We start from the raw sequence: 71,474 nt of genomic DNA, 5'->3' as shown, positions 1-71,474 counted from the left end.
GGAAGAAGAGAACTGATTCTCAAATGTTGTTCTCTGACTTCTGAGTGTGTGTGTGTGTGTAACAAATGGAGAGAAAGAGAATAAAGATTTTTGTCTTTAGTTCGTTTTGGAAATGCTGCCCGTGATCTGTTAGCTCCCACGGCTTTGAGCCCCGTGGAGTCAATGCAACAGGGCAAGAATGCAGAACTGTTCATTCATGCCAAGAAGCAAAAAAGAAGAAAAGGGTCTAGGTGAGTGGTTTCCCAGCAGATTACCATTCCGAAGGTAATGAAAGGGAAGAGAAGAGGGATCCCTTCTCTTGTGTCCTAAAGACCTCTCCAGGGGCCCTGGGGACCTCCAGCCTTTACCACATATGCTGCTGGAGAACATTCAGCCTCCAAACTGCAGAACCAGATGACCGTAGTGTCTCAGTCACATCTTCCGTGGGTCCCATGTGTACACAGAGGTAACTCCACAGAAAGGACCGTATGTCCACTTTACTCCCACACACCCGGGGACAACTTCTCCAATAGGCTCAGGACAGGCATCCAGAGCTCTGTGATGATTCAGTGGGGTCTTAACTTAGTTACCCAGATATTTCATTAAACATGATTCAGAATATCCGTGAGTGTTTCTGGATGAGATTCGAATCGGAACCAGGACACCACCAAAGTGAATTGTGGGTAGGTCTTATCAAATCTGTTAGCAGCCTGAAAAGAAAGAGAAGCCAGGTACAATCCAGTCTAGTGAACTCAGAGAATTCCTTTCTTCAAAAAAATAAAATGAAGAGTGATTGAGGAAGGTACCTGGTGTCAGCCTCTGGCCTCCACATGTGAGCGCAGACATGCGCTTGAACACATAACTCTTAGAAGGGAAATTAGGCATGGTAGGTTCACATTTGCAGTCCTAGTACTCAGAAGCCAAGACGGGTTTGAGAACAGTCTGGGTTCCACAGGAAATTTCAGGCTGGAAAATAAAAAGGCTTGAGGTGGAGCTCAGTTGCTAAAGTGCTTGCTTGTCTGCCACACGTGAAGGTCTGGATTCAGTCATTAATACCAGTTCACCCACTGTGGTGGCCTAAGCCTGTAATCTTAACAATCAGAATGGTGGAGGCCAGAGTCTCAGTTCAAGGCTAGCCTGAGCAATTTGAGTCTCTTTCTCAAACAAAACAAAACCTAAAACCAGAGTCTGAGAGACATCTCATAAGTAAAGTGCTTGTTGGGCAAACATGAGGACCTGTACCCCATCTTCAGCACCCACACGAATAGACTTATGTGTGTGCTGTGGGGGACAGCCTGGTCATAGAGAAGCCAGCAAGCAGGCCCAACAAAGGGTGAGAGATAGCTTTTCCTGACATGGGGTGGCTGTCCAGGGGCTGCCTGCCTCCCCTCCTGTGTCTGGTCCTCTTCCTGTCTAATCAGGTTGACAGCTGCCTCCTGTGGACCAGGAGTCAAATATTTCCTGCTCGTGATAGGCCAGCCACCCCTATCAGGAGATAAACAACCGAATGCCGGTGTCGTTGTCAGGGAAACAGCCCTGTAAACAAGGAACTACTCAGCACAGTGTGCTTCTCACAGAGCCCTGGATGAAAGAGGAATCCTCCCATTGAGGAATGAATTTTGGAGCAGGGCTTGGAGGCATGAATGAAATTGGAGGCCGTCAATGTGGCCTCACTGGAGAGGGGAGGATGGCAGACCCTTGCCCCGGGAAGAATTTGTGATTGTCAGAAATACAATGGAACTGAACAAAGGCTGCAGCAAAGGGTTGATGAGCTTGTTTGTCCTCTGAAGCATAAGGCCACCCGAGGGCTGGGCTTGAAGGCGTGTGCCACCACTGCCCAAGATCAGATTTCAGTTTCTAGAACCTGAGTTAAGAAGTTCACAACAACCAGAGGATCCGATGTCCTCTTTCAGCCTTTATGGGCACCTGCATGCATGTGCGCGCACACACATACACGTACACATAAACAAAAATAAAAATTTAAAAATAGAAGTAAATGTAGAGTGTATCGTGTCATAGAAGATTTACCGCAAGCACCAGGGATTCTGTCCTTCTTGTTCCTTTTCTTTAAATCTTTATTTATTTTATGTATATAACTGCCAGAGCACATATGAGCACTCTGTCTTTACAGGTCTCATTACAGATGGCTGTGAGCCTCCATGTGTGACTGCTGGGAATTGAACTCAGGACCTGTGGAAGAGCAGCCAGTGCCCTTAACTGCTGAGCCATCTCTCCAGCCCCGATTGGGTCCCTTGTTTTTAAAAGACTTTGACAGGGGGGAGAAAAGGGGTGCAGCGGGCTTCTCTTACTCCTCTGTCCTCTTTGCCATTCCACTTCCTCCTGATGTTTTAGCTGACAAGAAGACCCACCTACAAGGCTAGAGGAACTGACAGATATTTCTTAGAATCACAGAATCCAGACCCTCCGACACTCTTCCTTAGTAACTAGCAACAGTGGGTTCAAGTCCATATGCTATAGCTAGAGAAAAAGGAGAGTCAGCCCCTGGAGGAGACCCCAGCATGCAGCTGCCTGCTGGCTTTTCCCTTCCCTCCCCCAGAAAAGCCATCTCACTCCCTGGGCCCCGCCCCCACCTTTTCATAGAGGCGGAGCTTTGAGGAGCTGGTCCCTTGTCTTCAGGGACAGCTTTGAATAAACTGCTTCCTGCCTTCCAACTCTCGTCTTCCTAATTTGATCTCTTGGGGATGTAGGCCGCAGGACATTTGGTTGCAATAATAGGAAGTGGTACAAGCAGATGGTACATGCGTCCCCGGCAGTGGGGAGAAGCCCAGTTGGAAAGAGGATGTGGGAGAGTCTGGCCCAGTTAAGGCTGTGTTTTAGTCGGGGTTTCTATGGCTGCGACGAAACACCACAACCAAAATGCAAGTTGGGGAGGAACGGGTTATTCGGCTTACACTTCCATATCATAGTCCATCATTGGAGGAAGTCAGGATAGGAACTCAAGCAGGGCAGGAACCTGGGAGCAGGAGCTGATGCAGAGGCCATAGAGGGATGCTGCTTACTGGCTTGCTTTCTATGGCTTGCTCAGCCTGCTTTCCTATAGAACCCAGGACCACCAGCCCAGGAATGGCACCACCCACCACTCCTTCCCCCTACTGGTTACTAAGGAAACGCCTTACACCCGGATCTCATCAAGGCATCTCCTCAACTGAAGCTCCTTCCTTTGATGACTAATGTGTCAAGTTGCCTCACAAAACCAGCCAGTACAGGCTGTTATCTGGAATGAAGGAAACAAGTGCTCGGAGGAGGAGAGAAGGCTGGCTCTTGCCGGTGAGTTGCCTGTGCCAGGTCCTTAAAGGCTGTCTGCTGGAAACCCAGACTCTTCCCTTGGGCCTAATGATGTCTCCTGTCAAAGAGACAATGCTAGCCTGGAATAGCTGTCTTTATTTTACAACTGTTTCCTTTGATACTTTAAGCTTTGGGTCCAATACCTGCACAACTCTGATGTAGGATTCCCCTCTGTATGCTGTGATTACCATTAACAAATAAAGAAAGCTGGCTTGGCCTGATAGGGTAGAACAGAGCTAGTAGGCAGGGAAAACTAAACTGAATGCTGGGAGAAAGGAGGCAGAGAGAAGCCATGTAGCCCCACTGGAGACAGATGTCAGAACTTTAGCTGGTAAGCCACAGCCACATGGTGATACATGGATTAATAAAAGTGGGTTAAATTAATATGTAAGAGTTAGACAATAAGAAGCTTGAGCTAATGGGCCGAGCAGTGTTTTAATCAATACAGTTTCTGTGTGATTATTTTGGGGCTGAGCAGCCAGGAATGAAACAAGCGGCCTCCTCCAGCACAACTCTGCACTGAACCACACAGTTCAATGACCTGTCAATCATTTAAGGAATATTTATTTGAAACTGGTATTGCCAGCCGGCCATGGTGTTACACGCTTTTAATCTCAACATTTAATCCCAGCACTCAAGAGGCAGAGGATCTCTGTGAGTTCAAGGCCAGCCTGGTTTCCATAGTGAGACTTTGTCTCAGAAAAGTTAAATCAAACAAAGTGGCAGTCCTCCACGTCAAGGCTGACATCACAATTACCAGACTTTATGACAGCCTGCTCCAGATCACCAGCGTACTAACTCTGCCTGACTTTCTTTCCCTTCCTTTCTTCTCTTCTACTTCTTTGTTTTTTTCTCTCTTTCCCTCTATCCCTTCTTTTGTTTTGTCTTAATCTTTAATTATGTGTATGTGGCTGTGTGGTTTGTGCAGGCACCTGAGGAGGTCAAAGCTGGCAGATCCTGTGGAGCTCGAGGTACAGGGGAGTGCCGGGAACCGGACTCTTGTCCTCAGCAAAAGCAGCAAGTGCTCTTAACCTCTGAGCCATCTCTCCAGCCACCTGCTTGGTTTTTTTTTTTAAATCTTTTATTTATTTTTGTTTTTGAGTCACACTGTGTGAGACTTCAATTTGAAGAATTGCAAAAACTTGCAATTCTTCCTCGGCTCCATCTCGTCTCTCTGACAACCTTCCTCAGAGGCATTCTCTCAAGCAGGCCTCTTGGATTCCAGGAACAAATCTGACCCACAAACATCTGTGGCAAGAGTTGAAACAACCCCACCTCTAAGCAGCAGGAATTTTCTTATCTGTTGCAAGTCTCCTAGGATGGATCTTGACATCCTGAATCAATCCTGTTCCTATTTACCACCATTTCTTCCATCTGGTATTTTGGGGCAAATGCCCCTGCCTGGTCTGTTGAGACCCACCCCTGATCTGGGTTTCCAGGCTAGGACTCAAGTAACCTTATGAAATATGGCTTTAGGCTTCTAACCTGTAATGTCCTAGCTGCTTGGAAAACCGCAGTTTAGCCTAGCACAACACAAACAGCTGATTGCCCTCTGACTCTGTGTTCTTGCTCCCAAACCCATGCCTGAGCGACAACAAAGCCCTTTCTGAACATGCCTGAGTTCACAGTCATGAGGTGAAACTCTAAGACATCTTCAAGATGGGAGTTGGTTGCCAGAAAAACCAACGCGTGATTAAAGGGTGGGGACATTCAGCCTCACTGTCTGACCTCCAGGGAGGGGAGAGGCAGGAGAGGTTGAGCTGTAAACTCTTGAACCATAAAACCATTCCTTATTGGTGAAGAAACCCATGCTTTAGACTTCTTTGACTGCTCTGACTTTTGTCCTTTATCTTAAAGCCATCACCACGTGTTTTCCTGCATTCTGTTCTCAGGGATGATCATTCTGAGAAGAATGTCATTAGGATCTGTGGCTACCCCTCTTTGTATAGAGTAGTTACCTGTGCATTAAAGCAAGCAAATAACCAAACAACAAACAAAACCCCTGGGCACACACAACCCTCCCACACCTACAGTGAGCTTCTAATCACTAGCTTGCTAGTTGTCACTAATTTTTGTTCCTTCTCATCTGCCCCCAGATGTGGACAGATGGCATCCGCAGCCTCCCCGCAGTTCAGGGAAACTGTGAATTCACACCTGACTGATGAACACGGGAGAGGGCAGGCTGCAGCCCTTTCAGGAGGAGGCCATTGGAGCTGGCAGACCTCATCCGTGTCTACCCACTTCACCTTCTTTCTTGTAGCTGGAAATGAAATAGTTAAGATGACGTAGCCTCAGAATAGCGAGACCTTGGTCCCGGAATCACTCCTCAGAGGAGAGCTTCCCAGGAGAATCGCCAATTGCAATTCTCAAAACTGCACTATATGGTGACTTGAGCCACTAATGTTTTCAGATTGGCTAATTTTAAGCATTTATTATTTTATCTTGATCCATATAGTTGAACATAGATAGATGTTTATTCATTTATCTGCTTTTTTAAAGATTTATTTGATTTTACACCAACTTTTAAAACTTTATGCGTGCATGTGTGTACCACATGTGCGTGGGTGCCCAGACCTGGTAGTTGTAAGCCTCCCGACCTGGGTGCCGAGGAACTGAGCTCGGGTTCTCTGAAAGAGCAGGAAGGATTTTATTTTATTTTATTGAGCTCTACATTTTTCTCTGCCCCCCCCCCCCCCGCCTCTCTCCTCCCCCTCAACCCTCTCCATGGTCCCCACGCTCCCAATTTACTCAGGATATCTTGTCTTTTTCTACTTCTCATGTAGATTAGATCCATGTATGTATCTCTTAGGGGCCTCATTGTTGTCTAGGTTCTCTAGGATTGTGATTTGTAGGCTGGTTTTCTTTGCTTTGTGTCTAAAAACCACTTAGAATGAGTACATGTGATAATTGTCTTTCTGGGCCTGGGTTACCTCACTCAAAATGATGTTTTCTAGCTCCATTCATTTGCCTGCAAAATTCAAGATGTTGTTTTTTTTCCTGCTGTGTAGTACTCCATTGTGTAAATATACCACATTTTCCGTATCCATTCTTTGGTCGAGGGGCATTTAGGTTGTTTTCAGGTTCTGGCTATGACAAACAAAGCTGCTGTGAACAGAGGGAGCACATGTCCTTGTGGCGCGATTGAGCATCCTTTGGATATACCCAAAAGTGGTATTGCTGGGTCTTAAGGAAGGTTGTTTCCTAATTTTCTGAGAAATCGCTGTACTGATATCCAAAGGGGCTGTACCAGTTTGCACTCCCACCAGCAATGCAGGAGTGTGCAGGAAGTATTCTTAACCACCAAGTTATCTCCCAGTACTGACTTATCTTTAATTTATGCATGTGTGTGTGCTCTCGTGCATGCACATGTCTGCACATGTGTATGCACACATGCAAATGGGCGCAGGTGCCTGCAGAGATGAAAAGAGGGTGTCAGATCCCTTGGAGCTGGAGTCACAGCTGGCTTTTGGCCACTGGATGTGGATGCTGGGAACTGAACTCTAGTCTTTACAAGAGCAGCAAACATTCTTAACTGTTGAGCTGTTTCTCCAACTTCCTGTCTGGTCTCTGAAATTGGTCTCACTATGTAGCCCAAGTTGGCCTCAAACTCAAGGCTCCTCTTGCCTTAATCTTTCAAGTTCTGGGACTTGCAGGCATATGCCTGCCCATGCCCTGTTGATGCTGCATTTTTACCTTCTATTTCCCATCACTAGAGAGGTACCAGGGTTCAAAAATCCCGTGAGTTGAATTGGGTAGAGCAGGTTAAATTGAGTGCCAACCTTTTAGCTAATTAACTGGGCTTGGGAGCGGAATCGCAGTGAACCTGGAAACCTCTACTGTCAGGGATGCACTTTGGTGGGGATGGTTCTGTTTCTGGAACTAGCCTGGCGAGTTGGGGAACAGCAGGTGGAGGGGTGGTAAAGGGAGACCCCAGACAAGAATGCTGGCCCACTGTGGGACTTTGGAGTGTTGGGTTCCAGCATAGCGCTGGGCAAAAGACCCTGAGTCAGGGCTCCCAACAGATCCATTAGAATCTGCTGGGAACAGAGGGAGCGGTGTGGTGACCTAAGGCAATGCAAGGCAATTGGGGTTATTTAATCTACAAATAGAAGAATTGGCAGGGCAATTGCCATTCTCTTCAAGGATGGGAAAGGCTGTTCCAACAGGCCAGCAGGATGGTCAAATCAGGGCAGTGAGATGGAAGCCCAGCTTCAAGAAGAACATCCAGCCAGGAGGGCTTAGATGCGACAGGATGCTGCATTCTGGCCTTTGCTCCCCTCCCCCTGCCCCCTCCCTTCCCACATATTCCCCTCCAATACCGAGTCTCAGAATTATCTTAAAGTGATTTCCCCATCTGCTCAAGAGAATCCAGGAGGAGCCCGTTTCAGCTAAGACCAAATAAACTTTACTACCGTGAAACAGAATCCAACTTGCAGTGTGGATGGGATCCATGTTTTCAAAAAAAAAAAAAAAAAAAAAAAATGTCTCTCTGAGCCCCGAAGCTGCAGAAGAGGGGCACAGAAAACTCCGGAAAGATTCTCTTCCCTCTCCTTTACTTTCCTCCCTCCCCTCCTCTTCCACCCTTCCTCCTCTCCTTCCTCCCCTCTCTCCCATCTCAGGTAGCTGAGGCTGGCCTTGAACTCCTGCAGCTGAGAAAAGCCTTGAACATCTGACCCTCCTGCTTTCATTTCCCAAGCATGTACCACTATGCCTAGTTTATATGACCCTGGACAGAAAACCCAGAGTGTCATCCATGCTAAACAAGCACCCCACCCACTTAGCGGTATTCCCTCTTATTTTTTATTTAAAATGCTTTTCCTGCTCCACTTCTTGATTATAAATCGTGACTACAGATGTCGCTTACCTCAAAGGGCTGTTTTGAAGATTGGGTCCCTTAGTTTTCACAAGGCTTTGAGATGGTCATTTGAACAACATCACGTAGACAAAACGAGGCAGATCTAGAATTTGAACTTGGATCCAAACTGAGGATTTCCCTGGCCCCACCCCCGTCCTCATCCCCTGCCCCAGTCCCCACCCCCTGCCCCTCACCAAGCTGCTTCTTAGCCCACGGATGAGCCTTTTCTATTATCATCTCAGGTAAGAGTTCCTTAGTCCAACCTTTGTGTGCTAGACGTGCAAGAAGCTTCGGTCTCACACATGGGGAAACTAAGGTACAGTGCAGCAGGCATAGTGATATATTACTTCCAGAAAAGAGTGCCAGTAGCTGAAGCCTCTGGCAGATGTTCTTTAAGTGGGGAGCTGGTGGTGACTGAACAGTGATCTTGAGAGTCCTCTGCTTTGCTCCCTCCAACCACCCTCCAGGGGATTTGCTTGCTGCTGCAGCCTTGGGTCAAGGAGAGTTGGTTGACTGGTCATTTGTCCCACTGCGTGAGAGGAGGCAAGCCTGCCTATAGTCCCGGCACCCAAGAGGCCAAGATGGGAGATCACTTGAGCCTAGCTTGAGCAACTTGTCTCAAAGCAAACAAACAAACAAGCAAGCAACAACAACAAAAAGAAAAAACAAGTAAAGACAAAAGTAAAATTTTTAAATTTCCCCATTGTTTGGTTCCAGGCACTTTCTGGACCTCTCAGCCCTTTGTAAGTGAAGCCCAGAGAGATGCAGTAAGAGAGAAGGATGGGCAGAACCAACAAGATCACCCGCCCATCTGGACGTCTTGCATCAGCCCACTCAGGTACTCGCGATGCTGACTGGCCCAGTCCTTGAATGGCCTTCACTTAGACCGTCTGTCTCCGTCCTCCCCACAAGGACATAGAAATAGATTTTCACTGCATCTATTTCCCCCAAAGTTGCTGAAGCTCTGAGTTGCTCCGTTCCTAGGCCAGGGCAAGGCCTTTATCATGGAAGAGCCCAGGTTCAGAGCTGTGGCCCGAGAGCCAGCTGCTGACTCAGAAGCGTGAGTGGAACAAGACCATCTGCTGGGCTGTTCTGGGCTTCCCAAGCTGCAAACAGAGCGACAGTCAGAGGTGACCTGAATCGCCAACTCAACTGTGAGCATCCGGAAGACACAGGAAGCAGCAGAGCGGCCATAACTACAGATCTTGGTTGGGCAGTTCATCAGTTGTGTCTGTCTCATCAGCGAAATGCTGGAGCGCGCGTGCGCGCCGGGGAGGGCGGGTCCTCCCCCTTAGGAGGGCCGTTAAAGAGGTGCGCAAACGGGGAGAGGTGGCACAGGACTGTCGTTCCAGTTACTTGGGAGGTTGAAGAAGGAGGGTTGAAAGCTCAGTGTCTGCCTACGCTTCAGAAGACCAAGTCAAGGCTGGGCCAACCAACTTCATGAGAACTCCGGCAACTCTTGCCTAGCACCCCGCCCCCGATCTCCCTGTACATACAGTACCATCGGCAGGACGTCCTGCCGGAGGGCAGCACCAGCCGGAGTAAGATCCTGGACACTGCTAGGGTTCAAAGCTTTGCTCTTGCTATGTCACTTACAGTTGCATTTCCCAGGGAACGTGGGAAAGGGGTGTATGCGTTATCCTCTGAGCTCCCCATCTTCAAAACAGACATGGTAATAGTCAAATGTGCCTGCCGTGTGCTTTCCCGTAACTCTGGCTCATGGTTCGCAGCCCACCTCAGTTTGAACTTGATACAACTGTGGCTTCCTCCTGCTAGCCTTGATCACAGACCCCCATTGCCGATGCTTCCAGAACCATGCAGCCTCATTTTGTAGTTCTGAGGTTATCTGATTCTTTTTCTTTTTTTTTCTTCTTTTTTTTTTTTTTTTTTTTTTTTTTTTTTTTTTTTTTTTGTTTTTTTTTTTTTTTTTTTTTTTTTTTTTTTTTTTTTTTTTTTTTTTTTTTTTTTTGAGACAGGGTTTCTCAGTGTAATCCTACCTGCTATGGAACTCACTCAGTAGACCAGGCTGGGTTTGAATTCAGAGCTGTCTGCCTCTGTTTCCTGTGTTCAGCAAACTTATCTAATTTTTGTCTCTCCTATAGTTCAAAAGCAGGGTTGAAGGAGTAACTGAATGAGAGAGTAAGAAATTGATGAGGCAGGACTCTGTTAATCCTGAAAAGCTATGGAAATTACTGTTTCCTTTAAATAACATGAATATAATCACTTATTTGTAATAATTATTTATAATAACTATCATTTATCAGCTATCATAATACTGCTGACGGGTTCATTTTTTTTTTCATCCAGCAAATGTTTGTTCAGCCCTGGCTTTTTTTAAAAATATTTATTTATTTATTATGTATACAATATTCTGTCTGTGTATATGTCTGCAGGCCAGAAGAGGGCACCAGACCTCATTCCAGATGGTTGTGAGCCACCATGTGGTTGCTGGGAATTGAACTCAGGACCTTTGGAAGAGCAGGCAATCAATGCTCTTAACCACTGAGCCATCTCTCCAGCCCTCAGCCCTGGCTTTGGGTGAGGCAAAGTTCCCAGCACTGGAATGAGAGAGCAATGCAGACATGATTCTTGCCTGCTTATGTTTGGCTGGGCTCTGGGCACACTCACTGCCGAGGGGCTGACAAAATGGCTTAGTGGGTGCTGTACAAACCTGGGGACCAGGATTTGGACTCCCAGCATCCGTGTAAAACCTGGCCCAGTACTGAGGCAGGAGAATTCTCAGTCTTTCTGGCAGCCTGGCCAATCAGTAAGCTCCAGGTCTAGGTAGAGTTAGTGTTTCAAAAATTAAGGTGTAGGAGCAAGAGAGGTCTTAGTAATTAAGAACATCTGCTGTTCTTTCAGGGGCTCGGGTCCGACTCTCGGCATCCCCCTGTGTATTACAACCTTCTGTAACTCCAGTTCCAGTGTATCCAACGCCCTCTTCTGACCTCTGAGGGAGAGGTCACACATGTGGCGCACAGACATACATGTGGGCAAATACTCATATAGATAAAATTAAACAGCAACAATGAAGTGAAAAGTTAATAGTGGAAGGCCCTGCCACTGACCTATAGCCCTCACACAAACATGCACAGGCCCGAGCACCTGAACACACGTGTGTACACACAAATACCACACACACACACACACACACACACCTTAAAACAACAACTCCAATAAAGACCCATCTCTCTGTGGAGCACAGATCGAGGAGTCCATTGTGATCCCCAAACACCCAGAAGAACCAGAGCGGCTGGCTAAAGACAATGGGACATTGAAGACGCTGGCAGACATGAGGTCTGAGAACAGCCACTGTCTGCTATTCAGTATCCCTGAGTGATCAGAATGTTGTCAGCTGGGGCCTGCTGTCCCTCGCCTCGGCAGCCAGGAGCGGGAAATGAAGGGCGAGCTGGCTGATCCGCTGTGGCGGCGCCGCCTGCAGGTCTGTGAAACCTGAGGACAGCTCTTGCCTCTCCTTCCCTGTCCTGGGGTGAACTTCTAGCTTCAGGTTTTTACTCCCCTGAAGGTGACATTTGTCACAGCAGACTGTCCGGACAGGAGAGGTCTGGTGGGAAATGAAGAACCTTGGCCTCAGGTCTAATTAAGTGCTCTGGGGATACACTGTCCTTTATGGACATCATAACACCCTCTAATTCCCTGGTTCAGTCCACGAACATTTGTTGAGCTCCTAATACGTGCTAGACCATGCTGTACTGGGTGCTCAGGATACAGTAGCCGATGAATTGTGGTCCCAGCTTCCTGTAGATCATCTGGGCAATGTTTTGCTCTTTATTTTCTCAATCTGAAGGTGTATGTAAAGTGTAGGGTGTGCCTGTGTGTGTGTGAATGCAGGTGCACCTGTACGGCAGTTCGTGTGAAGTCATAGAACAACTTCAGGAGTCCGTACTCCTCCTCCACCTTGTTTAAGAGGCAGTATCTTGTTCTTTGCCACCACGTACACCAGGCTAGCTGACCTGGCGGCTTCCAGAGACTTGTCTATCCCTCCCCCATCTCACTGTAGGAGTGCTGGGATTACTGACCTCTGCCTTTACGGCCAGCTTTTTCCCAGGTTAGATCCAAACTCAGCTCCCCAAGCTTTCTGTACATGTACTTTACCCACTGAGCCATCTTCTCTCTTCTTTTGAAATTAGTGTGTTCATTTATTTATTTTTTTAATTACATGTGCATTTGGTGCTTTGCCTGCATGTATGTCTATGTGAGGGTGCGGGATCCCCTGGAACTGGAGTTACAGACAGCTGTGAGCTACACTGTGGGTTTCTGGGAATTGAACCCCGGACCTCTGGAAGAACAGTCAATGCTTTTAACCACTGAGCTATCTCTCCAGTTTCAGTTCATTTTTGTCTCTTTGTCTGAGATAAGAGTCTCGCTGTTCCCCAGGCTGTCCTTAAACTTACACTTAAACTCCGGGATTACAGGTGCACACCACCTCACCTGGGGTAAGATGTCGATCTTTGAAAACATCTGTTAGGATCTCAAATCAATCTTATTCAGTGTTCAGCAGAATCTTCTGGAAGGTGGGACCTAGTGCAATGTAATATATAGAACACAGGAAATGGCAGGATGTGGATCTTGAGGGAGTAAATACATGCTTGGAAGAGTGACTTTACAAACCAAGGACGCTGACACATGCCCAGCGTCATTTCCTCTTCTGTCATTTCTGAGTTTGTATGGACTCTTCAGCCAGCAGAATTCGGAGCCCAGCAATCTTCTTTACATTATGTGTTTGCCAGCCTCAGGTATTTTGTTATATCAACACCAGGTGGACAAATATACGGTTGCTTCCTTTTAATTAATTGGCAAGAGAGACGGGGATTATACTGGCATTTTATATTCTTTTTAACAGTTTTTAAAAAGCTGTTTCCTTACTTGTGAGACTAGTTTGGTGTGTGACTAGCTGCCCGGCTGTGTCTGTGGAAAGATTACCAGGAGATCTTAATTCCCCTTGTTAAACTTTGTTTAGTTTTTGGTTCACTCCTTCACTCTGTACTAGGCTGGCCTTATACTTGCGATGCTTCTCCCAAGTTGCCTGAGCGCCGGGTTCACAGGTGTGTTGATACAAATCTTTAGTGGGTTCACCTAACCACAGGAGTCTGGCATCAAGGCTTGGTGATGAGAGGAGGCTCCAGAGCACTCCCGAGTGTGTTCTCCCTCTCCGTTGTTTCATTTTTAGTAATTTCTGGCCGAATGAAGGTCAAGCCCTGGACAGGCAGGAGGACAGACCGGAAACCTATTCAGAGATCTTGCTTTCATTACGCTCCTCACACCCAGATGCCCATCTGCATGAACTCTGCTTAAGCAACCTCATTGGCTGGATGCAGGCACAGCTGAAAGGTCTCCCTGGTTACACAGGAGCTCCTGGGGAGGGGGGTGGTCACAGACACAGCTTAGGCCTCTGATTGTCAAGCAGCTGAGAGCACACTGTTCCCCACTAGGGCACTCCATAAAGTCTAATTGATTAGCTGATTGGAAACAACGACTACAGAGTCAAAGTGCCTGGAAAGACAATCTCCCAGGGCTGCAAGCCAGTGTGGGGGCAGGGGAGCTCAGAAACCCAGTGATTTCAAACCACTGTGCTTGCTCATTCCCAGGGCAAAATTTAAAGTGAAAAGACTGAAGCAATTATTTTAGAACAGCACAGAATGGCAACCCCAATAGTAGGGGAATAGCTAAGCGCACCGGTTATATATTAAGATTTTGAAAGGGTCTATGATTATTTAAAGGCAAGGATGTTGTCTGTTTCAATGCAGAGAAATGTATAGCAGATGCTAAAGGGGGAAAACCCAAATCTGTAAAGAATGCAGACGTACACACACATGCACACACTTAAACAGACAAGAGGAAAGGTTGGCTGTGCAGTAGCTCATTTTCAAATTTTAGATTATTATTGTTTTATTATCTTATGTGTATGGATGTTTCGCCTGCATGTATGTCTGTATACGTCGTGCACACCTGGTGTCCATGGAGGCCAGAAGAGGGTGTTGGATCCTCTGGAACTGGAGTTACAGACAGTTATGAACCACCATACGGGTGCTGGGAATAGAACCCGGATCTTCCAGAATAGAACTGAGAGCAGCTGGTGCTCTTAACTGTTGAGCCATCCCTTCAGGCTTTACATTTTTGAAACTGTGTTTTTATTTATTTACTGGGGAATGATGCCGGGGGGGGGGGGGGGGGGGGGGCATGCCACAGTATGCATGTGGAGGGCAGAGGATGGGTCAATAGGTTGTCAGGCTCCTGAGGCATCTTGCTGGCCAAGTAGCCCATGTTTTAAAATGTAAAATTCATAAAGCAAAGAGACTGGCTGCAATAGAGTCAAGTGTCATGGGAGAAATCCCTGGTCTAGATGGTCCAAGGATCATAGCACCAACAATCTAGATTAGGTGACCTTAACCACTTCCCTCTCCTTCTCAGCTCGTTACACGTATGGTGAGAATGATAGTGCTTGCCCTGCCTGTCTTACCAGGGAAGGATGGAAGTAAGGTAATTCCAAATCTTTCTATACCCCATGACATATATTTATAGGCATAAAAATAACCGTACCTTTGATGATAGGGTCTAACTCACACATGGCTTGGAAATTACAAAATATTCAAGATAAAAGAGGTTTGTGTGCTGGTTCTTGTTTTTCCATCCCAGCACTCAGGAGGCAGAGGCAGAAGGATTTGTATGAGTTTGAGGCCAGCCTGGTCTATATGGATTGTCTCAAAGATAAATGATATATAGATAGATAACCAAGAGAGAGATAGATACATCACAGACACAGACACACACACAGACACACACACACACGGGGGGGGGGGGTATTTTTCTCTTGATCTGAGACATTGCGTGCCAGGCACTTGACAATCACTGTCTCAGCTAATCTTTCCACTTCTCTGAGAGGTCAGACTATTATTAGCTCTATTTTCAGATGGTGCTTAGACAGGTTATATAACATGCCCCGATGCATGAGTCAGGGGCCTGGCATTCACATTCAGGTCCAAAGTCTGGCATACCAAATCTTCCGCTGGGCATTCAAGATGTTCTAAGGGCACGTGGGGTGAAGATGGCAGTGTCTGAGAAAGGGGGCTGATGGTAAGTTTTCATGAAGATGAAGCAATCTGCTCCTTCCTGGTCCTTCCTTTCTGCCGCCCTTCCTCTCGTCCTCCCTCCTTCTAGACAGCAAAATCAGCTACCATCTCTGGGGATGAAATGCAAGCCAGGACTGGGTCAAGTGCCTCCAGCAGAGTTAGTGGAAAGAAAATATACAAATAACTGGAAGGGATGGACAGACGTGCCACTCAGAAGTTGAGGAGCTGTTTCTTAGGATGTGCAGCAGGCGCAGAGAGATGTTTCTGCACACGGTGCCATCTGGTCCTGCTGGTCAGCAAGCGTGAGATCCTGGGGGAACAGATTGAGAGAAAGTCAGCAAAATAACATCCAATGTCATTGTTTTTTCACATCTAGAGCGATCTAAAGAAAAGGCTAGCCGCTTTGGTGTTTAATGGGTCCAGGCAGGCTCCTGCTTCCCACCTTGATGCTTGGCAGCTAACACCATTATAGCAGCTTCCCATGGGAAAGAAAGGCAGGAGGTGCTGGGGACTAGCTGACCTTGACTGCCTCTGTCTACAGAACTCCTGTGTATCTCACTGCAGAGAAAGACAGCAGCTAAAGTGGATTAATCCCAAATGGGTCAGTCTGTATCGTGCGGCACACTTTGAAAGGTGTTGGGAGCTGTGAGCCCCCAGATCCTGAATTCCTGGTAAACAACTTGTAATACTTGCTGCTGCTCTGAGCACGAGACCCTCAGGAGTTCCTGGTGGGTTTGGCTGGGGCGTGGCTATCAGTTAAGGATCCATATATAAGCGGCTCTGGTACACAATAAAGGGGGCATTCTTGGGGCATTCCTGTTTCAAGGATGATCTGTGTCTCTGTGTCTGTGAGTCTGTGTGTTTAAACCTCCAGCCCCTTGCCCAGTTCACGAACTGTATGGTGGCGCATAGAGCGCAGACGGGCGTGATGAGCCGCAGAAAGGTCTGGGCGCGTCACAATTAGTGCTTCCTTTAGCTTTCAGCAGTTTTCCCAAAGCTCAGGAGCAAGGGAAGCTATGTTAAGCAATCAAGCCCCGACTGTGATGGGCAGCTCTGTTGGGAGAGTGTGGGGCCATGAAGAGTGGAGAATAAATACATTTGCTAAATCCTGACCCGCTGAGCTAAAAGGTGGGTCAGCCTGACTGTCAGGTATGCATAGGGCTTTACAGGACCCGTAACTCACCTGCCATTGTTCTGATCTGTGCCAGGCTTTCTGCTCTCCTCCCCGACCATAGGGCTGTGGTGACACCACCATGCCCTATTCTTATTACAAACTTCCATATCCTTTCATGGTTGCTAACAGCCATCACAGCTGCCCTCAACAGGAGGTAACAAACTTGTGGTTTTTACCTTTATAACCCCCCTGCTGGGGCTGGAGAGATGACTCAGTGGTTCAGACCCTGGTTCAATTCCTGGCACCCACAACTGTCTGTAATTCCAGTTCCAGGAGACCTGACACCCATGGCAAAACACCAATGCACATAAAATAAAAATAAATTAAAAAAGAAAACAACAACAACAACAAAACAAAATAACCCCCCTGTTTGGGGTGCCTCTTTAGACATCTGGTCATAAGAGTGCATGTCCCTGGCTGATTTCGTGTGGCTCACCAAAAACATCAGATTCACAAAGAGCTCATCCCGGTCTCCTGCTCTTGGGTTACAAGAGGAGAACAGCTGGGCTACAACAATAGCTCATGAGATAGGAAGAGCGTTTGGGGGCTAAATGTATAAAAGCAGAAGATCAAATGCTTTAGAGGGGGTTTGGAAACACAGTTCAGTCTCTAAAGTACTTGTCTGGCATGTGGGAAGCACTGGGTTCAGTCCCCAGCCCCGCATAAATGGGTAGAGTGGCGGAAGCCCGGAACCCCAGCAGCTGGGAGATAGAAGGAGGAAGACGAGAGCGCAAGGACGCGTCGCCTCACGTCCAGTCTGGGGGACATGAAACTCTGTCGTGGAGTATTATTCTAACTGGGCAAAGATCAAAGATGTGTTGCTTTTGTTTATGCTACATGATGTAAGGATGCGTGTTGAAGTTTTTCTCTTTGTTTAGGGGCTGGAGGGATGACCCAGTGCTTAAGAGTACCGGCTGTTCTTCCAGAGGTCCTGAGTTCAGTTCCCAGCACCCACATGGTAATCTGTAACCATCTGTAATAGGATCTGATGCCCTCTTCTGGCCTGCGGGTGTTCGTACGGAACACTCATACACAAAATAAAAATAAATGAAATTTTAAAAAGGATGTGTGTTTAGTTAAGTAAAGATGTGTTGCATCTGTTTCACCTTGCCTGGCTAAGGCACCGGATTGGTCTAATAAAGAGATGAATGGCCAATAGTTAGGCAGAGAAAAGATAGGTGGTGTTAGCAGGACAGAGAATAAACAGGAGGAGAGATCTAGGCACAAGGAGGAAGAGAGAGAAGAGAAAGAGCGGCATACCAGAGGTAAGAAACCAGGCAGCTGCCAGGCAGTCAAACATAGAGAAGTAGCGAGAGTAAGATACACAGAAGTCGGAAAGGTAACAGGCCCCAAGGCAAAAGGTAGATAAAGAGAAACAGGTTAATTTAAGTTAAAAGAACTAGCCAGGCTGGGCGGTGGTGGCGCACGCCTTTAATCCCAGCACTTGGGAGGCAGAGGCAGGTGGATCTCTGTGAGTTCGAGACCAGCCTGGTCTACAAGAGCTAGTTCCAGGACAGGATCCAAAACCACAGAGAAACCCTGTCTCGAAAAACAAAAACAAAAACAAAACAAACAAACAAAAAAGAATTAGCCAGAAATGAGCCTAGGGTAGGTCAAGCATTCAAAACTAATAATAAGTCGTTTTCTGGGAGCTGGTTGGTGACCTGAAAGAAAAAGCCTGTTCCAAAGCCCTGTCTTAAAAAACAAACAAAAAAAATCAATAAAAAAATCTTAAAAGAGATTTGGACTGTCCACTGAGCAAGCTGTCATTGCTGTTGGGAGTGGAGAGAAAGACCATGGCAGCAAGAAAACCAGCTGATGTAAAACCAGAAGGGAGTTTACTGGAACCCACAGGGGAACTCCCCAGAGTCCAAGCTGAGACAACCACAGAAGCCCACATGAGTCCAAACGCCCAGATAGCAGGAACTAGTGGGCCGCCAGTTTAGGGTTTGAGTTGAGGTTCAAATGAACCATTGTGCTGGTTCCTCTGGTTCAGACCTGAGGAGAGGACCCACTAAGATCACATCCAGCAAGATAGAGGACATTCTGCCAAGTGATGTGCTGCGACTAAAAAGAAGGTGTTTTGTTTTGTCTGTTTGAGAGTTAAAAATCTCATGTCTTGGGACCCCTCAGCCTCAGGTGCACTGGGAGAGCACAAGGTGATGCACCAGAGTGAAAACTCCCCCAAAGACTTTACCCACGCGTTGCTTCCTAACAACGCGTAACATTGCAGCTCAAGATACTTGCTAGGCTGACTGGAACCCAATGCCTCCATTGCTGCATGAACATTTGCTGTGCTTACTCTCACACTCAACCTGGGGGTGGGAGGGTCAGTGTGTATTCTCAAGAAAATGAACCCAATCTATGAATGGTGGAGTCAGAGGAGCACTGTCTCAGGGTCTTGTCAAATGCCGTCTTAGTCACTGTTCTATGGCTGTGTAGACATGTCATGACCAAGGCAACTCTAACAAAAGGAACATTTAATGCAGGGTTTGCTTACAGTTTTACAAGTGTAGTCCATTATTAACACAGCAGAGGGCATGGTTGAAGGCATCGCAGGCATGGTCCTGGAGAAGTAGATGAAGCTACATTCTGATCCGCAGGTAGAGTGAGTGAGCCTAGGCCTGGCCTGGGCTCTTGAACCTCAGAGGCCGCTCCACTGACACACTTCCTCCAACAAGGCCGCACCTACTCCAATAAGGCCACACCCACTCCAACAAAGGCCACACCTCTTAGTCCTTCTAATCCATTCAAATAGTGCCACTCCTTCATGACTAAGTATTCAAATATATGAGTCTCTGGGGCCATTCATATTTATCAATTGATATTTATTGAACTCTATAGTTTTCTCTGTTCCCCTCCCTGCCTCTCCCCTCCCCCTCAGCCCTCTCCCAAGGTCCCCATGCTCCCAATTTACTCAGGAGATCTTGTCTTTTTCTACTTCCCATGTAGAGTAGATCAATGTATGTCTCTCTTAAGGTCCTCTTTGTTATCTAGGTTCTTTGGGATTGTGATTTGTAGATTGGTTTTCTTAGCTTTATGTTTAAAGACCACTTATGAGGGAGTATATATGATAATTGTCTTTCTGGGCCTGGGTTACCTCACTCAAAATGATGTTTTCTAGCTCCATCCATTTGCCTGCAAAATTCAAGATGTTGATTTTTTCTGCTGTGTAGTACTCCATTGTGTAAATGTACCACATTTTCCTTATCTATTCTTCCATTAAGGGGAATTTAGGTTGTTTCCAGGTTCTGGCTATGACAAACAATGCTTCTATGAACATAGTTGAGCACATGTCCTTGTGGCACAGTTGAGCATCCTTTGGATATACACCCAAAAGTGGTATTACTGGGTCTTGAGGAAGGTTGTTTCCTAATTATCTGAGAAATCGCCACACTGACATCCAAAGAGGGTGTACCAGCTTGCACTCCCACCAGCAATGCAGGAGTGTTCCTTTTACCCCACAACCTCTCCAGCATAAGTTGTCATCAGTGTTTTTGATCTTGGCCATTCTTACAGGTGTAAGATGGAATCTCAGAGTTGTTTTGATTTGCATTTCTCTGATGAATAAGGATGTTGAGCATTTCCTTAAGTGTCTTTCAGCCATTTTAGATTCCTCTGTTGAGAGTTCTCTGTTTAGGTCTGTACTCAATTTTTTTTATTGGATTATTTGTTGTTGTTGTTGTTGTTTTTGATGACCAATTTCTTTGTATATTTTGGAGATCAGACCTCTGTCAATGTGGGGTTGGTGAAGTTCTTTTCTCTGGGGCCATTCTTATTTAAATCACCACAAAATGCCATACCGATGGTAAGTGTCAGAAAAACAGAGGTTAGAACTAAAGTCTGCCTGGCTTAACACATGTGCTATCTGCCACTCCTGCCCTTCTGTTGGGTGTTCTAACACTGCCAAGACTCTGATACTCTACAAGAGGGATGGGATCTGAGCACTTAGATGGATGGCTTAGGGGTGGTCTCAATGGCTGTTGTATAAAGATTCAGGTGGGGCAGATATGTTTGAGGATTCACAGCCCCTCAGAACCCACAGGTGCTCATGTAGCTGGGAGAAAAAGGGTTGCTGAAGCCTGGAAGGTCTACCTTTCAGGCCTGCTGACCTCAATCCCTGACCCAGTCCCTGTGAGGGCAGGGAAGTACTAAGGGCACGAAGACTTCTAGGATCTCCCTGTAACCTGCTCTTACTTGGTCTCACTCCTTTGGAAGGATCCTCTGTAAGGACCTGGGCAAGACCCTGGTTCTTTTTCCTGGTATGTTTTAGATGTGTCTCCCTCATAGGTCTGTATAGTAAAGATCTGCAGTCAGCGGCAGTATTGGGAAGAGATGAATCTTTGATAGGTGGGACCTAGTTAGTTACTGGGATGTACTTATGAAGGGAGTCTTGAGGACCTGACCCTTTTTCTCCTTTGTACCTGGCCATGGGGACAACAGGCCTTACATGGCGAGCACCTTTGCATGATGGTCTATGCTGTCTTAGGCCTAAAGCAAAGGAGTAATAGTAATGGATTGAACTTTTTAAAACGGTGAGCTAAAATAAAACTTAATCTTCACCATATGGTGGATACTTATAAACCAGAAAACTTCATGTTCAGAGGTGTGATTACAGCAGAGGCAAAGGCTACATCCTCAATGTGTTTTCTTCTGTATGCTATTAGACTCTAAAATGTCTTTTTTCCCCCACCAATATCAAGATAACATACCGCCAGAATGAACCAATGGGTGAAACAATAGGATGGGACTTTGGCTAGGCATGAAAGCTCTAAGAGGATGCTGGCAAGGCTCAGGGACCAGCAGGGCTGTCCGTTGCTTCATGATGGTGGGCACAGGCAATGACTGGGACAGTTGTCTGAACAGAATTCCTAGTCTTGGGCCCCCAGAAGAGCGTATGATACTCTGGAACACAAATATCACTTATCGGTTGGTCAAGTTGGTGGCTCATTCTTGTAATACCAGCGTTAGGGATGCTGAGGCAGGAGGCTCACTGTAAGTTTTAGGCTACATAGTGAGTTCCAGCATAGCCTTGGTTACAGCATTAGACTGTGTTTGAAGAAAATAAAATGAAAAGAAAAGCCGTTCATCAAGAGGACCCTAAAGCACTCACTGTGTTCTGGCCTCGCTCTCCATATTTCGCTGAGACTGGCCAGGCATAGAAAACATTTGTGTTTTCGGTACAGTGAGAAGCCAGCACATCTCTGAAAGCATGAAAGAATGGCCTTCAGGACAGCCTGTGTTCTTCCTGGGTACCCTTACCTGTCCCTGCAGACAGGCAGGCTCTCTGTTGGCAATTCCCCCAAGGAGAAACAGTCAGTGGTACAACGGTACAACTGAATGGGGTCCCCATCAACATCTTCCTCCCGGGTCACCCATCATTGTCTCTTGCCTGGTCCTGTTGCAATAAGAACGGCGGGGCTGCGTCCCCAACACCCTGGCCGCTTGCTAGCTCATGCCCGAAATAACAACACACAAACTGTATTCATTTAAGAACTGCTTGGCCCATGAACTCTAGCCCTTACAGGCTAATTCTCGCACCTGGACTAGCCCATTTCTAATGATGTGTGTAAGCACCCCAAGGTGCGCTTACCGGGAAGATTCTAGCCTTCATCCATCCTGTGAAAGTGGAGCATGGTGTCTGTGCTCCGGAGAGCAGAGTCTCTCCAGGAGCAGAGCAGAGTCTGACCTCACTTCTTCTTCCGCCTAGCATCCTATTCTGTTTTCTCCTCCTACCTATGCTTTAACCTATCAGGGCCAAGCAGTTTCTTTATTGCTCAGCCAATGAAATCAACAGATCGATATGACACTCCCACATCATGGTCCCTACTCTTGGAGGTGTCCAACATGGAGTTGAAGAGCTAAAAGGGTGAGTCCTCTGGCCTGAGTTTGCAGAAGGGCCTGGCAGAGGGTTCTTGGTGCGCCATGAAGAGCTCTCATCTGGTAGTGTCAAGCCCTCCGAGAGTACAAACAGCCAGAGGCCCAGCCTTCCCTTCAAGTTGAAAATAGGATCATTGAGAAAAGCCTGGGACAAAAATAAAACTGTGTAGGAGGGACAGAGCGGGTGTCAGGGATAAATCTAGCACACCAGAGGCCAAAATTTCACCACCTCCTCCACTAGGAGGGGCTTTGGCCACTTGTCTTGGCTAAGATGGCATTCCACACTGCCTACATTATGCCCCCCTGGAGGCCCCTATCCTGCTACTCACAAATATTTCTGTTTAGCTTTGTAAACAGCATCCACAGGAGACGGACTCAAGGCATCGGAAAGTCCTCAGCACCAAAGGGCACCTGACTCCTCACAAATCCCCCTTGAAAGACCTGTCAGAGCAAGAGTCACAAAGCTGGGAGCCTTGCCATGTGCCTGTTGTCAGCCGAGACAGGAGTGCTTAGGCCTAGGAGTTTAGGCCAGTGTGGGCAATATAATGACATGCTGTCTCAGAAAGAGGGGCCGAGGGCTTTGGAGAGAAATGTGGTGGGTAGCGAATCCAGGCCAGGCGTGGTGGTGCACAGCTTTAATCTCAGCACTTGGAATCTAGGCTAGCCTGGTCTACACGGCAAGCTCCCAGAAAGCCAGGGCTACAAAGAGAAGACCCATCTCTAAAAACAAACAAAACAAAACAACAAAACAATGAAACAACAACAAAAATGCGGTGAACCCAGGGTTGCCTGGATGTCAACAGTCCTCCCGTGTAAAACAGGGACATTGACGGTGCCCATCTGAAAGGGGAGAAAATGAGAAAATGGTGCCTGGCTGCAGTGTTACAGGAGCCACTAGGAGCCACAGCTGCAGTTAAATGAGACCCAGTTCCTCTAACCTTTGACCAGCGACTCCATCTTCCTCTATTGCCTTCCCAAAGAAGGAACTCATCTTGTCTTTTGGTTCTGCCAGTACAGAAGGCAGACATGCACACTGTGAGAAAGCTGCTTAGGGAGGGAAACTCCATTCTAGTACTTACTTCACTATTGTTAAACATCAGGTTTTTTCAAAGGTCGGGGAGAAAAGAAGCCCCCTGGCTGTGGGGGTGGGGGGGAGCGAGCGGGTTGTTAGCAAAGCGCTTGTTTAACAGGCATGAAGCCTTGACTTTGGGCTCCACATAAAAACGTTCTGATGTGGTGATGCCCCTCTTGTAGTCCCAGGGCTGGGGAGGCAGAGACAGGAGGGTTCCTGGGATTTGCTGGCTAGCCCATCTGGTCTATTGCTCAGCGATTAAGCAATGCACTTCGAAAGGTCCTGAGTTAATTCGCAGCAACCACATGGTGGCTCACAACCATCTGTAAGGAGATCTGGAGCCCTCTTGAGGAAGAGACCTGGTCAGCCGTCCTCATCAACTTAGACCATGAAACCCAATATGGACAAGTTCAACAGAACCACCATATATGCGCTGCTCATGCATGCTTCAGCATTGCCAGGGCATAAATTTCAATCCATTCATTCATTTTATTCTATTCTATTCTAACCAGTGAGTCCCAGGACAATGAACAACCCTGTCTCAAAGGAGGTAGACAACATCCCTGAGGAAAGACACCTGAGATTGCCTTCTGGCCTCCATATTCCTGCACACACACGTGCACCTGCACCTGCTCATACATACGTTAGGGGATAACAGGGGGAAAAAAGCCATTCATTGAGAATAAGAATAAGACTTAAGAATAAGTCTTGGGTCCTCTCAGTGCAGGTCTTGCCTTTTTCCCTAAGGCTCCATTAAGACTTCCATTGCCTGCCTTTTTCTACAAGATCTTACTCTGAAAGACCAACCTAACAGGTTTGTTTATACTAACGTGCATATTTCTGCTACAGTGCTTTATACAAGCTCAATTTTAATAAGGAGATGAGTTCTCAAAGAAATAAAAAACTTCCAAGAGGATGAGTATGTGTGTATGGTAAGAGCAAAGGGCCTTCCCAGAGACTTCAAAGGCCACACTGCCACGCTCTGTGGCCTCGCTAAGCCTCAGGGGCCAAGCCATTTGGGTTTAGCAGCCCAGCCTGAATAATTTTGTTTTTGAGACAGGGTCTCTCTCTACATAGCCCTGGCTGTCCTAGAACTGGCACTGTAGACCAGGTCTGAGCAACTTCAAAGCCCTCCATTTTCTTCTGGAATCAGGAAAGTAGTCATGGGTGGGGCAGAGGAGTTAAACAGAGCCAAGGTATGCGAAGTAGGGAAGGGATGCCTCCTCCAACGGCCTTCCTCGAGGCACATGGTATGGCTAGGGAGAAGTAAGGGGCTGTTTCTTCAAGTATAGCTTTCATGTTGTGCAAAAGGGGTCTGGCCCGTTAGCCTTTTTTAGAGTATCTCCAAGCCTTCTCTAATTATGGAACATACTGGGTTATTGTCAGTATGTCTAAGAACTTCTCATCTCATGGACAGGTATAGGCAACCCATATGCTGCTGTGACTCCATATTTACCTTTGGCCTGGGGCTGCAAGAGCCAGGCAGCACTGGGGTGGATTCTGGTTTCTAGAAAGGGTTAGGGCTGACAGCAGGGCCACACCCTCCTTGCCACCAGCTGTTCTGGTTCAGGAAGGTGTGATGTATATAAAATGTCAAGCATGAAGGGCCCACCCTCCATTAGCACCCGGGAAAAGGGCCCCAGAGTGGAATAAATGAGTCACCGGCAGTCCAGGAACACAAACACCAGTATATTTTATGTGCACAATTATGAAAAGGAAGAGACAGACAAACAGACATAGCAGGCAATGGGCTCACACAATCAGCTATGTGCCTTTCTCAAGAGCTGTCCAGTTGGAAGACAGTCCTATCCACTTCAAAGGCCCAGTTCCAAAGCCGGGGCCTACAGCTTGTCCAGGAATGGATGGCCTCAGGGTGGAAGGCACTCCGTCTGCCTGATTCAGAGTTCATGGCTAGGCCTCCCACCTGCCTCCTGCAGCAAGGCTTCGCACAGCCCAGAGCTTCAGAAATAGATTCTCCCGTGAGCTGACCCACTCAGCCGCCTCCTGGGAGATCGGTCCATGAAGAGGGAGGGACCAGGACAAAAGGGACTCACAGACACTCCCTATGTATTATTGCTGTGAATAAGCACAGGCCATTGTGACTCTCTGGCATGAGAAGGGGACAGGGCACTGGGAGCCTAGCGTTCATCCAAAGCAACTCAACCGTGCAGGGCCGCATACTCATGACATCTGCACCTCTGAGATGGCTGCCTTGGGCTCCAGAAACAGCCAACAGACTCCCCACTGCTCAGAAGGGCTTGATTACCCCAACCTTTGTGCCCCCCCCCCCCTAAGCACTAAGGGGTTGGAGCCCTGAAGACAGGCAATAAAGCAAGAGCTGAAGTCTGGATTACACTTGGTGAGATCTGAGCCTGCAGGCCTGTGGTCAGGCCTTATGTGTAGCTTCCCCTGGCTGGGGGGACTGTGTGCCTATGAGGGACCATAGGAGAACGGGGGAGGGGGGGACCCGCATAGGCAGACCACGATGCTGAGTATTGCCAGGCAAGCAGCTTCGCTCCAGGAAACCGAACTGACATAGGATTAAAGGGCCTTGAGAAAATGTCAGAGGGTTGCCTGCCAGACAACATCTGGAGTGCTGAGACCCGGGGGGCCACCCAGTGGCTTTCTCTGGTTGAGAATTGGAGTCTCACTGCTGGGACACCTCAGCAAGCCACTGGATTCAGTTGTGAAGGTAGGCGTGAGGTGGCCTGGAGAGGCGTTAGGATTCAGGGGTTTGAGATCACATGGAACTGGAGGAAGAGACCTCCACAATAAGGAATTCTCTCCACTTGTGGATGGAAAGCAGCCACTCCCTTTGGAAGCCTGAACTCCTGTAACCCACAGGGCCATGGAATCAGGGCTACAGTAAAACCAAAAGCAGCCCGTCCCCCGCCCCCGAATGGTGTTTGGTGATGAGATACCTACTCAGGAAAACACTTCAATCTGCCCTGGCCAGAGAAAGCTGTGGGGAAAGATGCCACGGAAGGCTGAGTCTTTCTCCAGCGGCAGGACGTCCCGCTGCTGGCCCTGGCCTGCTGCTGTCTGCATGCTTCAGAGACTCTTTCTCCATGCGGCACTGCCACCTTTTACATGAGTTGTAAGAAAGAAAAGGCCGACTTCTATCTCAGAGTCCCCAGGGTGGCCAAGAGGTGACTGCTGTGTGGGATGGACCTCATCCTTTCAAAGAGTAGAGGATAAAATCAGAGGACCTGGAATAGGGATTTCACCTGTCCACTGCCTGCAATGGACCCAGCAGCACGGGGGAAAGCTAAGATGACGGAGCTGACAATGCCCGAGTGTGGCAGGGTTAACACTATTTGAGGAACAAGCTCAAAGGGTCATCCTGGCCAGGGGTTTGTAGGAGGAGCAGCTCCGAGAGGTGGCTGCCAAGCTGAGGCTATGGTAGAACTCATCTTTTTCCAGGAAGAGGCTCCAAAGAGCCTTCCGTGGTCTTCTACATCTGCCTTGCTCCTCGTGAGTCTCCAACTAGATCCCTGCTCCTCTGTCTCACAGGAAGCCATATTGACTGGCTTGCAGATAAACCAGAGTGGGCATCTAGAACCTAAAACTCTGCCCCTCCACAGTGGATCTACAGAACACTAGATGTACATTGGGTGGGGGGATACTATGCATTTTCAGTAGGACTTCTGCGGAGAGGGGGCACCAGGCTGCACCCGGCCCCCCATATGAAGGTGGAGGGAAGGTTCCAGGAAGGCAGGTGGGGTCCATTTTAGAGTGCCTCCAGCCACTGCCGTGTTCTCTAGGGAGCTGGGAGAGGGGAAGGATACGGTGATGACACAGAAAAGCGCTGCCTGCTCGTGGTAAATGTCTTGAACAAAAGAGAAAGGGGAAACACCACCGAACACACGGGATTGAAACCTCCAAAAGCCCAAGGTTGGTGGGAATCCAGCACCACAGGGGCCCCCAGAAGGCCAAGGGAGCAGCGTGGGGCCCTGGGGGAGGGAGAGGGGCCAAAGGAAGTTTTCCCAGCCCTTGCACAGGAGCAATGCCACCAAGCAGCCTACTGGCTGCTGGGTCTCTCTCAGGCTGCAGCTCAGAGGCCCTCGGGGAGGTATTGGTTGCAAGCAAGCACCTGAATATTGCCTAATGGGACCAGCCAAAGCCCAGCTGAAGCCAGGGGGCAGGTGGGGTGGTGGCCCCAACAGCAGCCAAGGCCTCCTCAGACCTTGCCTCTCACCTGTGGCCCCAGAGTTCATGTCCCTTCGCCAGGACAGGCCTGCTGCTTCCAAAATCATCCATGAAGTCCAGTTGTTTATTGCCCAGGCCCTAGCCCCCAGGATGGGTGGAGAGCCATGGACCAGTCCCAGTGTCCTTCTGCTGTCTGAACACCCAACTTCCCAACACCATCCCACTGCCCACCATATGTGGTTGCGTTTGCCCTACTGGGCTAAGGCCCCGTTGGGGGCAGGGCTTGTGCTGAACCAAGGGATAACCTCACAGCTTGGTCTCTGTCCTTGGGTTCCTAGAAGAGACCTTAGGTCTTCACATTAGTCTTCTCACTTAGTCGGTCTTGACGTGGCCATTGGCCAGGGCTGGCGGACTAGCAGGCTCCCCGGGCTCTGCGTCCTTGTCAAAGCGTAGGCGGAGGGTGTTGCGGATGATAAACTGTTCCATAATGAGGGCCCCACAGAACCAGGGCACAGCGTACTCCAGGGTGATGAGACCCATGAAATCAAAGTCGAACTGGGAGTAGTCCCAGGGACAGGCGTTAAACTGGCGCAGAATGAAGCCGGTGGTGAACTCCCACAGGTAGGTCCAGAGCGTGTAGATGAGGCAGCGCACCAGCAGAGGACAGCGGCCGCGCAGGCGCAGGTACATGCGCTCCACGATCAGGATGGAGGTGCCATAGATGAAGAGGGCCCACACGCTGGTGACCCCTGGGAACTTCCAGTTAAAATTCACCACGAACTCCCAGGCCGCCGTGAACATCACCTCGCAGAAGTAGCCGTGGATGGCGTACAGGTACCAACGGGACAGCGCTGTAAGGGGCTCGGCAGAAGCCATGGTGACAGCTTGGGCTTCCTGCTGGGGATACAAGGAGACAGATGAGGGGAGCTACCTTGCACAGTTCCCTGCCTCCTGCTCCCCCTCAAATCTGCTTTCACCTTTCTCTATCCTCTTTAGTACCTAACCACGGTCCCAACCTTCTACCCTGTCACTCGGTTCCCGGTTCTCCGTCAGGCAGGCCAGGGAAAAGACAGGAAGAAAGCCTAGCCCATTAGCTTCCTTTGAGAAACTCTCCTCAAAGACTATGTGGGAATGTTTACTGAACTCTATAACATTCGTGGTTATCTGAAGTCAGTTGAAAACTCATCTACCTTGATCCATAGCAGGTGCTTCCGGGACCCTGTTTCTCTTCCTGCTTTTTTCCCTAACACACACACACACACAAACACACTCATGCGCACACACACACACACACACTTTCTCTGTATCTGTCTCTCTCTGTGTATCTGTCTCATAAACACACAACACTAACAACTTTTGAGTCTCTTTCATGTGTTTCTCTCTCATATATATGTATATATCAATATTATAGCTATATACCACCATTTTTATAGTTTTAAGTGTACGAATCAAGAGCATTAAGAGCATTCATAGTGTTATACAATCATTGTTGCTATGGTTTCCGGAACCCTTCTAACATCCCGAACAGAATCTCTGCACCAGGGCTGGGATGTTGCCCAGTTGGTAGAGCTTGCCGAACTCCATGCAAACTGGGTGTGGTGGTATATGCTTGTAGTTCCAAAGAGGTAGAGGTAAAAGAATTAGGTCATCTTCAGCTACAGAGCAAACTCAAGGGCCATCCTGAGCTACATTGAGCCTTGTCTCAGAAAAGAGAAGAAAACTAATATTGTTAAATGCCAACCCCCCACTCCTTCCTCCAGCTCCTGGCAGCCATTGGTTCAGGCTCTGTAAATTCAACAATTCTCATCAGTTTTCTCGTGTAGCTGACTTATCCGACTTAGTGTTGTGTCCTTCGGGTTGATGCAGGTGGTAGCCTGTATCGGAACAAATCCCCTTCTTTTGAAAGATGGAAGGCATTCCACTGGCTGGAACATTCTGTTTCCCCACTGTTCATAGATGCCTGGATGGCTTCCGTTTTTGAACAGTGCTGTTACACATGGGTGAATAAGCATCCCTTCAAGACCTGCTTCCAGCTTCTTTAGATCTATACCTACAAGTGGAATCACCAGGCTACGTGGTAACATGTGGCAGCCTTTCTGAAGAACCTCTGTGCTGAGAAAGAGAGATGTCTTGTGGTTAAGAGCACTTCCAAGACTCAGATTTAATTAATTCCCAGCACCCACATAGTGGCTGTCAACTGTCTGTAACTTCAGTCCTAGGGGCTCTGGTACTCTTCTCTGGCCTCTGTGGGCACCAGGCACACATGGAGTTCACATGCATACAAAACACAATCCATAGCAAAATAAGCCCTCAAGAACCACGCTGCTGCTGGATACATTTTACAGCCTCAGCAGAACAGGTACAAATCCCAGGTTCTTTGTGTCACTGTCAACATTTGGTTTTTCTTTTCTCTGTACTGTCCACCCTAAACTAGATACCTAACTATGATATCACTGTGGTCATGTTTTATTTTTAACTGCTACAGTAGATGAGATTTGGCTTGCCCTTTTTCCGCTTTCTCAAACCTCACTGCCAGTCTTCAAGGCCTGGCTTCCTCCCATCATGTTTCCCTAAAGCCGTGTCTGGCTCCTAGGCCTCTGACTTTCTTCTAGCCCCTTGTCTTAGAGGGTCTGGACCACTCAGGAGGCCCATTATCAGAAGCCAGTCTGTATACCTTTTGATGGACGAGCCCTTGCTCTCTAACTCTCTGAGGGAACTCCTTGAGAGGGACTGCTTCACAGGCCCGCCAGCCAGCTATGGCCCCATGCCTTTCTTCTGTAAGAGTGTAAGGAGCACATCTTGTTTCTGCAGAGGGTAGTGGGGGAGAACTCACAGTTTATCAAGAATGAGAAGTTTTGTCGGGTATCTGTGGGCATCCGGCTTCACATCTATTAATCCTCTCTCCCAGGCAGGACAAAGGACAGAGGTTACCAAGGTGGCACCTGTGGTTTGCCTAGCTGACAATAATACTTACCCACCCTTATGCCTTGCTCACATTTTTAAAAACTTGTTCTTAATTAGAACTCAAATGAAGGCAAGTGTGGCGACATGGGCCTGTAATTCTAGCCCTTGGAAAGCTGAGGTAGGAAGATTGCACGTTCCAGGCCAGCCTGGGAGACATAGCAAGACCCTTTGTCGACACAGTTAGAAGAAGGGGCGGGGAGATCAGTTTGCCTACCATGTAGAGGCCCTACACCTATTCTCCAGCCCTGTGTAAACGTGTGTGTGTGTGTGTGTGTGTGTGTGTGTGAGGTGGGGGGGTGTAGAGGCAGGAGGGTCAGAAGTTCAAGGTCATCCTTAGCTACACAGTGAGTTCCTGTCCAGTCTGAGCTGCAAAAGATCTGAGAGAGGATAGGTGGGGGGGGGGGAGGAGAACGGGAGAGAGGGGAAGGCGATGTTTCACTCCTGTTTTATATGTGAGCCTGGGAGGGAACATCATCTGCCCCACATCCCCAAGGTCATAAACAGAAGAACTTAGACAAGAGCCAGCTCTCAATCCTCACTTCAGACTCAGCCTCCTGCACAGACCTGTGTGCCTCCTGTCCCTTCCTCACTCAGAAACATGTAAGCCATGCTCCCCCTCTACCCTGTTTCCTAATGAAACGTGATAGCATCCTTGGCCTGCCATTCAAGGCCCCAAATATACCTCCTCCCCCTTATTCTAACCACTCAAGCCTCCCTGAGTCTTGTTTATTCTCTTTGGTAGGCCTTCTCTCACCCCTATGAGCACAGCCCAAGTCTGGGTGATCTTTAGAACAAACCTCTCCTCTCCTAGCCACAAATCTTCTCTCTTCTCTGAATTTCCTTAACAGCCCACCCATCTGATGCCAATTATTTTGCTAAATTTCATTGATTATTTTTGGTTCCAAGCCAGACCTTACCCACTTAGTCAACACAGCCTAGACCTCTTCCTTCAGTAATCCAACTGGATTCCTTCTCTTTCCTGGACACCTCCTCCTGGTGCCCTGTGGGCACTTCAAGCTCTTTCCTAAATCAAACCCAGTATCTTCCACCAAAACCAGTTTCTCTAGTTTGACCCTTCCTGATTAATGGCTCCACCAAGTAACCGTTAAGAATTGAGAGGCCGGGCTGGAGAGATGGCTCAGAGGTTAAGAGCATTGCCTGCTCTTCCCAAGGTCCTGAGTTCAATTCCCAGCAACCACATGGTGGCTTACAATCATCTGTAATGGGGTCTGGTGCCCTCTTCTGGCCTGCAGGCATACACACAGACAGAATATTGTATACATAATAAATAAATAAATAAATAAATAAATAAATAAATAAATATTTTAAAAAAAAAAAGAATTGAGAGGCCCTTTGTTACCGCGAGTTTCTGGATGTCCGGACCTATGTGTCAGGTTCACTGACACCCCACAGTGTGAATACAGGACTGCATTCAGCACAGAGATGATGGTAATTCTCAATCGTTAGCAAACGCCCCAAACCATATTCTAAATCACCGGTCATTCCTATTGTAGCTCAGCTGCGGGTCAGATCTCAGCTGGCCTAAGACATGAGGCTGTGAGTCGTCCGAGGCTCTGCTCTGAGCTCAACTGGGGAGGTTAAGTTGGGGTGACTATGCTCCACCAGTTTCTCGCCGTCCCCCTGGACCCAGTAAACCAGCACTTATCTCCTGGGAAGTGATAAGTCATAAGGCCGAGGACAAGCCAGGCCAACCGCACAAGTGTTTTTCACTCTGGCCAAGAGGAAGAAAGAGGGGAGGAGAGAGCACTGGTGTTTGTCCAGGGGTTCAGCGGGGGATAAGGCGGAACTTCTAACGCTCCGGAGCACATTAAGTTAGCGATGGTTGATTGCAATTCATCGTGCATCTCAAAATAACGAGTTGGGAGGATTGAGTTTGAGTGCTCTCAACAATGACTCATGCTTCAGGTGATGCTCCGATTACTTTGATCTGATTATACCTTGTGTTCAGGCATGTAAATGGCACATGATACTGCATACATATGAAAATTTACTATATGTCCCTCGAAGAGTTTTGTGTTTGGCCAGGTCTGACGTATCCCAGTCTGGCTTCTGAATCCACTGTGTAGCCAAAGATAACCTTGAACTTCTGATCCTCTTGCCTCTCCCTACCAAGGGCTGGGATTACAGGCGGGTGTCACTGCTCAGTACACAGTGATGTGATGGGAATAGAATCCGTGGCTTCCTGTACGCTAGGCAAGCAATCAATTGAGCTATATCTCCTCCCCCCCATTTAAGGTATTTTTAATATTAAAATTATTTTAAAAAATAAAAAGGCAGCCTTTTTTTTTTAAAGAAAGTCCTGCTTAAGGCATGGCTGTAAACATCTCATTGATCAAAGTAAATGACATGACAAAGCTACTAACCCTTGGACTTTGCATCTTTTGAATCTCTTGGGAATCTGTCTCCTCATTGCTGCTGTTCTGGTTCAACCATATCTCACAGGCAGCTCTAAAAGTCTCCCAGCCTTGTCTTGTTCAAATCCATAGCAAAAGTGTATTTAGAGAGTGATCTTTCTAAAATGCCAGTCTGATGTTTCTCCCCATTAAGAGCCCATTAGTGGATCTTCAACATCAGCATCCCTCAGAGATAGCTGGCAAAGTCCTCCTGGGCCCAGCTCTGCCTCTGGATCCCAGCCAGCTCTGTGCTTTGGATCCCAGCATCACCGTCTTTACTGGGATGCTGCCTTTGCACCCCCTTAACCCCACCCCTACCTGCCATCGTACATGAACCTGTCATTCTGCAAGGCTCAAGTGCGGTCCGCTGACCTGTGCATCACCCCCATGCACCTTGTTCATCTGTCCCAACAGCTAACCCTCACTTTGCTATGATTCATCTACAGCTAGCACCAGTTATCATGTGATGAACATTTCACACAGTGTGAAGAGAAAATGCCAGGACACGAAGCTGTGTAATTAACATTGGATTTCACAAAGGTATATTCTTGTGTATATGTGCAAAACATTCAGCACAAGTTGTCTCTGGGTGAGATTATATATGAGTCTTCATTATATTTTTCCATATATTCTAAACTTGACAAATAAATGGGTCCAAGGAAACCTGAAGTCATGTAAATTTGATGTAGGTTTTCCTTCCTGTGCCATCCTCAATACAATTCACAGCTTAGATGTGAGCAGCGTAGTGACCCAGAAGCTCAGGAACCCTATATCCATTTGGCCAGAGTCCTGCCTGATAGCCCAAACCTGTGAGATCCTTGGCAAGCTACCTCACTGCACCCAGCCTCAGTTTCCTTTTAAGTAAAGCAGGGGTAATAGAAATGATGATCAGTTATTGTGAGGATGGGTTATCCAGCTACTACTAAACACTGCAGATAAGGGCTAGAGAAATGTCTCAGGTTAAGATCATTTGCTCTTCTTGCAGAGGGCTAGAGTTCAGTACCCAGCATCCACATGGTGGTTCACGACTGATTATAACTCAAGTTCCAGGGGGTCCAATGTCCTCTTCTGACCTCTGCAGTAACTTTATTTATACAATATACTTACATACAAGCAGACAAACACTTACATATATAAAATTTTAAAAAGCAAAATCTTAAAACACACACACAAATATTTCTGCAAAGATCATGTCCTTTCTGGCATAGCTTCTCTTGCTCCTAGGGGGTCACCTTCCACTATGCCCCTGCCCTTAGCCAGCCTGCTGGCAGCCTTCCCCCCTTGGCAGGCTTACAACATTGAGCCACCAACCCAGGAAACCCTATGAAACAATAGCCCTACACATCTAGCCTGGGAGAGCAAATGTGAGGTAGCTGCTTCCCTGTGGCTGCCCACAGCTGAATTAAGAGGAAAGGGCAGCCCTGAGTGAGGGTCAGGCTTGAAACTGGGATAGACTGAAAGAGCAAACCTTCCCAGCACAGCCTTGTAAAGCTCCACTGTTTCGTAAATTTCCTCCACAGATGAAGAAAGAACAGACTTGGGCCACAGGGAAAACACAGGAGGGGCTGACAGGCTTAAGGCGGGTGGCCTGGGCACACAGTTCCGAGACCACTGGGCCTCCTAACCTGACTCAGGCCCCTTTGAACTCAGGTCTGTCCACTTGCCCTGCATTTAAGCCCCTGATCCTCTCCAGGCAGGGGATTCTGAGATGGGGAGTTTCCCATTCTGAGGTCTCCCCCAAAGTAGCTTGATATGACTATGTGGATCTCCTTACAAGCCAGTGTGCGTGTGTGTGTTTGTGTTTGTGTGTGTGGTGTATGCGTGTTTGTGTGTGGTGTGTGTGTGTGTGTGTGTGTGTGTGTAGTGCTGGGGATCAAACCCAGGACCTTGTACATGCTAGGCATGTGTCCCGCTACTACACTCCTTCCCCAGCCCAGTCCTCCCCTTCTTCACATTGACTTTAAATCCTGCTCTGCTTGTCTCTGATCTCTCCTTCCTAGAATGGCCAAGAATGGTTTCTCTCCTGGGAACCACCAGCTCTAGCTTTCCCAGGTGGACCTCACAACTTTATCAGCAGGAGAAGGATGGAAAGATCTCATGTCTAAAGAAGAGAGGAACCTAGAACCAAAGGGAGCCAGCTCGGGAAGAAAGGGGGAGGACAGAACAGGGAACAAAGGGAGTCCCAGGCATGGTGCCATTTCTGGGCAGCAAGACGCACTTGGGCAGATGGAGGGCAAGCATACCCAGGCAAGGTCAGACCTTGACCAAGGGTTGGTGGCAGGAGAACACAGCTGGTCCACACAGAATGAATGCGGGCAACGAGAGACCTGCCTAGGGGTGGAAGACAGGGTGGAGACAAAAGAATTTGAGAATCTTTTTGGTTGGGATTCAGCTCTGTGTGGTGGGAGGTACTCGGATGAAAGGTAGACGATGCTGGCTTGAGAACATTTCAAAACATCACCCTCGACTCCAATAGCCACAGGTGCTGTGCCTGAATTTGTGTCTAGGACAGGCTCCTCCCACCCTCTCATCCCATACTCTACTGGATCCACCAGGCCCACTCCTGGTTCTGCCCTCCCTCCACCTGGCCTCCTTTACCCTTATGCCCCCTTTCAATAAACTCCTTGCTCAGCTCTGGAATCAGAGCCCTGAGAAAGTCTCCGGCAGGAGGCAGCAGCTCTGTGGACGGCAGCCTCCTTCTCCTGGTGATAAGCACCCCCTTTCTAAGGACCATGACATAAAGAAGGGACAGCCCAAAGGGAATCAGGGTGGCACAGAGGAGAGTGTGACCAGGGCTGGAAGCATGGGGAAAGTATTCGGAGAGTGTGGGTGGTTCACCCTACTCGTGCCTGTTGGTGAAAGAATAGGATCCCTGAGAAGGATCAGAACTCAAGTGGTTTGTTAAGTGGTGTGGTAGAGGGAGCTGGCTTCTTGCATCCTGTCCCTAGAAGCTCCACCTGAAGTCTCAGAGTCTGCTGAGCTCTAACACAGGGTAGCATTACACGGAATGGGCAATGGAGACACGTGAATCAGCCTTCAGAGAGCAGGATAGGCAAAGCCAGACGGAATGGCCACCTTTGGTTTTCCCATAAATTCTGATCTTATTTCAGGAAGCGAAGATGCGGCAACACAATGGCTCTGGGGATTTCTGCCCAGGGGAGCATCCTACTAGGCTTGAATGGCATCCTATTCTCTGCCTGGGCTTTACTCCTCACACCCAGGCACCCAAATCACTACAATTCCATGCTCTGAGGAGCCACACAGTCCATCTAGGAACTCTCTGGGCAAAGGCCTTGAGTTCTGTCCCTAGCAGGATTGGAACTGAGGGTCAGAGGAGTCAGTGGCGGCCGAGGACACTCTACAGCTGAGCTGCTGCCAGATCTGAAATGGCCATGGGCTTCCCTTGTCATCAAGGTAGAGGAAGGAAAACAGACATGCTTCAGGGACAGAATGGGCCAAGGGAAGCCAGTTCCTGTGGCCAGTGGCTAGCTCAGATGCCACCATCTACCCTTCTTTCTCCTCACAGGCCCCTGGGATCAGTGACACTGAAAGTCTTGATGAGGGAGTCCCCTCACCTCTCAAATAACAATAAAAAAAAAACCATGTTTTAACTCGGAATTCTGAAGCTCATTTTACAAAGGGGGAGAAAAGAGTCAGAAAGAGGCTAAGTCATTAGCCCATGTTCCTACAGCTTTAAATGGCTGGACTAAGAATTAAATCCCCTTAAGTCTGGCTCCGGAGTCTTCATTCCTTCTAATCAGCACCCTGAGCTCCAAAGGCTGGCTCCAGGCTCCTCAGAGGTACTACATGTTCAAGGTGCTGTCTCTAGATACCAGGCCGGCATCTGGAGTATCAAGAAGATTCATGTGTATGTCTCACTGAGTCATTCAGCACGCTCAGAACTAAGTGTTAGACATAGCACAGGCTCCTGGTCTATTTCTCAGAGCAAATTCTGGCAGGAGCCACGCATGGAGTACTCCAAGGTCAAAGCTAACCCTCACAGGCCTACAGCAGCAGCCGCCCTTCAGGGTTGCACAAGTCATGAGCCGTTTAAAGACCCTTTGCCAGCGCACACATTACCTAGGACTTTCCTAACTGCCAATCCACCCTGGTATGGAAATCTGAGACAGCTCGGCCCTACTCTGGAAATGCCAGCCAAGGGCAGTGGCCTGTGTGCAGGATGTCCAGAGGAGCCATCTGTCCAGAGCCGCAACAGCCAGGGTGTCAGAAACAGCCATCCCACAGGAGATTTGGGAAGGGTTCAGAAACTGCGCATATCCCAGAGGGAAGGATGACGATGGTAGTGTTCGGGGGAATGGAGTCTATCCTGGCCCAGAGATCACTGGGCTTGGGAAGCAAATGGGGGCCACGGGCTAGGAGGCACCCTGTGCTTTGTCTAGGATGCTCCTCTCAGACCTCCACGTGGCTGTCTCTCTGTTGTCACTCAGGCCTCAACTCAGCTGCCACCCCTCGGATGAGACCTTCCCTGAGCCCCTGGACTTTTTATTGTTCAAATCGTCCCATCTTATTTTCTTTGTAGCACTGTAGAATAGTTTGCTACTGTCTGTGGCCTTGCTCCAGTTGCAGTGAAAACTGTGGGGATGAGGCTTGGTTTTCTTCCTGATTCCTGGCGATGGTGCCTGGTAACGTCTGGGGTCGGTGAGTGAATAGATAGATAGATGGGTGGGTGGATTGACAGGTAGCTGGATAACGAGGCCCAAACAGGCCCAAGGCCTTAAACACAATGCAAATGGGTATAGCTCAGCCTCTCTCCTCTCCTCTCTTTGGGAAATAGAGTCTTTTAAGATGTTTTCATTCTAAAATTTAAAAATATCTCTTTTTGTTCCAATTACCAAAGCAACAGGCTCACAGCTAAAATTTAAATGTTATAGAAAGAAATGACGTAGTAACCAAAAGAACCCCTGAGAACCTCTGAGAGAAAGTCACTATTAACGGTGCCTTCTGCAGCCACCCTGATTAACCTCTTGGCACCGCAGAAAGGAAGAACACTCGTAACGAAAGCGAAGCCACAGAGCCAGTATCTCTTCCCCTTCGCAGTCTTCCCCAGGTGCACTATAAGTCACTATAACATACAGTCTGCTAGCTACCATTTTCATGGAGATCTGAACCATCGTTTCCAGCTTCTACGGCCTATGTGTGCATCCTTACAATAGCTATATAATACCCCACCAAGTGGAAAACTATAATTTACCCGACAAAGACATTCACAAAGGTAATAATTGTTTTCCATTTCCCCTATTGCAGAGAGCACCACAGAAATACCTTTCATGCCTGTAACAAAAGAAATTTTCTTCTCTGAGACTATTTCATAATAAAGGATCCATCTGCCCCTTCCTTCCTTCCTTCCACCATTTTTGTGTATTTGAAACAGAGTCTCATTGCTTCAAGGCTGGACTCAAACTACTGATCCTTCTGCCCCCCAATTAAAGACATGCTCCCCCATATCTAGATAGCTTTCTTGGTCTCTTTCTTTTCTTCCTTCTCCCACCCAGACAGGGTCCTTGCTATCTAGTCCAGACTGGCCTCTATCCAGATATCCCCCTGTGTGCCCTCCAAGTGAGGGTTTACAGGCATGTGTTCCCATGCTCGGCATGAAGATCTCTTCATGAGTAAGTCCAGAAGTGGAACTACTGGATCAAAGGTGTGACAGTCTTCAGACTAGTGGTGTAGCTTGCTATGGGATCCTGTGCCCATGGGATGAGCGGGTCTCACATCTGGGTCACTACATCGCCACAGTGACCTCCATGAACATCTTCCTCCGCCCAGTCCCCTTCAAGTCCAGGTTCATTCATCCTCTTCTGGCTGCAGATCAACTCAAGAACACCTCCTCAAACGCGTTGCCTGTTAGTAGCACACTGACTTTGCATGCATAAGCGGACTAGTAAATAGGTTCTGATCCTCAGCTAGGAGAGTCGAGATCTACCTACAGCTGAGAAATAACCCAGGTGCCCTGTTCCCACTCCCTGCACACACCAGTAGGGAATCAACACCAGGCTCCAAGAGACCAGCCCATGACCTCTTTAGAGGCTGCCCGATGAAGATGACCTCAGTGCTGAGCTAGCCAGGGTGTCAACTGCCTACCCTGCTTTATTGGAACTTCCTTCTTTCTGGTCCCTGATCCCACCACTGTATTGTCTGCTCTGACATAATGTCCTTCCAGCCTCTGGGGCTAAGGAAAGCATCCAAGTGTCATTCTTTAAAGTATCATCAAGGAAAAGCCAGAGGCAGAGCCTGGGGTAGAGGCCAGATGCACTCTGCAGCCAAGGCCTTTGGCCCTATGTGTGCTTGTCTGGACTAAGGAGCCTCTGTTGAAGGTGTCGTCCTGCTGACTCCCTGTCCCTTTTATTAGTATTTAATAAGACTAATAATAGAGCCCTGGTTGCTCTACCCAACTCCTTCAGAGCCAGTGCGTTAACTGCTCATGTTGTGGGGCCAGAATTCAGAATTCTAGGTAAGGCATCGCCCCCACTGTTTGGATGGAAGCATCCAGGAGCCTCTTGATGAAAAGGACTTGGGAAGATACCCTTTCTCAGGTGCCAGCTGGGGCTGCTCAGTTTTAGACACTATAAGATGGTTCCAACAGTGGCATGGCCTGAAACTTCAGCATTCCCCCCCACCCATAGCTGTGTGACAAGCTCTTGGACGGGAAGAAGGCTGAGAACTTGAATCCCCACGACCTGTGCCCATACTGATGAGATGCCAAATGGAAAGACAGACAGGGCCAGCGATCCCGTACATGTCTGGGGGCATACTCACTTAACACAGCCTTGATTGTGTGGCTAGGAACAGACATCAGGATCACTATGCAGCTGTGTCCCGGTTTAACCTTGTCTTGGTAGCAGACCGGACCTTGGTGCCATTCTCAGCGATGTGGATGAGCATTCACCCCAGGGCTCAGCTAATTCTTGGCTGGTTGGCTGGCAGCTCCCAGGTATCTCTGAGAGTGAATGAGAAGATCGTCATTAGCTTAATCCACCCCCAGCGCTGAGCCACCAGGCCAACCAAGAGGTAGCTCTAACACCAAGTGCTCAGCAAGCCGCTACCAAGGTTCCTTTCCTAGACCCTTTCTGCCTCCTTTCTGCTCAGGGCAGGTCGCTCCAGACATCAGAGCCTGGGATGACTCCCTGGTGATCATCTGAGGGGTTAGCAGTTGGGGGTGTTTTGTGGCACGCATGAATGAATGCACACTTTGAAACCTAAAAGGAGATACCGTTTTCGAACCCAGCTCCCTTCTCAGCTCCAAAGCACACCTCACCATGCAATGGAGACGCCTCTTTGCAAGGGTAGTCAAGAGCCTCAGGGAAGTCAGTCAACACAGGATATTTGGGTTAGCATTTGGAGAATTAAGTCTATCACACAAGTAAACAGAGGAGAGCAGAAAGTGTGCTGAGTACCCTCCCCCAACCTGAGCTGAGCCTGGTGGTATACCCTCTAATCCCAGCATTCAGAAGATTTAGGCAGAAGAAACTCTCCAAGTTTGATGTCAGCCAGGGCTATGAGATGAGACCATGTCCAAGAAACAAACACAGCAATAAAAAGTCCCAAACCTTACAACCCACTGCCATAATACTTATCTCATGTTTAATGAGGTCCTCCATGGTAATCACCTCTATAGCCGATATGAATCCTACTTCATATGGCCTTTTACCACACACATTCTAGTCTCTCACTAATATCCCCATGACATTTTTCTTTTCATTTTTATAATACTGGGGATTGGACCCAAGATTTGGCATATGCTAGGCAGGAACTTGACCACTGAGTTATATCCTCAGCTCTTTAAAAATTGTCTGTATAAAGGAAGATACACACAATCCTCCTGCCTCCCAGCAGATAGAATTACAGGTTTGGCTAGCGAGACTATCCAGACCTGAGCATTTTCTTCATGAAGATTCCAGAATGATTTTGTTCCAAAATGAAGGTACCAGTCCTGCCTTCGCATGCCCCTTGATACAGCGCTGTCTATGCAGACCCCCAGACAGGACTTTGCCCAGCACAGGTGGCCACTTAAAAGCTGACAATTACGTGGGGGTGGCAGAGAGGTGGCACTGTCGCCCCCGCAGATAGGTAGAACACAGAGGTACCGACTCGTACTGATGCTCAGGCATCTTCCTCCCGTCCAGAGGCTCGGAGCGGAAGCAAATCCTCTCCCATTGTCACCTGAGCCAACAACCTGTAAGGCCAGAGACTGCTGACAAATTTGAGGGCAGGGGCCTAAAATGTACCCTGCCAAGATTGCCTTAGGGGCACACCTGTCCCCACGTCTCCTCTTTCCCTGGTCCCCAGGCCTCTGCACAGAGAAAACTGAAGGCCCGCGTTGTGGCTGAGCGAAGGCTGCTATGCCCAGCCTTGCCCGCCTCTCCCCAATTCCTCCATAAACAGGAACTTCAGCCCTCTCTCACCTGTTCATCTTCCTCCCCTCTCCTAGCCTGCCTGACTGGGGGCGGGGGCAAAGGTCACCCTGGCACCTACCTATCACCTTTAGGAAAAAGTCCTAAGGAGGCCTATTCCATATCCTCCACCTTTGCCGTGTGACATGTGACCTGGGGAGTTCGATCCCCCCCATGTGCACTTCCCCTTTCCTGGGGCCTAGGCAGGCCGCAACAACAGCACATGTCAAAACAGAAACAGAAACCAAAAACCACATCCTGCTCCTTCAGCCTGCTGCTGCAGCAGTCCACAGCCGGCAGATGACACCACCATGCGGTGGTCAGAACGGGTCTCTTTGGGAATCCCCCTCTGACTGAACGCCTCCTGTTTCTTGGTCTGCTGGCTTTTTCTCAGGGGTGGATAAGATGCTAGGGGTCACAGGCGTCCCACCTTTTCCCACAAGGGCACAGGCTGTCCCCAGATACCTCTCTCATACTCTGGCCTTCAGGAGCAGGATCCAGGGCACAGAAGCTCCAGGGCTCTTTTGTGGGTCACGTAGCCCGAGTCAGAAGCACGGGCAGCGTGTGAACGTGCCAAGTGCTATCACGGCAGCCAATATGCAGACAGAGTTGGACCTTCTCAAGTTTATCGACTTGCATGATTTCTCTTAGGACAGCTGTGGAGCAGGGAGGTGGTGGTGGGGACAGCTACTAAGGCATAGGACGTTAAGAGATTTGGTCAAATCTACATCTCTGACTCAGATCCAGGCCTTGGGCACCTCATGCCATTGAAGCCCTGTATACCTCACCTTCAAGCTGCTTCCCTACTGAACTTCATCTTCAAGGACCGTGTCTCCTCAGGTCTTCCATAGTGTCATCTACTCAGTCCGTCCTATGGCCAGTTATTTTGCACACATACAAGAATTTCTTTCCAGTTTCTCCATCGGTACGTCTGAGACGGACCCGGGAGATGGAAGAATCAGCCCTCCCCTGCTGCCTGTCACCTCCCACTCTTCCCTACTGCACTGCTGCTCTGTGAGGCCGTCCTCTGGGTCATCCTGGCATTACGCTCCCATAAGGCTTTGACCACGTTTCCCCCAAACATGTCATCCCCTTTGAAAACAGCCTCACTCACGCCCGTTTCTTTCCCCTACCACGGGGTGAATTCCTGGAGACCGCAGGTCTTCTATTGGATGGCTGGATAAGCAGACTAGAGAGGGATCCTGTGGAATTCTTGGCTGATGGAGTCATCTAGCTTGGTATTAACCAAAGCTAGCAATGCCTGGAGTTTGTCTCTAATATCTAGGGCGCCTTCATGGAAAGGGAACGCTCCCATTAAACAGCATCAAAAGGGTTCTACAAGGCTGTCTTTGCGGATGGGAGGAGCAAAGGGGGTGTGCGCCTCTCCTTCTGTGTCCAAGCATCATCACAGACTGGGAGTGGGTGGCCTGGGTCTGGAAAGCACACAGGGAGAGCCATGCTGGGAACAGTGTCCCAGGCAGGCATCCCTGGGGACACCGCAGGCTTCTATGTGGGCAGAGGTCTAGTAGGTCCGAGAGAGAGGATAACAAAACCCATTCTGTGGCTTCTACTGTGTGCACGGGCAGTCGGTTCTCATAAGGATTCATTTCCCAAAGAGGTTTAACCAGCAGCTGCTGGCAGGAAAGTCCCCTGCACCAGTCTCTCCTCTGTAACTATTTAGGGTAAGCTGGGCTTGCGGGATTCAGTCTGCTTCTCTGGAACCTAAATCCTCTCGCCTACTCCATCTTCATGGCCTGGGACCTTCAAAGGGAGCCAGAAAGAGGTCTAAAACACCATTTCATTTGCAGGCCCTTCCCCTGAGATATTCCCAAATCTCCCAGAGAAAAAAAAAGTAAAGATCAACTATCTAAGTCGAGCTTGGCATTTGCCTGTAAACCCAGCTCTCAGGAGGTGGAGGCAGGAGGATCAGGAGTTCAAGGCTTTCTTCAACTACTTATGAAGTTCTACATAAGACCTTGTCTTAAAAAAAAAAAAAAAAGCCCACAAGCCCACTTACAAAAAAATTGATGATTCACCAAAACAAACAAAACCACTCTCACTATCAACACGGAATATTTCTCTAACCAGTTCTGGGGGATTCCCTACACACACACACACACACACACACACACACACACACACACAGAGACAGACAGACAGACAGACAGACAGATGGAGAGAGAGAGCACGCAGACACACACACACAGAGCAGACACACACAGAGCAGACACACACACACAGAGCAGACACACACACACACACACACAGATTCCTCCACAGATACCCACTGCTTATCCTAACAGTTTATTTTAACCCTCACATTACACCGAGATGATGCCAGATCCCACAGATATCAGGACTCAGTCCCATACGGCTGCCTCACCTCAGATGCCAATCACAAGCAGGTTTTCACCAACACTTCTGACCACTGACGACAAACCATTATTTCCAGGCCCCCTGATTCCGCCTGATTCATTTGCTCTGAATTTTCATAGAATTCACAGAAACACATACCTTGACCTGGGCAACCAGATGGAGAAATAAGTGGAGCGAGGTAAAGGTGGTGGAGTTTGCACTCTGGGCACCCTCTGAGCAACCGGGAACACAGCAATGTTGATGTGATTGTCAAGAGTTTTTATACTCTGAGAGGCTGCCGGCTAGGGCTAGAAGGCCCAACCCTCTAAGCTCTTTGTCTTGAGGTGTTTTGGTGATTGGCTCCACCCTAAGCATTTCATTAGTGAAAACAAGTGTAACCAAAGGGGCTCATTCAACTGTGTTAGCTTACTCTATAGGGAGACCAGTCCTAAACACCAAGGATTGGGCAGGTTCCCAAACCACTGAGTAACTACCCAAAGCTACAAACCCAACTGGAGCCCAAGTTACCCTACGGGATGGACAGTGTATCGTTATTCCCAGGGCAGTGAATGGGAGGTGCACACATAGAGATGGCAGCTGCCCCCACGATGCAATTGGCTTTGGCCTTCCGCTTGGCTCCTTGCTCTGGACTTGGGCTCTGGCTGTCCCTGCCTGCTCCTCCTCTCACTCCCATCTTCTCTTTAACATAAAGACTCTTTATCCTGTCACTTTTCTCTCCTCTCTGGTTCCTCCTCATCTAATCCTTTCCGCCTCAGCAAGCCCCTCCCGGTCTCCCTCGCCTAGCAAAGCGTTGATTGCCCAACTAGTCCACCTGGGGATGTGGGCTTTGACCACCCCCACACCACCTCTTCCCCTTCCCTCCCACCATACTCACTGGCACCTGGTCGCCTCCTGCCTGCTGTCTGAAAAGCTGGACAGCTGCTGGGCTTTCTAATTAGCTGCCTGGCTGCTGTCCCAGAGCTAGGCATGTGTTACAGTAAAAGCAACTCCTTAGCCTCCCTTCATCCATAATCCCCCGCCGTGCGGATCCCATCAGGTCACAGCCAGGGGCTCTAGAAGCCCCATCTCATGACTCTAGCAAGCCACCTCCTGTCAGTCATAAGAGAAAAAATAGCGACCTTACAACCCTACGGAGTGCTCAGAACTTTGTCTGTCCCACCCCCATCACTGTCGCGGTCTTAGAGTATATGTACTTCAGGTCTTCAGGAGCAACAGGGCCCCCTCAGAAAGTAGAGGTGGTTTTTTAAAAAAAAAAAAAAAAAAAAAACACAGCTAGACTGGCCTAGCAGTGTGGTGCCGGGGCTTGCCTCCATCACTAAGCCACCCCAGAGATTTCTACCTAGGCCAAGAATCCTTATTATTCAAGTTCACTGTGGGCCAGCATCGTATGAGGTGTGATTCACACAATGCTCTTGCCTCCTCACCCCAGACAATTCCCACCCCTTGTTACAAGGTACCTAGTGTGCTGGGCAGTGCCAGTTCAGCCAAGCAAAACCACTGCCTGCCAAGCAGTGGTCCACCAGCTAGAAATGCCCCTTGCAGGCAGGCACTGGTTCCTTGTCAGCCACCATTTAACTAAGGGACAGGTTTATTAAGTGACGACAAATGTAACACTTTGATTGATGGCCTACCCTTCCATCTGCCTGTGATCAGAAGAGCTTAAGTAGCCTTACCACACACCACAATACTAATAGTTTTTTTTTTTTTTTTAATGAAAATGTTCTTGCTGTCCACTCACACCCTCCCAAGACAGAATTTCTCTGTGTAGCACTGGTCGCCCTTTAACTTGCTTTGTGGACAGACCAGGCTGGCCTCAAACTCACTGAGATCTACCTGCTTCTGCCTCCCAACTGCAGGGATTTGAGGTGTGCACCACCACCGCCCAACTATTGAATATTCCTCTTTATCCAAATTAATATGAGTTTCCTGTCACTGTCCATCAGGAAAATCCTAAGACAGGCACGAGGCCCACACATCCACACGTCCACCTGTACTGCTCCAACAGCGGGGGCTCTGTGCCTTGCAGACAGGAAGGGAATCATGGAGAATAGGAGAGAGGTCAGACCTCAAACATGGTGAGTTAATTTGAGCAGGAGAGCCGTCACTTCAGACTTTCCAAATCTCCCTTCTGGCCATTGTCTGGGCTTCATTTGGTGGAGAAGAAAACTAGCCTAGCAAACCTTGATCATCCCCCTGGAAACAGCACCCACGGGGACCAGAGAAAGGGGCGAGTTAAGAATACGTAGTACAGATGTTGGGACCATTTGGAGCCCTGGCCTCCAGCTGCTCTTCCCTGCTAGAGATCGTTACTTTCCTTCTGATTTGAGCTACTGAAAGCTGTGTCAAAGTTGTTTACCAGCTCTGCTCCCTGAGCACGTGTTGCCTGGCCTTGAGGATCAGAGGATAAGGTTTTCGCCTGTTGACCCACCTGAGTGTTGGGTATATAAGCCTCCGTGGTGCTATTGAATAAAGGGCTTCTTACCAGTGACTAGAGGTCCATGTCTCTGTCTCCCTGTCTGTGTGTGTTTGTGTGTCTCAACCTCCAGCCCCTTGCCCGAAGCTTGCGAACTTTATGGTAGCACATAGAGCGCAGACAGGTGCATTCCCTTGTTCTAGACAGCATTTACTATATCCATCTGTCAACCTGGAGGGAAGGCAGGGGGTATGTCCTCCAAGGAGGAGGAACTTGGGCTGAGAGCAGCCTGAAGGGCAGGTAGACTGGGGTCCGGGTTTGGACTGGAGAGTGATGGTTCACCTGTGGAACCCTGAGTGCACTGTCTGCCTCCACCTGATCCCACCTGGCCCGTTTCCCTTATGTGATGGCACACAGGAGAGGTTGTCAAACACTTGGCAAAGCCGACGCCAGCCACCTCAGGCACCTTCATCAAGAGCCATGAACTCGGCAATCCCGGCCCCTCCCTTGGCCACTTGCTGGACAGCTCCATCTACTGAGCCAGCACCCCAGCCTTGCAACACGCTCAAATTATGGCTCCAAACAGCAGTTAGGCAAGAGTAATTAAAGGCAATGTTATCTCAGTCAGCCTCTCATTAGCCACATAATTAGACTGCTGAAAATAATTAACATTCCTTTTGACAAAGGAAACAGAGGACCCATTACGTTCATTAAGGCAGCCTCAAACCGGCCCGAGGAGGCTGAAAAAGGAACTCATCACCTAGGCCTGCCCATGGCACAGCAGCATTGGGTGACTCAGACCGAGTGGCACGTCCCGTCCTGGGCCAGGCTGGTGACGTGAGCTGATGCATGTGACACTGTAGACCTCCACGTGTCGGTTACAGATAATAACACACAGGCGCGCATGGAGAAAACAATCAGTGGGAGGGCCGGAGCCCAAGGGTAAGCATCTCCCTCCTCACGGCCCTCGGCACGGCAGAAAAGACATTTTCTAGGAACAATTAAGCCAGTACAGCACCAGAAAACAAGAAGGAGCCACAAGGACCCTCCTGAGAACAGAAGGCAGGTGAGAATAAGCTGAGGAGAACCTCCCCCCACCCAAACAATGAAACGGTAATAATAGCCGATACTTTCAAAGCACAAGTGATGGGCGTCGCTCCAAGGATTTGCCACATGTGACCTCACTTGGTGCTTACAAAAATCCTGTGAGTTAGCGACAGTTATTGCCTCTCCTATATAAGAAGAGACCCAGAGAGGCCACAGAAAACTTTCTTCGGACCGTGGTACCAGGGCTAGGACTGCAAAACAAACAGCATGGCTAGAGATTCTCCATTCTACTAGAGGGCCACTTCTGGGGTCCATATTTAAAGTGAGCGTATGTGGGGCACCTGGGTGGCGGGGCAAAAGTGGACCCTGGGATAGAGAAGCCAGGAGACATCTAGATCATGACGCTACCTAGCAGGCATTATCCCATCCTCCTGGGGACGACACCGCACGAGTGGTGGCTGGTGCGAGTACTCAGAACTGACATTCCCAGAGAAGTGACCAGAAAACTTGAAAGGAACAGACCAACAAAGACAACAGGATGAAGTGATTTAAAGTAAGACAAGTAGGAGTCGTTTCTCTCCTCCACCATGGGGCTCCTTGGGGTTAAACTCAAGTCACCAGGCTTGGTGGCAAGTGCCTTTACTCACTGAGCCATTTAGCTGACCCAGAAGCTACTTTTAAAAATATCTACCATGACACAGTACTTAATAGGATTTTTTTGAACAAAGCAAAAATCATTAGGTCCTGTCTCGTATACCAACCAGGCTGTCCATAACCAGCTGTCCGTCCAACACATATTCTAGCCTCTTGGTGTCTCTGCTCAGAATCCTCCCCAACTCCATCTGGAATGTCCCCTTCTCTCATTTTTGCTCACCTACTTGTCCTTCACCCCACACACACAAAGATGACAATCTCGGACAAAAAGAAATCAGTCTCCATGGAAAGAGTTCAGCACAATCCTGCCCCCAGACTCCTGAAGGTACCTAATTCTCCAGGGTCCCAGGACAGTGCCGGTTGAACGGGTCAGTGAGCTCACAATATTAACAACTCCTAGGCCTCTTACCCTTCAGCAGGTTCAAGTCTTGTCTTGGCAGGCAGTAGGAAGCTAACGAGAGGGCCCAGTGCTGCTTTAATATCCCTCTGTGTGCAATAAAGCTGAGTAATATCAGTCACACTCTGCTGGGCCATCTGCGTGAGTGACAAAGTCAGCCTCTACTGACAGGAGAAGGATGAGGAAGACAGGTGTGGAGAAGCCGTGACTCAGTGGGTTCAGGCTCAGCACAGCCAGGCTCTTCCATGTCGGCCATGGCTTCCAAATGAACTCTATTGACACCACAGTAGTCCTACAGGTTCTGAGAAGGGGGAAGCCATTGGCCAGCATTCTGCTGTCCTTATGTGACTTTAGAGTGTTTGAAGGAAAAGAACACGCTAAATTATGATCATAATTATATTTGTTTTGAGGTGTTGGGGATTGAATCCAGGGCCTTATTCTGCTAGGCAAGCACAAGGCCCTCGAGACAGATTTCCAGTCCCTTTTGCGTGATTTTTGTTGTTTTTATTTTGGTTTGGTTGAGGCAAGAGTATCAGTATGTCTCCCAGGCTGGCCTCCAATAGAAATCCTCCTGCCACAGCTTGGGATCACAGGTGTACGCCACCACACTTAGCCTAAGCACGGCTTGGCTGGATGCTGCATTGGCCAGGAATGCTATTAACATGTAAATTGAAAGGATATCCTGCTTCATATCCTTTGGGACATTACCAAGAACTGGTCATCATTTTGGAGGATGACATGAGTCTTAGTATCACCTTTCAGGTATGTTGAGTCACCCACAACAACACCCGAATCTAATTTCTGGGCACCCAATTCTCAGTGGTTACTATGCAAAGATTTCAGCCTCTGACTTCCAGGTAATTGTGCCAAAGCAATTACACACTAAATATATGATATTACAGGATAACTAACTTCTTCCTTTATTTATCTTTAAGATTAAAGTTAACTTTTCGTACTGACTTTAAAGACTTGATGTGTTGGTTGCACCTACCTGTAATCTCAGCACTTGGGAGACAAAGGCTAGAGGTGTGAGAGAGTTAGAGGTCAGCCTGGGCAACAGTTCGAGGCTAACCTGAGCTAATCAAGACTATCTCTCAAAAGCAAAACAAAACAAAAACCCAAAAGACCTGTGTGGTGGTTCATGCCTGTAATCCCAGCTACTTGGGAGGCTGAGTCAGGAAGGATCAAAGTTTGAGGCTTCACTGGACTATAAAGTAAGTTTAAGACAAGCCTGGGCAATTTAGTGAGACCCTGCTTTAAAATAAATATATAATAGGGCTTGGGATGAACTCAGTGGTAAGGTCCTGGAACAACCTCCAGTATCCCCTCCCAGAGAGAGAGAGAAGGAGAGAGAAAGGGAGAGGGAGAGAGAGAAGAAACACAAAACCATTAATAACAAACAAGGGATAAGGGCTGTAACTTAGTGATGGACCCTTGTTTTTCATGTACAGCCCTGAATTTGATCTCCAGTACTGAGAAAAGAGACAAAAATTTAAGTATATATAGGTAGGTGTCAGTGTCTATGAATTTTATTCAGATTATGTGAATTTTATTTAGAGTAATCAGGAGGCACTACAAACTTGCTGACTAGAAGGGTGTATCATTATAGGTTATGTCAACTTTAAAAGTGAAGGGGTACGAAGGTGGGCAGAAAATTGGGGTCAATTCAAGTGATCTGTCCTGCAGAATAAAGACACTGGTCTTTTCCTGGTACAGACTGGCGCTCCCAAACGATCGATATATAGATGATATGGTCAATCTTCAATCGAGCACCTTCGGGAAATGTCATTGACCTAACTGATTCAAGTTCTACTATAGCTCAGCATTTTCCAGCTCAGTGTAACAACAGAAAGTACTGGAGAGGGTGGGGAGATGGCAAAGGGTTCCGTGTCTGGAGGCCAAGATGTGTTTAGAGGAAGCCCAAGAAACAGATGCCAAGCTGGGTCTGTGGGATATCCTCATAATGGAGATGAAGATGAGTAAACACTATGCAAGAGGATGCCTAGGGATGCTGTGGAAAGTGCCACCTCATCAGGAATCGTGGGCAGTAGGGACAGAGAAGGGGGCAGCCCAGAGACTTCCCAACGGGTTAAAATGGCAGAGCTAGAAGTGTTTACCTCTTGGCCTCTAGAGGGGCATGGTCAGTTAACAGTCAGGGGATGCGGCCAAGCCTTCCACAGGCCTAGCCATCATGTCTCAACAGGGACAAAGTCGAAGGGTATGTGCCCTGTGAGTGAGAGAGGAAAATTGATTCCCATGTCTCTCATAACACAATGGACATGTAGGGGTTAAGAGAAAAGGACCTGCCTTGTGGAAGGTTGAGAAACAGGGCTTATGGCTGGTCAACATACAACTTTGCATCCGAATTCCTCCCAGTTTCCTAGCAAAAAGAAGAGGAATGGGGGCTGGAGAGATGGCTCGATGGTTAAGAGCACTGGCTGCTCTTCCAGAGGTCCTGAGTTCTATTCCCAGCAACCACATGGTGGTTCACAACCATCTGTAATGAAATCTGGTGCCTCTTCTGGCCTGCAGGCACACATGAGACAAATTCTGTATATATAGTAAATATATTTTTTTTAAAAAAAGAAGAGGAACAAGAGGAGGAGAAAGGGAACACAATGATATCGTATATTCTATCATTTTTTGTGTGTCTTTGTTGTTATTGCATTTCCCATGAGCATTTGAATCTAGATTTTAATTTTCAGATGTGTGATCAACAGGAGTGGTGGCTTATGCTTATAGTTCTCAGCTCTTGGGAGGATGAGGCAGGAAGGCAATTACAGCACCAGTCTTAGGCCAGACTAGACTCATAGTAAGACCTTATCTCAAGTCAATAATAAAATGCCCAATCAACACAATTGTAGGGATTAATAAGCAAACTGATGGTCAATAAGAAGTTGTATCACTTCCCAGATGGAATAGGAGAAACGATGTCATGTGCTCCAAAGAAACACCCGAGTATAGGAGGTGCTTCCAGAAAACATCAAGCCTATTCATGTGGGCTAATATGCCAAGGAGGGAACAGGGCATAGTCTCTAGCAGGTGTGTCCCAGTTCATCTTAAAGCCAAAGCCTTAGAGGTCCAAGAGTTCTTCAGGGACCAAGCTGTAGGCCAGGACCAGGTGAGGCAAGAAAGGCACTGGCAGCTAGGTGCTGTGGTGCTGTGACAGTCACCACAACACCTGCGAGGTTGCGGCAGGAAGGTTTCGAGTTCAAGGCCAGCTGGGGCTACATAGCAAACCTCAGCTTAAAAACCAACTAACACCACTTGCTTGAAGTCTAAAATTTAAAGCAACTTAGTAACAAAGATTGTGTGTGTGTGTGTGTGTGTGTGTGTGTGTGTGTCTACTTTACGTTTACATGTACATCTTCTGGAAGCTGAGATTAAAGGCATGCGTCACAGTATTTTTCAAATTTTATACACACACACACACACACACATGCACACACACATACACACACATGTATATGGGATCCCCTGGAGCTGCAGTTACAGGTCAAGGTGAGCCACCTAACATGTGTGGTGGGATTAGGTATTCCACAAGAGCAGTAAGAGCTCTCGATCACTGATATCTTATATCTCCAGTTACCATAAATAGTATTTTAATGAAACATTTTAAAAATCTGCGAGATCTAATAAAGAATAAATGAAGACTTGGTGGCAGAATTAATACATAGGAGCAATGGTTGCTCTTCTAGAGGTCCTGAGTTCAATTTCCAGCAACCACATGGTCGTTCACAACCATCTATCTATTTGGAGGGAATTGATGCCCTTTTCTGGCATAAAGTTGTTCATGTAGACAGGGCACTCATATAAATTTTTTTTAAAAAGGAACCAATTAGAAGAGATCATAGAAAAAAATTCTACTTTACTATAATACCTAAAACATAGTGAATTTATGAAATAAACCAAACTTTACCAAAACTCATAAATAAGTCAATATTGGGATTGGTTTGTCTCAAAAAAATAAAACAGTAAATTGTGGTCAATGGCATCAGCTTCATGGGAACCAGGGCTGGGATGCAGGAGAGGTCAATGAAGTGGAGACTTCTCTGGCATTCTGTAACATCTGAAGAGTTTGAGGACCCACCCCACCATCAGAGCCAACACCCTTGGGATTCCGAATGTTTTAGATTTTTGAAGTAGTAATTCTGAGCACATATTGTAAACGACACAGTTCCCACAGCCGGGGGGAGGGAATCTTCCCTTAGATAAACACACTAACACCCCTGCCGTGATGCCTGTGAGCACATACACTCTGGCATGTGTAGCCCCCCCATGACTCTCATAGGCTGGTCAGGTCCTACTGCCGTCAGTTAACTCTCAGGTTAAGGATGTTTATATTTCATTGTCATTAAAGAGACCCGTGGCGTGGTGAGAGTTAATTAGGTCTCCGAAAGGGGAAAGACAGCAGGTAGGACCTGAGTGTTTGTTTTATAAATTTACTCCGAAAAGAGCAAATCCACAGAGCCCTCACTAAAACCACGACCATCCAGAGAATGGGATTTCTAAAAGTTGCTCAAGTCTAGAACAGACGTTGCAGGAATTATTTTCCCAACTAATATTATATATATCTTCGGTACGTAAATCGTGTGCAGAGTCTTGAACCCTCCGAATCCTAAAAGCTAGTAGAAAGCAAAAAGGCAAATAATATGTGGTGGCTCCCAACTACCTGTCACTCCAGTTCCAGAAAATTCCACACCCTCTTCTGCCCTCCACAGGCTCCTTCATCTAAGTGGTGCACATACACACTCTCAGGCAGACACAAATACACAATTTTTTAAAAGGGAAATAAATATAGACTATTGCAAGTTGAAGGGACCTAATCCACACCCACATCTTCAAGGTGATGGAAGAAAGGCTCTTTAGAGAAGCCAGGGCTTTGCATACGTTAGCAATAGGCAGTTGGAGGCACCGAGAGAAGAGAAGCTACGATTGCCAACTTCATGTCCACTGTCCTTGGCATAAAAAACATGTGATAACAGCAACTTAATGGTGAAATGACAAGAGAAGTTGAAAGATACTAGCAGTAGTTGGGGCCAAATATACCTCTGTAGCTAAGGTGAGCTCGAATGTAGACAGACGGACAGCACATCCGTGGGAGGCAGTTGGGGCATGTGCCTGACAGGTCATTTAGGCAGGTGGATTTGACCCTGACAGAAGAACACAGAGGGAGTTGTTGGGATGGGGAGGTGGGGAGAGGAGAAAGTAAGCAGGGAGTGCTCTGATGTGGAGTGAGGAACCTAGAAGCACCTCCAAAACCGGCATCTGTCAAGCATGTGTGTCATCTTCACGACCCCTCCCTTATGGGAGGCAGCAGAGCATTGTGGTTTAAAAGTGCACACTCTGGGGTCAGATTTCCTCCATTCAAATCCCAACGCTGAAGCCAACTATGTGACCTTAGACAAATTGTTTTAACCTCCCTTTGCCTCAGTTTATTCATTTGTAAAATAGAGATAATACGAGTGCCTCCCTCATGGGGATTGAGAGTACGTGTTCGCTGTACTAAAAAAGAGCAGTTAGCACTACAGCGACCCTCTTCACGTCCAAAGGCCACTGCTTCTAGGGAACAGCCACAAATACCAGAATCTGCAGAAATGCAGATTCCCTAACTGCATATAAATCACCTCTGATTGCTTAACATACATAATAAATGCTACATACGCCGCTGATGTGCTGTATTGTCTGTACATGTTCAGTATAAACACAATATATTTTTCTGAATTGTTTTAATAACCAAGTGATTGAATCCAGGGATGAACAACCTTTGGATATAGGGGAGTGTCTATGTAAGAACTCAATAAATGTTAGTTGTTCTCATTCACCTAGCAGTAGGTCAACTCTGTGTGCATGTGTATGTTCACATATGTGCATATTCCTCTGTGTGTGTGTGTGTGTGTGTGTGCGCGCGCGCAGATGCATCATGCGTAGAGGTCATAGGCTGACATTCATTTTCCTCCTCCTCAGTTTTGAGACCAAATCTCTTACTGAACTTTCCATTCGCTGATTCAGGTAGGCTGGTGGACCAGCCAGCTTCAGGGATCCACCGTCTCTGCCTTGCTAGTGCTGGGGTCATAGATGCGTGCTGTGGGGATTTCACACAGGTTCTGGGGTCCACACTCCGGCCCTCATGCTTTCATGGCAAGCGCTTTACCAATGGAGTCATCTCCCCAGCCTCAAGAAATGATCCTGTCTCCTGCTTCAGCTTCCTGAGTGCCGAGCACCATACTCCCACACCCAACCTGACAGTCATGGTTTCTTTGTTGTTGTTTATCTGTTTGGTTTTTGGTTTTTCGCAATAGGGATTCTCTGTGTAGCTCAGACCATCCTGATACTTGCTCTGTAGACCAGGCTGGCCTCAAACACAGAAATTTGCCTGCCTCTACCTCCTGAGTGCTGAGATTAAAAGCGTGCGCCAGAGTATTTTTTAAAATTTTATATACACACACACATATGTATATGTGCCTGTCTGTGGGTGTATGCAACTGAGTGGCAATGCTCATGGAGATCAGAGGCATTGGATCCCCCTGGAGCTGGAGTTGTAGGTAGTTGTTGGGAACAGAACTTGGGTCCTCTAGAGGATCTCTAGATCACTCCTCTCTATATATTGTGTTTATACTGAACATGAACAAACAATACAGCACAGTAGCTGTGTACGTAGCCTTTATTATGTAGGATAAGCAATCCAGAGGTGCACTTTTGACTACTGAGCCATCCCTCCAGCCTTGGTAGTTTTAATAAAATACACACAACGAAATGTCACGTCAGAAATCTTAACTAAGGCGCCAAGATACAAAAGATGCGGTGTTCTCCAGTGCGAGACCAGTCACAGATGCACATTCTCCAAAAAAGGTGTGCAACCTCACATGGCGGGTACAAAGGGTCAGACTAGTCAGGCACTGGAGAACATCCACGCAGAGGAACGCGGAGGTGGAAGGCGCTGCTATGACCTCATCCTCCCGCCACAGAGAATTTGCTCTGAGGGCTGGGTGGTGAGAAGAGCAACCACACCACAGGACCACTCCGGAAACTTGGTGTCTGGCTCCTGCCGGTGAGAAGACAGGGCAGGGGTATGCAGATGGTGAGCCAGACTGGCCATCAGCTGCTGGACGATGGAGGGAGACCGCTGAGCGGGGGAGTAAGTCTGTACTCCGGGTTCACTGCTCCAGATGATATGGGATTAGCATATCATATCTAGGACCAGCATGAGTGAGCAAGTGCAGGTCTCATCCCGAGGACCTATTTGGGCAGACTAAAGAGATTTATAGAAAGAGACTGGACCTGAAAGCAAGAGCAATGATGTGCAATGAAGGGTAGTTTGCTCTTTGTTTGTTTGTTTTGAGAAAAGGTATCACTTTATAGCCCGGGCTATCCCGGAACTCACTATGCAGCCTGCACTGGTCTTGAACTTGTGGTAAACCTCTTGATTCAACCTCCCTGACGCTGGGATCATAAGCATGAGTCACGATGTTCAGTGATAAACTTTTCCATTGTGAATATCTCAGCAGCTGGGAAAAGAGCGCTCTCTGAGAAACCCATGAGCGTGGGCACAAGAGAAAGACTCGGCATCAATACAAGGTGAACTCAGGAAACAAGAGTGCTGGCCACGGAACACTTCCCTGTCCTTTGCAGTTCAGTGACAAAGACATGGATGTATGATGTGCTGAACTGAGGCCATGTTTGTGACCCTCTACTGCCTACGAATAACCAGAAAATTTAGGAAGCCTGATTGGCTGTTCATCCCTAGGCAGGGAAAGAACAAAATTCACTGAGCAAACATAAAGGCCTCATGGGACACCGTACTGTTTCATGAATAGCTAATAGAATGAAATGTTTGTCTTTGTAGTTAAAATGGCCTCCCATGGAGCTCAAGAAGTGGCTGGCTTGCTCTTCCAGAGGGTCCAGGTTTGAGTTCCAGAATCCCCTTGCAGGTTATAACCTTCTGTAACCCTAGTTCTAGGGGATCCAATGCCCTCTTCTGGCCTTCATGGGTACTACAAACACATGGTGCATAGACATGCATGCAGGCAAAACACGCACACTCTTAATTTAAGATTTTCAAAGTCTCTCATACCCTCAGAGGGAGCAAGGAGGGAAAGGCAGAGAAATCAGGGACAGAAATGGTTGGTTCGGTGGGTTCAGTGGGAACTCACTTGCTCCTCAATCTTGAATACAAAAAATTCAAAGCAGAGGATGTATAAGGACAAAAGAGACTGAGCAGATCCTTATACAAATGGCCATCCTCAAATGACCTCTAGCATGGCCGGCTGAGTTCACAGCTTGGCCTTGCTCCTTCAGGCAGAGATAGGGCAGCAGGAGAGGTGGGGCCTCACACCCTGTATCACCCAGAACATTTCAAGCAAGGTCCTGAAGTCCTGGAGCCTTAGGAAGCAGCAAGGGAGGAGGAGAGGCGACTCTGCCAACCTAAATGCAGAATGTGAGACATCCACAATCGCACAGCTCTGGACAGGCAGTCTCTGGAGATTGTCCTGCGGCCGCGGGAGGGGTCGCTTAAGATTTAAAAGGCGGCAGAGGGTGCTCAGTGTGCCGTAGGGAGGAGTGAGGGAGGGTGGCATAAGTGCCACCTTTCTACTGCTCAGTGGGACAAAGGGGTACCAGTCCTTCTACCCCTTCACTAGACAGCTCGTACTCTATTTGTCCCTTCACCTCCAGTATGGCTTCATTCTCCTTCCACTCCACACCAGCTTGCCCAGCTCCGACTTCCTTTAGCTGCAAAGTGAGTTTTCCCTGAGAAAGGCCAGAATTACCCCTAGCCCACCGGGTCATCCAGTATACTTCCTAGAAGGGAGGTTAGAGACGGTCTCATCTGGTATTTCCTATTTTATACACAAGGAAACCAAAAGCCAGAAAATTCACATCCCATGTACAGAGTCACTGAACTGAGTCCAGAACTCATCCCCTTGTCCCTAGCATGTAATTCTATCAAATAGCAGCTCAACAACTCACATGTGGCCAGCCCACCTCTTCCAGGCCAGCTCCATAACCCTCATGTGTCTCCATCATCATCGCCAACTGATACGAGACATAAAGTCAAATTGTCTAGGAATGAGGACAGTTACCATTGACGTAACTGGTTATCTCTAAATGGAGTAACTGGTGGCCATAAGTCCTTTCTCAGAATAGGGTAGCCTGACGAATATAGGGTAATCTGATAGATATAAGGTATACTGATTTTTTTTAATGAGGGGGATTAGACCCCTAGTCTATCTAATTTTTTTTGTATTTTGTAAAGAATATCTGGGATTCAAGATATAATCAAATTCCCCAGATGGATAGTGATGGACAGGGAAGAGCTTGGAGGACCAAGACTAGACTCAAGAATTTGCTAACATGAATTGCTGTGACAGGCAGGAGGGTAACAGAAAGGAAAATGCTGCCCAAGAGCCTGTTAAACAAGAAGAGAATGATAGCATTAGAATAAAATGGGGTTTACAAGATACATTGCTATGCCAAGCAGAAAGTCTGTTCCCTTTACAATAACTTTCAGGCCATCTGGTCTACCCACTGCAGGGTGCAGGCTCCGCCCTCTCCTGAACACTCATGAGGATGTTAGTTTTCAAGACTCTGTACATCCATCTTCCTTTAGCTGGCCATGTTTAACCCCCATCGAGCTCTCCTTCTATGCCCACACCACCTCCACTTTCAGTCACTCATCCACGTTTGTTCTACCGCTCAGCCAATTCAACACTCACAGCCTGCTGCAGAATCAGATCTCAGTTCAAGTCCCAGTCCAGACACTTTCTAGCTGTATGAGAGATGCAATCACTCTTGAAGAAGCACAATCTTTCCCGCGGTAAAATGGGGATAATCGATAGTGGCTGTCTCACTGATGGGAGAGGAGAACCTATGAAAAGTACTTAGCCCAGTGCCTGGCATAGGGTAAGTATTCAATACACGGTGACTGCCAACTGTTAATGCCCTGACCGCTGAAGCCAGTTGAAATTCCATTTGTGGAACTAAGTCTCAGAGCACTGAAATGGGTCACCCAAGGTCAACTGAGCAAGTGAGTTGGGGAGCATTCCCAGATTTCCTGATTTTGGAAATGTTGGCAGTCTTCAATTTCCTTAGAATATCATTGTCCAGTGACCTAGAAGCCTAGATGTCTGACGACACTCAACTATCACAGCTGGCAATTTAAGAGGTGCTCTCACATGCCAGGAACTGCGCAGGCATAGGAAACTATGAAGGCACCTATATTAGGTCAATATAAGAAGTCGCCTCATTGCTTTGGGCAAGCAAAAAAAAAAAAAAATCCCTGCAGAATATCAGAGAAAACTTTGGAGCTGCGGCTTATGCTGTCCAATGATAGCAATATTTATTCTCCATATTTGTATTATGATATAGATGAAAGTGTGACCAATGTTCAGGTTCCTTATTCCTGGATTTGGATGTGTGTGTGTGTGTGTGTGTGTGTGTGTGTGTGTGTGTGTTGGGAACTAAGATGGAGACTGTAGTTAAGAACACCCTTTAGACAGATGATGGCGGTTGTACATGTGCTAGAAACAGACCCGTGGTCCTCCCTGAGCACTAACTCTCATAGTATTAGAAGGTGTTCTGCAAGCTGTCAAGGGAGAAAAGCAATCGTCAGTCCAGCCCAGCTGAAGGGCTAGGAACCACAACAGGGGCTGGCCTAGCAAGACATCCTCCATGGTGCAGTAACTGCCTTTTTATCTTGGGGGTGCTAACCAACAGTTATTCTAATTGGACTTAAAAGCCTGCTTAACAGAAGGGAAGTGATACCAGGTGCTGGAAACTAGCTAGTTCCTCGTGTCTGGAGAGGTCACGGTCCGTAGAGAAGAACCCACCACTGCCGGTTTCCTAGGTCAGTATCATTTCTAACCGTACTCTAAATGCTTATCCTCATTCCCACAGACAGCTGTAGCTCTCGCCTCTCACGGAAGAAGCTTCTTTTGGCAATAGGCCAGGATGCTTGTTACTAGACAGCATCTTCCAGACATGACAGCGACACTGCACCCATGAATTCTCAACAACATGGTTGCCTATACAAGACATACACAATGACCCCGCCGTTCAGCATACCAACATGGATGGGGGAAATTTGATAAGGTCCACCTACAGGCAATCATAGACTTCTGAGAGAAGGAAAATCAGTTTTCTTTAGAGAGGAGCCCCTTGATTTATCCAAGCATAAGTAAGTAAGTGGTCACCCACAAACACATCTACCATGAGCAACACTACATAGACTCGGTAGGTTATGTATGTAACAGGTCCTAGTTAAAGCAGTCATGAAAGGAAATAGGGGCACCAGAGGAGTTGGAAGGGAAGAGGAAAGGGAATGAGGTAAATACAGTAATCATATATACAACTCTCAAAAATTTTAAATGGTAGCAAAATAGATCCCTTGTCGGTGGTCCATAAAACGGCTATTATTAGCTAGAAGTCAGGCTTCTTGCACTAACTGAAGCCTTGTGTGTACATTTATCTCAAAGTAGGAACTGCTTCCTCAGAAGTTCAGAGAACCCTCTCCCTCTGTGGCCCTTCAATCTCTCGGCTGGCATCTCTATACCCAGGGTAGGTATCAAGGCCCTACTAAAACCTCTCTTGTGAAAATGGACCAGTCCCAAAGCTCATGTGGCAGAGGGGCCTCTTAAAAACTGAAACAAAGAATGGACATAGTAACTAAAAGTCATTCATCCTTGGAGCCCAGCTGCAAAGCATCCAGAAGAGGATGACCCAGTGTGCTCCAAACGTGCGGCCTCTGGGGAGAAGAGGTGTGACAGAAATGTTCTCACTAATTATGTCCCCTTATCAATTAGGTCTCCTAACACTACATGGCCAGTGAAATTTTGTATGCTGCCAAGATTCCAGAGAAAACAACAATTGTAAGACCCAAGTCCTACCCATGTAGACTGCCACAATATAAATGTCTTTTCTACAACATCAGCCATGATAGACACAAGGACGTCTCAAAGCCCCCCAGGAGCCATCGGAGAAAAAGGGACGGTGGGGTCTAGAAGTTCAGAAATGCCAATGGCAATAACTTTTTTCTGTAGATTGCTAGACTTGGCTATGTCCTACCCCATCACAATACTGTCAGCGTGGGGAAGAAACAGAACATTTCCTTTGAGAATCATTCTTTGGCTGGGCCAATCCCACCCTACAATTTCAACCCCACTAAATTTATAGGTAGGGGAACTGATGTCAAAACGAACGTTAAGTAGAACCTTTGCATGGAGACATGCAGGAGCCCACTCCTGCAGCCTCGTTTGTGTGAGCGAAGAGAAGCAAGCAGGCTTTCCACATTAGCCTGCGAATGAGCAGGGCCACTCACTCAGCCTCAGCTTTATGGTCGATAACTGTGCCAGAGGGAGAGACCACTTCTTTTTCCATAAATGACAGCAGCCTGGAGCATCCCATAGCTTGATCTGAGGCAAGTGTATTATTTTTCCCAGCCAAAGTATCATTATATAACCCTGGTTGGTCTGGAACTCTATATGTAGAGCAGGTTGGCCTCAAGTCTTCCTGCTTTTACCTACTAAGGGCTGAGATTGCAGGCATTTGTCACTATGCTCAACCCAAATGTCCGTCCTGAACCGAACCTACAGCGTCAAAAGTCTCTTCAAGCATCTTGGAAAAGTATAACCCACGAATCATAAGATAAGTGATTCTAAACCTTCTCAAATCCCAAGAAAAGAGTGTTAGTACACCAGTCAGTGTACTAACTGTACACTTTACGACCATAACCAAAAAACACTAGCTCCTGACCCTTCCGTCAAACCAGCTTACACTTTACTTTTCAATAACCAACATCCTGGTTTCTGAGGAGACATGGGGGAAGAAGCCGAAAATATAGCCAATTTCAGATGATCTTAACCCCTTTCCAGTCTCCCCGCCACTTGGTATGAACAAAGGGAGCTGGGAAGGTGCCAAGGCCGAAATTATTTACACTTTAAAAGGAATGTTCCAGAATTTAAAAACCAAAAAAACCACTAAAATCCAAACCACCTTGTCTGCAATTAGAGGGTGGCAGGGGAGGAGGGGACTAAAGGGACACATTTGAGAGCAGTTGAGCAGTGGGAGGGTTAGCTATCCTTTTTCCTCCTCAAGGACAGCCAGATCTGATAGGGCTGCTGCTAAGCCCAAGCTGCCTCACTTTTCCTGCCTTGTGATACCACGGGCCCCCCTCACCATCAAAGACCCCTTTCAGGGCTTTGAGGACGACTGTCACTAACGTCCTGGCTTGTCATCTCCTCCAAAAAGCTCCAGGACATCCCATGGGCAGAGGCAGGCAGAAAAACCACCCTGTGCTCTAGAACAACTTTTCTGATAAAAACGACACTTTTAAAACTAACACCGATCTTTCCCTATCGCAAAGGCAGTAATTCAGCCCTGCCCTGTAAAATGACACGTTTCCCTTTAGAGACAACAGGCAAATTGGATTCAGCTGAGATAAATGTAGTCTAAAGCCCACTAACTCTTCTAATATCTTTCATCCAAGAACCCCCAACTCTTAAATCTGTTTATAAACGGAGGAAATCGGGTCCCATCCCTTTCAAAGAGGGAGTCAAAGGAGCTTCCCTTTCTTACCTCACAGCCTGTGTATCTGGAGAACAATTTGTCCATGGAAAAGGCTTTTCACACCCTTGCTGCTGGAGAGGTCAGGTCAGGGCCACCGTCTTCAGCTGTGAATTAACAGCTTGAGATAAACCCAACCTGGACTGAGCAATAACCGAGCCTGTCTAGCAGGAGGGAGGAGTCTCCTGAAGTGGGGCTGTCCGTGTCATTTGAGTTAGCCACCTGACCTGACCTTGGCCACTTTAGTTCCAGGACCACAGAGCAAAGGGGCACTTAATTCCCCTTTTTTTCCTGTCACCCCTTACAAGTCCTGGAACCCTCCTTGCTCCTATCTTGAAGTGGCCAAAGTCAATACTAAATCAACTTGTCATTTCTCTCCAAAGCCCAGAGTTCCATCTCCACTGTTTGCTGTCTCTGCTTCCCAGCACGAAGTCTCAGAAAGGGCAAAGAACACTTCATCTCAGCCCACCCCTCCCTGTCTCTAAACCTAGCTGTCCTTGCGGACCCACCCTTGGTCCAAACCCGTGTGTCATTGCTTACTCAGAGAGACGCAGGAGGATCACCCAGAAGTCCAGAGCGTCCTGCACCTCCTGTTCTCAGTCAGACCATAGAAGCAGATGGGGCTCTGCCTTCCAACCAGGTAAATGACCCGAGCTCTTGGACGGCAGGGCTGCCATAGGACAAGAGCCAATGGTCATATGCAAACGCTCTGTAAACTGGAGGAACCTGGTTCCTGGAGACAAAGATTGGGAATCTTTGGAACACGGTCCATTTGTCTTCTAAAGAGAAAGATCCTATACCACTTAAGGCAGGTTTATCAGCCCTCTCTTTGACCCCTCTTTCTGGTACAAGAAAAAAAAGGGGGAGAGACTTAGGTTTCCGGAGAACTCAAGTTGGAAGATCATTTGTTATTGGGGTGCAAAGATAATGGGTGAGCAGAGCCCCAAGGTTACACTGGGTTGCAGCTTCCTCGAGCCCTCCAGTGAAGTCTAACCAGTGTCAAAGAGCCTGATACTACAAACTCAGAGCCTGAAGCCATCATCCCTCCACCTCCTGAGAAACCCCAGGGAAGAGAGGAGAACCGGTGAGGGAAAGTAGGGGAACGGGTCAGTTTCTGACTGGTCATAGAAAGGGAAAAAAAGACAACACCTCCCCGGCCTTGCCAGAAACAGGGCTAACTGGATCCTCATCCCAGCCCTCCATTTCCCACCAGGAAACAGAGATGGTGAATGCAGATGAAGCACTGGCAGCTAGGGGCTGGGCACTGACCTGGGCACTTACCTGAAAAAGAATGCGAAAGAGTGCAACCCACCATCAAACACCCAGTTCTTTCTTGCACAGGGAGGACACGGCAATAGGGTCCTTTGGGCCCGCAAAGTCAGGAGGGTCTGTGGTTCCCACTCCCTAGACCTGGCTCTCCAGCTTCCATTCAGTCTGGCGCCCCCATCTGTCCTTTCCAGAGGGCCTCGGGGTGCACACCACTGGGTGGGGGGAGGTGTCAACCTTCAGAGGTCTGAGATCCTCAGCCGGATCTTTCACCTTCGCCTCAACCCCGCACCGCTTTGTTTCACGCAGGGAAAGTTGCCAGTGTGCACCCCTTTCGCCAACACGCCCCCCTGTGCGCCCATCCCCCGCAGGGAATCCAAGCTCAGACACACCACCTAATCTGCGACTTGCTCTTCAGCCCCAGCAGCCGCTTCGAAAGCGAAAGCAAAGAAGAGGGATCCGGTAGTGTCCCTACACGGGGTCGCCGGGTCTTCCCCATCACCCGCACCCACGCGCTCGGCCGCTGCCCGCCCCGCTCAGACACCTCTCTCCGCGGCGGAAAGGCCTCTCTGCGGGCATCGCGGGCACCTACCGGTGCGGGGCCGGGGACGAGGGTAGGGCAAGGCAGAGCAGGGTCGGGCGACCGCCTGCCCGACGCAGGTGCGGCCAGGAGCGCGGTCTCTCCGGCTGGCTCCCGCTCCTCCTCCCGCGCCGGGACTCGGGGCGCTCTCCTGCACCGCCTGCTCCCCGCCCCCACGCCCGGCGCTCGGGCTCCCCCCGCGCCGAGTGACCCGCCAAGCCTCCCCCACGCCGCCCGCCCGCGACTATTCCCGCATCGAGTGTCCGCGGCCGCCGGGGCGGCGCGGGGCCCGGGCAGCTGCAGCGGCTGCTGCCCCACGGAACCCAGCCCCAGGCGGCGACGGCGGCACTCACCCATAGTACGGATGCGGTGCAAACTGCACATGCTCGCGTCTGACAGGCGCTCTGCCCCCGGCCCTGTTTAACTCCTTCGGCGCCCGAGTGTCCGCCAGGCCCGCTGCCCCCGCCGACCCACCCGCCACCCGCCACCCATCCTCAGCCTGCAGTCTCCCCTGCCAGGACTTCACCCGCAGCCCTGGTGGCTGCAGTGAAGATTCCTTGGCCCTCCCTGCCCAGGCCACTCCTGCGTTCCAGGTGTGGGGTGAGGGTCGCCTCCTGATTTGTAGGAGTTGTAGGGAAACGCTTGCACAATATTGACTCTGGTTATCTTGAAGCCGCAGGTCCCCGAGGTCCGCACTTCACACGGTGTTGCATACCCACTGTGTGCCCGTATTGTGTTCCATGCAAGTTAATCATTGACGCAGCCAGACCAGGTGGGGCTGTTTGGTTTTCATCATCATCGTTATTCTCATTTCTAAGATGCAGAAACTAAAGCTTATGAAAAACTAGAATTTGCTTTGTTCAAGGACTGAACCTCAAGGTCCACGATTTGGTTCGTAAAGATTAAATGGAATATGTTCTTTCTGAGCTCCTTTTAGGAGGTACAAAACAATGATTGTCACAGGAAAAAAAAAATAATAATAAACCTTGGCGATTCGGAATACAGAGCATGGGAAATAGCTTAATGAAGCCAAATTCAGATAGGCCTCTCAACTAGTCGTGGGTCCTGCGGGAAACCGGAATAAAATTTCCCTCCTATTCCTGTACCAGCCCTGAGTCCGGGCACTTCAGCCAAGACGAACGGACAGTCTTGAATGTCTATAATGCCACATGTCGAAGTTTTGTTTTCTTTTCTTAGCCAGGTCTGATCTTGAACTTCCCATCCGCCTAACCTCCACCTGTCCCATGCTGGGATTACAGAACGGACCCAACAGGTTAGCACGGAAGTAGAGGGATGTCCTTTTTAAATAACCAGAGCGAGCATTCTTCCATGGTTCTCACATACCCTGTGAGGGTCTAGGCCTGATCTGAGCGGTCTGACGGTTGCTTCTCTAGGCTGAGACTGTAGCTCGGTAGAGGACCAAGTGTTTAGCCTTCTGGAGGCCTAAGATTCAACCGCCAGCGGACGTTCATACATTTGTGTGCATGCGTGCAGTTCGCACATGCCCCTGCACACACCAATCGACCTAGAAGGGAGCGGAACAACTATATTAGCCAGGGTTCTCTTGAGGAACAGAACTGATAGAAGAACAAATATATGGGCTCTATTGGAGCGGCTTACAAGCTGTGGTCCAGCTAGTACGAGAATGGCTGTTGCCCAACAGATGGGTCTAAGAATCCAGTAGTTGTTCAGTCAGGGAGGTTGGACGTCTCCCTTGGCCTTCCACATACCTTGGAATCCAGTAGAAGTAGGTTCTTATAGCAGTGAGGGAGTGCCTCATCTACTTCAGAATAGATGAAACTGCCAGGGAGGGTGAGGGCAAACAGGCAAAAACCAAAACGCTTCTTTCAATGGGTTGCCATGAGAAGGTGTGACCCAGATTTGGGGAGGAGTCTTCTGACCTCAAATGAGTCAACCAAGAAAAATCCCTCCCAGGTGTGCCCAGCTGCTTGACCTAGATGCGGTCAGCTTACAACCAAGAATATTATCCATCTCAATGACCAAAGAAATTGCAGCATTTACCTCATTTAAAAAAAAAAAATTATCCAGGCCAGGCCTTGGCGGCACATGCCTTTAATCCAGCACTTGGGAGGCAGAGGCCAGCAGACCTCAGTCAGTTCGAAGTCAGTTTGGTCTACAAAGCAAGTTTCAGGACAGGTGGGACTGTTACACAGAGAAACCCTGTCTCAAAAAAAAAAAAAATTATCCAAGTGGTGGTGGGCACAGGCCTTTAACCCCAGTACTTGGGAGGCAGAGGCAAGTGAATTTATATGGGTTCAAGGCCAGTTTAGTCTAGGCCTTGTGAGTTCCAGAACAGAGTGAGTTTCAGGACAAAAAAGACTACGCAGAGAAACCCTGACTTGAAAAACAAACAAAATCATACATTTGAGTGTTTGCCTGTATAAATGTGCACCACATCCATGCCCAGTGCTCTTGGAGGCCAGAAAACAGCATTGGAACCCTTAGTGTTGAGTTACAGACTGTTGTGAGCCACCATGTGGGTGCTGGGAACCTAACCTGGGTCCTCTGCAAGAGTAACAAATGTTCTTAATTGCAGAGCCATTTCTCCAGGCCCCTCCTTTTTTTTTTTTTAATAGTGTGCCAGATGACCTAAGAGGTTTCAGAGTTCAAGGCAACACAAGTCTAAGAAAAGGAACGAAAGGTTCATTCAACCAGTCTTGCCCCACTCAAGACAAGATGTTAGGTTGCGTCTATTCTTTCTGAACCTAATTGGATCCTATGGCATCCCTTGATTGCCTGATGAGACCATGGCTCTTCCATTAGTCTATGTCCCTAGTCAGGGACCAACAATGAACATCTCTGAACTGGAGGGGACCGCAGACCAGGGGCTGGATGTCCGTCCCCATACATACTCTGCTCTTGGCCTGGACAATCTGTTCTTCTGTAAGAAACCACACTGGGGCTGGGGAAGTAGCTCTGTAGTAGAGCACTTGCCCAGTACGTGCAAGGGCCTGGATTTCATCTAATACCACGGGGGGGGGGGGGGGGGGGGGGGGGGGTGGGGGGGGGGGGGGGGGGGGGGGGGGGGGGAGTATTGGAGCTTGAGTAGGAATGATTGGCTTTATCTTGGGCTCTTCAAACCAGCAGAGGAAGTATATAGCCAGGCGATGCCACTGATAAGAACTTTTGACCCTCGTTATCCTCTGTGTAGGAGAAACACTACCACCTACCTTATGACTATGATGCAATGATTCAATGACATTAATGCATGTGAAGTCCTTAGCATACAGTAGGCTTTCAATAACAGGAATTGTGTTCTGTTGCGGCTAAGGCAGGGAGAAGGATAACAAGCATTTTTGTGGGCTATACCCTGGACCTTGTCAGAAAGAAATAAGACTGACCCTTGACAGACATGTTGAGCAAGGTGACTTCATTAAACCTAGCAGCCAGGTTGAACTGATGGAGGGGGTATCCTTAACACCCCTTGCCATAGAACAAGGTCTCCTAGACCTCTCTGTGTTTGGCAGCAGCTTGGGTCTCTACTGGGTTCTGGGAAGCAGCATTGTACAGAGGAAGGTGTCAAGAGCTACGGGCAGCATTCTGAATTCCCAGCAACTTAGGTATTAGGTCCAGGAGGTACAGGATCCAGTGCCAGCAATATTTTTAGGGGCTCACAAAATGCCTTTTTGTATAACAAAAATGGATGCAAAAAATAAACTTTGATGTCAAAGGAAATGTTTTCATGTAATATTAATATTTCCACCCTTGGTCTGGGAGAAGATGCCAGTGGCAAAATTGCATAGGAAGCATCAGGAACTGAGACACAGGCTGAGCACCGTGCCGTCTTGGGTCACCACTCCCATGGGATTTTTCTTTCGTCTTTAAAAGGGATCATTTCCTCCTGACAACAGTTTACACAGCTGACCTCTCTTTGGGCAGGGCAGCGATTTCTATCTCTCATTACATAAATGAGAATAAATAAATGGGGAAATAAAATCTGTGTAGTTTTGTCAAGGTTACGCTGCTGGTAAAAGGAGACTACAAGTCAAACTCAGGTCTTCCAGCGCCCCAACCAAGATCTCTTCCACCTGCACGAGACGAGAAATAAAATCAGTCATACCCAGGACAGAGCAGTCTGCTGCAGCAGGGAACCTAAAAATAGCAGCTAGAGCAATGAGTGGGTCCCCAGGCTTTCCACCCAAAGGATGCTGAGACCTTCCGGCAGTGTTGTGGCAAGGACTGTGGCCCCAGCTGAAGGTAAGCACCAGGCGATCGTGGCTGTAGTCACTCAAGTATGCATTAGAGGTAGCGGGACCCTGAGAGAAACCAAGACCCAGCACTTGTACATATACAGAATGCCTTTTTCCTTGTCTTAAAAAGCTAATGGGGCAGGGAGGTGGGCCACACAGGCATATATTTTTGCAATACAGTTCTGTACGTAAATCAAATATCTATATATCTATCTATAGCTATATATCTATCTATATCTATATATCTTGGTCCAGGAATATGACTGGACTTGCCATGCAAGCCCGAGGAACAGAGTTTGGATCCCCAGAAACTATATAAACATTGGATGGACCTGGGGACTTTCCTGTCATTTCAGCCCAAGGAGTCAAAGACAGGGGATCTTCAAAACAAGCTGGCAGGCAAGATTAGCCGTATCAGTAGCTCTGGGTTTGATTGAGAGGCCTTGCCTTGGTGGATGAAGTAGAAAAGAATGAAAATCAACCTGGGGCTTCCCCATGCATAGGCACACAGGCTTACCCACAAACATACAAAGACATGCATACATACACTCCACACGTATACACATAAAGATGGGTGGGTCTTAATTAGAATTTTTACAGCAGTGCAGACCTGGATTTGAATTCAAAATCCACATCCTAGTTGGATGTCTCCGGCAGCTCATCTTCCTCGGCCTATTTCCTCATCTGCAAAGTGGACATGGCGACCACACCCACCCTGGAATCTCGTGGGAATAAGACGATGTGTAAAAGGTGCCTTGTAAGGTGCCAGGCCCAAAGTGCCTGATAGCACCAACAACGCCAGCCCTGCCAGAGTCAAGAGTTATCTTTACAGCACCTTCCTCCCCCCATGGTGCAAAACTAAAAGGGGCTTACGTGTGTGTGCTGGTTAGTCTTCATGCCGACTTGACACAAGCTAGAGCCCTCTGAAAGGAGGGGACCTCAACTGAGAAAAGTCCTCCATGAGATCCAGCTGTGAGGCATCTTCTTAATCAGAGATTGATGGGGAGGGCTCAGCCCACTGTGGGTGGTGCCACCCCGAGGCTGGCGGTCCTGGGTTCTACAAGAGCAAGTCACTAAGCAGTCCCCCTCCATAGCTTCTGCATCAACTCCAGACTCCAAGTTCCTGCTCTGTTTATGTTCCTGTCCTGACTTCCTTTGGGGATGGAGGCGTAAACCAAATGAACCCTTTTCCTCCCCAGTTTGCTCTGTGGTCACGGCATTTCATCAGAGCAGTAGTAACCATAGCTGAGACGGTATCTATGGAGCCTTTAAAATGTGTTGTTGCACAAACTAAGTTCTGGGGCATCTTTTCTGAAGGACGCGGGATTTCTGTTTTTTCTTATAAAGCAAACCATCCGCAAGGGGCTTACTTTTGTCTCCAGCATAAGGAACGCTCTTCGTGATTTTTGAAGGGATTTGGAAAAATTTTCTTCATGCTTGCTAGAGAGGACGGTCCCTGGGGTTGCCCTTTGACCCTGAGTCAGGAAAAATATGACTTGAGAGAGTAATTTTTGCAGAAACTGGCCTGTAGCCAGATGAGAAAAAGTCTGGGCACAGAAACTGGGGACCAAGAGAGGACCACATACAGTTTATGAAGATGCTGTGATAAGAGAGAAGCGAGGCAGAAGCAGAAAGCATCATATATTTGGATGGGTTTTATGAGGAAGCAAGAGAGAGAGGAAGGGTGAGGGAGGGGAAGATCTATGACTCTTGGTGAGTCAAAGTAACATGCTGGCATTTAAAAATGGATGTCAGTGCAACATCCCCCCCCAAAAAAAAAGAACTTTCTGAGACAGAGTCTTGCTCTATTGCCTAGTCTGGCTTTGAACTCATGGCAATCCCCCTGCCTCAACTTCCCACATGCTGAGATTACAGGCACGAGCCACCACTTCCAACTAACAAACTTTTCTTCAAATAGAAAAGAAGGGATTGCCCAAAGAGGCTAAGGACTACGGGTCTGTATCATCTAGGATTCTTTGACTAGGGTCTCACACAGACCGGGTGGACCTGGAACTTGCTGTGGAGATGTTATGACCTTGAAATTCCGACCTTCCTACCTCCACCTCTTGAGTGTCAGGATTGCAGATGGGAGACGCGTGCCACCATGCAGCGCTTATAGATATCTTAAATCTAAAAAGAATAAATATTAGGATGATAATATGTGATCAGAAGGTTCACAGGTAGAAGGGATTGTTGGTAAACACAAGCTTGCTACAACAAGCTAATGAGCTGACTGGATAAGCAAAGATCTGAGGTTGATTCCTGGAACCAACACAAAGGTAAAAGGAGAAAACCGAGTCCACAGAATTGACCTTTGACCTGCACATGCATGCCAGAGCGCACATGCCCACATACCCACATCAGTTTTTAAAAGTTTTTATTTCCTTGAGGCAGGGTCTCACTTTAGCCCTGGCTGGCCTGGAACTCATTATGTAGACCAGGCTGGTCTAAGTCTCACAGAGATCCTCCTGCCTCTGCTTCCCAAGTGCTAGGATTAATGGTGTGTGCCACCATATGTGAGTTTAAAGTTTTATGGTTTTGCTTTTTTAAGGTCTGCAAGAATTCTGACGAGGAGTTGGAGAGAACGTTCAGTTGGTAAAGTGATTGTCTTGGAAGCATGAAGAACTGAGTTTGAGCCCTCGCCGTGGCTCACACTAAAATAAACATTGGGTGTGATGTCACAGCTTCATCATCCCAGTGCTGGGAAGATGCAGTCAGGTGGATGGACAGGAATCGCTGGACAAGAAGCCTAGCCCACTTGACAAGCTCCTGGTCAATGACAGACATGGCCTCAAAAAAAAAAAAAAAAGTGAATGTCACCTGTGTGTGTGCAATTCAGACTAGGTCAGTTTGGGGACTGAAGGTCGTGGGAAGTAACTGAGAGCCAAGGCTTTCTGCCACCGGTAGCACCAGATTCCAGCTTTTGTTGTTCTGGTCACAGTTTTCCTGTGTAGGTCAGACACGCACTTTCCCTCTCCGCTATGGAAAGACCCAGCAGGGTCCTCAGGCGTATCAGCCTCCCAGCCCCAGCCTTTTGTGGGTGAGAGGTGAGCGGGGAAACGGAAGTCGGAAGTCTGTTACCAACATGAAGGGAAAGGCTGCTAAACGGATCCCAGATGGCAAATGTCCCTGAGGAGGCAAGCAAGCAGCTCCAGGAGCTACACCTAACCCAGCACTCTCTAAGTTAGTGTGTCTTGTTGCCGTCATTGTTTTGCAAGACAGGGTTTCCCTTTGTACCACTGGCTGTCCTGGAACTTGCTCCATAGACCAGGCTGGCCTCGAACTCACAGAGATCCACCTGTCTCTGTCTCCTGAGTGCTGAGATTAAAGGTGTGCACCATCACCACCCAGTAGTTTGTGCTGTCTTCTTCCTCACCTTTCCCCATCTCTTTCTCCCCCACCCCAGTGTTCTCTCGCTCCTTGACTTTTTCCTTTCTTTTATCTTCCTTCCTTCCTTCCTTCCTTCCTTCCTTCCTTCCTTCCTTCCTTCCTTTCTCCTCTCTCCCTTCCTTCTTTCCTTTCTACTTTATTTATCTCTTTTATTAATTTACTTAATTGTGTAGTTTAATGTATCTTAGTAGCAAAATAACAGGGACAGTACAAAAGACTGACAATAAAAAGAAAAAACAACCCCCCCAAAAAAACCCCATGTAGTTGATGGCTCAGTGGACTAAGGCA

General features: G+C 48.1%; 1 protein-coding gene across 11 annotated transcripts; it reads right to left on the bottom strand.

Annotated features, from left to right (window-relative positions):
* Positions 1-25,025: 25,025 nt before the first annotated feature.
* On the bottom strand, positions 25,026-64,092 carry Tmem229b (transmembrane protein 229B). Of its 11 annotated transcripts, none has more exons than XM_050158632.1 (4): positions 63,021-63,220; positions 61,752-61,846; positions 39,662-39,842; positions 25,026-28,403 (listed from the first exon to the last, which is right to left on the bottom strand). In XM_050158632.1, exon 4 carries the CDS (start codon positions 28,380-28,382, stop codon positions 27,879-27,881), a length of 504 nt encoding a protein of 167 aa, XP_050014589.1. In that variant the 5' UTR covers positions 28,383-28,403; positions 39,662-39,842; positions 61,752-61,846; positions 63,021-63,220; the 3' UTR covers positions 25,026-27,878. The 11 variants fall into 11 exon arrangements, 10 of the variants coding, with proteins under 10 accessions (XP_050014589.1, XP_050014587.1, XP_050014585.1 ...); XM_050158630.1 differs by lacking the exon at positions 63,021-63,220 and adding an exon at positions 62,280-62,419; XM_050158628.1 differs by lacking the exons at positions 61,752-61,846; positions 63,021-63,220 and adding an exon at positions 63,939-64,092.
* Between the last annotated feature and the right edge of the window lie 7,382 nt (positions 64,093-71,474).

This window comes from Alexandromys fortis, unplaced genomic scaffold (assembly GCF_014885135.2).
Source record: "Alexandromys fortis isolate MF-2015 unplaced genomic scaffold, M_Fortis_MF-2015_v1.1 scaffold_99, whole genome shotgun sequence".
In the NCBI taxonomy this organism is placed as follows: Eukaryota; Metazoa; Chordata; class Mammalia; order Rodentia; family Cricetidae; genus Alexandromys; species Alexandromys fortis.
Note: the sequence above shows the minus strand (reverse complement) of the source record. Positions and strands in the feature narration are given on the sequence as shown.

Excerpts from the sequence above, each read along its gene's own strand:
- Tmem229b (XM_050158628.1), bottom strand. The coding sequence starts at position 28,382 with ATGGCTTCTGCCGAGCCCCTTACAGCGCTGTCCCGTTGGTACCTGTAC.